Here is a 72,089-nt window from a genome sequence, read left to right on the forward strand (position 1 = left end):
TGTAGTAATAGAATGCATTAATTAAGATACCATCATAAAAAACGATAGGTAAGAGAATATCAAACAGATACATATATAATCCATACTAAATAATTTGATGGAAGTATAATAAATATCAATGTTTTTTTTTTCTGTGATAAATTCAATAATAAAATTAAAACTGATAACGCAGGCTATCAGTTTGTAAATAATGAAAGGATATTCCAAGAAAATTATCCAAACTGTGATTGTAAATAGAAAAAAGATAATGAATTGGTGTGAATAAATAGTGTAAGTATAATATTTTTATTTAATCTGTCTTCTTTATTAGGTTTTGATAAGTTCCAGAATAATATTGTTTTTATAACACTTTAACTTGATTTGTTTCCCGCGTAGATTTTAAAAATCGCATAAAAATGGCGGCAGATGTAAGCAACGTGGGACCGCGTAAATATCATTACCTAACATGGATTTGCACGGTTAGCGTCCTTTCTAATGTACTCTTTACGGTTAATATTTAATTTAACGATGTCGATTGATTTGTTAGTTGTAATAATCTTATTTGAATGCTTACTGTTTCTGCGAATAATTCTTGCTCGGAGGTTTTCTACTAAAAGTATGTAATGAACGACATATAGTTAATTTTCTTAATTGTACACAATATGAATGTGAGTTTTGAAACCCGTTTTACATTAATTATTTTCAGTTGTACTAAATACTAATTGTGTTATCTAAATAATATAAAACTGTAAGTAACTTTTAAGACGTCATGTTTATAGTCAATTTAGATGTATATTTTATTTGAAACTTGCCTGTTTCTACTTTCCGTGTTAATAATTATTTTTAATATTAAGGCATACTGGTTATTGTTGCTGAAATTATTTACCCATCCCAGCTATCTATTTTAATGGTTTGTTTAAAGGGTTTAATATTTGTACTTGAAGAAAATCATTTGGAGAACTTTCCTGATACATCTTAAAGGATGGCTGGGAATAAAGCATGGTCATTGGAAATTATTTAGTTGATAAAACACCCAACTGTTTGTTTGAAGACATCTCAACTTTATAACAATTTGGCCATTATTATAGTAGGAAACAGTATATTTTAGGATTTTGTTGAGTTTGGTGAATGGGAAAAGGTTATGAATTTGTCTGGTTTTACCTTGTTTATTACTTTATTTAAAACATCACATCATTTTATATTAAAAGCCGCTGTTATCTTGTCCATTTTATTGAAATGTGTCAGCCTACATTAAAAAGTTGATGGTGTAGACAATATCGTAAGTTAACCTTTTTCTTTCAATCTGGAGTATGCACAGTAAAGTTGTATTATTACTGTTCAGTTTTGATTTTTGTTTTATTTTATAAATGAAAGTTGAATTTTTTTGAATTTATACATTTTCAGTGTTGGTTTTTTGTTTTTATCTTTATTTATTCTTAATAATTACATTTTACCTACTGATGATTCATAAACAAATCAACTTCATAATATGCATGTTGTTATAGATTTTATCTTTTGTAAAAGATTTTAAAAATTTATTTTTATCTGTTTATAATCATTTAAATTACTCATTCTTTGTGCTATAATCATTTTACACTTATTAATGTTTTTTCTTATCATTTTGAAGAGAAAAATGTAAAAAATATCATGAATAATAAAAACAAATGATATTAAATTATTTATATGTAGGTTGTTTTATTTTATATTTGGAATAATTTGTGCATACTGAATGAGGCCAAGTTTGTATGAGTATTAATAAACATTCAATGTTTTGTTTAAGATGGTACATTGCCAAAGTCTTAGCATTGCCTTGAGCTTCACCCCACCTGATGGTCACTGACTGACAGATTGACTGTAGGAGAGAGTTTTATTTATTTATTTTTTTACGTATATGTAGAATTGAAGAATGGTTTGGTTCAGCTTTGAACAGCTGTTGCAAATTATTAAATAATAGTAATAAATATGATAATGAAGTAATGTTTCAAACAAACTAAATCTGGTATTTCAACATATCCTATAATACTTTGTAAAGTTATATGACCATAAGGTTTATTATTCATCTGATAGAGTGCCTTTATATTGTCTGTATTATATACTGTTTGAATTAAAAATTATTGTATTTACATGTGTAGAAAATTACAATACTTGTATTATGTTTAATGTATTATATTACATTATATTATGAAAACTATGAAGTGAATTATTAAAAATTAGATCAGTTAAAAACATATACTTACGTCAGTATGCTATTGAATCATTAATAAATAAGCATTATCGAGGGGCATCGCTAGCACCCACTCTTGCAGGCATGAGAACTTGACAGAGAGGGATGACACTACCTCTATAATCTTTAAACTAGGGTTTTTTGATCCTACCTTCAAATTAATTTGATCCGTACCTTCAAATTAATTTTATTAAATAAATAAAAATTATTTTGGATATATGAATTGTGTTTTAAGAATCCTGAATAAAACTGTAATCTTTTGTGCAAAACAGTTTTTTGATTTCCATTCATGTTTTTTTATTGGAACACATCAAAGTCCCACAGTAACTATTCTAAAAATATTCAGACTTCAGAAGTGGCCCAACCAAGATCAGTTGATCCTGATTGGTCAAGAACAACTCAACCAACTTTCATCAAATTTTAACATGCATATCTAAATTTCAATGAAACTGTTCAGAGAATTTTGAACATCAAAAATTTATACATAGGCATTTTTAGATCCTGCCCGTAAGGACCATGAAACGTGTGGTAGATTTTTAGAGTGAGGTTGGACTGTATTTTCATAGGTGATGAATGAAGACAATGCCTTGTTGCTTATTGAATAATGGTTTAATTAATTGTCATCTTGACAGTTAATGAAATGTATAATTGAACTTGATACATATCTTTACATATGTAATTAAATTAAATAACATTTAACTAATAAACTAAACGTTCATCTGAACATGTCCATCCGGACTGAAAGTGCATACGACCGCTCTGGATCGGATTCTAACATAGAATGCTAGTAACTATGAGTAACAGTGATTGTCCATCTGTGCAAGATGAAAAATGCTACGCACCGTGCGGGATTCTAACGTAGAATGCTAGTACAGTTAAACTTTATGGTTAGCGCTAGCACCTATTAGATCACAGCACCAGACGGCTTGACGTGGAACAGAACAGGCATATAATATATAAAACACAACCTATCAAGTATTTTTCATGATTTATTTAATATTATATTCAACACTGCTTACACATTCAACCACGCTTTTTCAAAACGGAAATTTGTCTCTAATTTATTTTCAAAATAAGTGATCATTCTTTTTTACAAAAAAGATTATTTATGAGCAAGTATGAGTTTATGGTTCGTACTACTTTGTGGAGTAAACTTTCATTCAATAATTTGTCTCCTACATAAAGTTTCTTTTTCGTTTCACTATAAGATATTTTTATTAATTCTACATGAAACTATGGACTATTCCATCTTCAACTCTCTGCAAAAAATGAAATCAAAACAAATTCTGTCTAGCTTAAACTTCAACAAAAGAGATTTTATGAAGAAAATGTATCACAACTTATTTTTAAATAGTATTCTCAATAGTATTTTGTATCTTTTTTTTTTTTTTTCATTGTAGTAGGAAAAATCTGCAACCAGGCACCAGCACTCTGTACTGCTGGGTGTATGGGAATTCCTGTTGAGATAGGTACTCACTAAAAACTCTATCCCCCACACAATGTGGTGATAGAACTATCCAAAGGGTATTGCATCATCACTGTATGTGCTATGGACTCACCATTGCTGACATCAAGCAACGGCTTCCAGTGAGTCCAAAATAGCATTTCAACCAGTAGTATTGAAAGCATTTTCAATTCTACCGTAATCAACACCAGTATCTCCCAGGTGTGTCTAGTTTCAGATGCAGCCACCTTGGCAATCTCCAAAACTCTACCTATTGCATCCATATGGACCTGAAACCGTATTGTTTCTTGGACAGTCCACCACGCTGCTCCAATTCCAGGCCAAGTTTCCTAGCCAGGAGAGCCTCAAAGACCTTTCCAACAGAATTAATCAGGGATGTAGGTCGATAAACACCTCTCACCTTAGGCACAATGATCAGCCTGACCATTTTCATGCTACCCGGTATGACCTCACATGATAAGGCCTGATTGAATGCCTCAAGAAATGACAAAGGGGACGCATCAGCCATAATTTTTAACACTTCCGTCGTAACTTCGTCCAGTCCCGGAGTCTTGTGGGGTCTAAGCTTGTTGACATCATATTCCAACTCCTCCACCATGAATCTCAGGATCTCTCCAGCCACTGTTTCTTGTCTGTTCCATTTCTCATCCCAAGGAAAACGCTTTCGAAGAGATCACATCAGCTGATCCGCTGGCAGTCTGGGCAACACCCTCCGAAAAGTATTTTTATCCAATTCCGCACATAACTCACGCCATCTTTCCTTCTTAGCGTCAGCGATGGCCTTTTTAAGTGCCCTCCTGGACTGTTGTAACCTTAAGGCCGCCTCCTCATTCGCAGTATCATCACCCCTTCTCCTTCCTCGAGTAAATATTCTTCTTAACTCGTTACATTTCCTTCTCAGCTCTTCTGTTATAGAGTTCCATCAATATACTCGATGATCTGTCCAAACCCTACAGTTAATCGGGGTCTCTGTATAGGCTTCGTGCAGAGCCTCAAGCAGCCTCTCGGGTTCTTTATATCCAGACTCGACACTTTCTCTAAGAAGCTCTTCCTATGTGCCGGTATCTGGGACTCTGTCATCAGTCAAGGTCGAAAACTCTCAGATGCCTGCTTAGTTGTCCCTCCACATCAGTTTGACCACTCAGAGAGTGCCCAACAACCAACTCTATACAACTGTGATCGCTGAGCGTCTCCCTGTCTAATAACCGCCACTGCACACTGCCAACATAATTCTCCCCAACAAATATCAGGTTCAGCGTGGTCCCTCTCCCCCATTATGAAACGTGAGTGCGCAAAACTCATTCACACACCATTCTAAGGAAGACCATCGTCTCAGCCAACAATCTATCCCCTTTATCAGCTGCCCAGCTCGTAACTCTTAGCACTGAAATTGCCACCAGTGAGAGTCGGACCCCACGTACTCCTAATCTCCAAGACTAATCCCTCTATCACCTCAGGAAATTCGCTCAGGGGTATTTTAGGGAAGACGTAGCAACTATAACATGTAATCCCTGCCACAATCACCCATACAAATAAATCCCCTACCTCTTTCCTAGTTGATGACAGCCAGTCGACTGGTTACCATAGTGATCGCACAGTGCCATCTAGATCCTTGAACCATCTAACGTCTGCAATAGCCCTTTTGGACCGATAGCACCTTTGAAGACTCCTTCTTAACCTCAGTCTTAAGGTCCTTCAGCACATCAGTATATTTGTGACCCGCTTTAGTCACCTTTATAATGACCGTTTTCGAAGAGATCTTATATTCTGATCTTCCCGCTTCCTTCTGCAGAGCCCTATGCATATGTATACATGTCGTCCAGTGCAACCTCCTAGCTGAGTACTCCACCAGCTTCCTACATGGGAGTGCAAACACATCCTCCTCTACTCCAAGTGCCACATAACTCCTCACATCAATGAAAATTCTTCTAACACCATTCTTCAACTGCGTGAGTCTCTCCCTTTCATCCATCAAGGAATTCAAAATTAGGACAAAAATCATCCTGTCCAAACTCTCCTCCCAGAATCACCTTCATGAAGGCTGTGAAGACCAGCAATTGGCCAGCAGTCGACTGTCCCCCAGTCATTCGGACACTAACCTCAGGAACCGTTTTATAAAGAGTGGCTGCAAAGGCACCCTTCAACTTCATGAGGTCAAGGATGACTGCCACGTCACCATCATGTTCATCAAAACAGGTTTCCTTCTTCTCGAAAGTATGGGTCATCCCTTTGACCATGGTGTCGTAATTAATTCATCTAGATCATCATTGCGCACTCCATCCTCCAGTAATTGCAATACCTTATTCTGACTAACTTCCCTATCAATCTGAGTGGCACAATCTGCCCGTGACAGCTTCTCCTTCTGGTATGCTACGAAGTCCCTGACCAAATTAGCCAACTCTTCTCTTGTACTTGCTCGAGTGTCTTACTGGTGTTTTTCTACCCCATCCACAAATTCCTTAGTCACCATCTAAAGTTGTGCAACGAAATCAAGAATGTCCATTCTCTCCACTTTAAAAGCCTTCTACTCGCAAGCTGTATAATAGCTTATATATCTAAGCTAAATAATAGTCTCCGTTATTGAGAAGATGCCAAAGGCATCAACTTGAACCTGCCTTCTTGTTTACCACAAAAATTAAAATTAATTTACCTCTAAAAATGTTTCAATGTTATCAACGTTGATAATGACTTATTGCCAAAAAGTTTTATTTTCTACTGACAATGAAACTTTTTGTTATCCAAAATTGTTGTCCATTATCCAAAATCTTCAAATATATAAAAAACACATCCAATTAATTAACTACCACACTTGCCAATCTACAATCCAGTAAAATACTCGCAAAAACTAATCGAAGACACAAAGACCACAACTTCACACAACAAAAATCCCCACTCTACTTGTATTTTGTATCTTATTGAATTCATCCTTTAGAATTCATTGTTTGATAAAGACAGTATGTCTTGTATTAAAATGGGATTGCTATAGAAAAATTGGTATTGACCAAGTAACCCACATCGTTACTCAATTTATTTTCAATCGAAAACACACAGGACTTGTCAGTTGCTGATGGATTTCACATTCCGTTACTCATAGACTGCTTGGTTGTTTCGGTGTCATGTGTGTTTAAATACATGTACACATGCTTGCATATACAATTTTTTTTTTTAATAGAAAATACAAAAAAAATTAAGTTTTTTTAAAAATCTCTAAAATTAACCATTCCTGATTGAAGCAGTTACTCAAAAAATGGCTCATAACTGAAAAACTGCTGGTCCAAAAACAGCTAAAAAGAAAAAAATTAGTTGTTAGACATCCATAATGAATATTTTTAGATTCTTTTTGATCATTTCATGTGATCAAGTGAAAAAGACTTTTCTACAGTTTACCATCACTTTTTTAAAGAATTTTATTAATTAAATAAAATTAATGGGGTAGCAAACGGGAAACAGAATAACACCACTTTTTATATTTTACTGTTATATTTATATGAGGTAATTTAATTAAACTTCATATTCAATGGCAATGATATGCAGTTGTGTATATTTTTAATACAGTTTTCTTTATCAGAGAATTGACTCATTTAGTTAGACTCATTAGTTAAATAATAAAATTAATTCGAAATTTGCAGTTACATTCTCCGTAATATTTTTTTTTGTTACCAGGCAGCCTGTAGTATTAAAATTTTTATTGCATGATTCATCGAGTGATTTATAAGAAATAATTAATTTTCAAAGTATTAAATTTGTATTATTTATTGTGAAGTGCTATTATTAACACACTGAAAAATTGTAAATAGAAATTAAAAAATTAATTAATCTTTATAAAGAATGATGAGAAACAACCAAAATTATTTTTTAATTTTTAAAACTGCTTTTTAAAAAAAAACATTATATTATCCTTGATTATAACGTTATTAAATACTCTGCAGTGTTCATATTAATTATATAAATATGTATGTAAATATGTTAATATATATAAATATATGTCTGTCTGTAAATGGGCAATTAATTAATTTTATCATTAAATAGAAAGTATTGATTCAATGCTAATTTAAATTATCAAGCAAACTACATTTATATATTGTTATTATTTATATTGTGTATAACACATGTGACACATAAAGAAAATTCTAGATCAAGATTATGTAATAAACATTTGATGACATCACCTATTCATAAGCAGGCAACTCGTGTACAAAGAAGTATGTTAATCAGATGTATACTTATAGGATGTGATTAATTATGCTTGTAAAAAGTGTATTTGTTTTTAAATCTGTTAAAATTGACTTTAAATAATTTACTGAAATCTTTGCAACTTGTGTTAAATTATTGTATAATCTGATTTGATCTTTTCTATAAAATTACCTTTTAATTGGGTTTTCAGAGTAGTCCCTTATTTATTTTTATTTTTATCCAAATTAAACTTCCAACATGTTCTTAGACAAATTAAAATTTGGTAAATTATTTTTCTTATTACTTAAACACTGCTGTTCACCAAAACCTAGTGATCCAAGTATATGTGGATGAGCATTTCAAATGTAAATAAAATTAATAACACTTTTACCTGGACTTGTATTATCTGTTCATTCTTAAGAGATATGAAATAAACAAACTGCGAGTGTGGTAGTGCGTGGTAGTTACAACAGCCCAGCGCGTACAATAGTGTGCTGTATGATGTACGTCACAGATGTTTATAAACAAAGCATCATTGTTTATCACTGACTTCAGAATAACAGTATACATTCTCTTATTCTGTACTGGATATTTTTAATTTTCTTTTAATTGTAGTTCTGTGTTTCAGTACTGTTTTTTTGTACACATGACTGTGTGTATATTTTGTTCTTGTATGATTGTTGTGATTTATTGTAAAATTTATTTACTGTGCGATTATTACTGATTATTGTGCTATTTGATAGTGTGATTTGCCTGTATGTGTGTATTTGAATTGTTTATCGATATGGCTGATAATTCAGGAACATCTTGTAATAAGCACAGAAAAGGGAAACATTTGTGAAGTGGTGAAAAAAAATAGTTTTAAACGTATTCAATCAACTGCTGGAGAAAAATCGTACATTGGTTAGAAAGGAAGTAGTGAAACTTACTTCTGAATTAACTGATGTATCGGTTAGTAGTATTAATAAATTACGAACTGAAATAAATAGGAAAGGAAAGGTAGAAACTCCTGTTAAAAATAGAAAACATGGAAAACCTGTGCTAGGAAAATGGGATGAATTTGGCAAAAATGTAACAAGATTGACTGTACATAATTTCTTTTTTCGAAATGAAATACCAACCTTAAAAAACTTTCTGGCTATGATAAACTGTGACACGAGTTTACAAAAGATTGGATGCAAAACATGTGAAGATTACTCCAATGACATGAACGGAGATATTTTTAGGAAGTGGTTTGATAAAATATTTTCGTTATTACCCGAAAATAGTATTGTTGAAATGAACAATGCTCCATACCATAGTGTAAAACTGGAAAATAGTCCTAACAGTTCATGGAGGAAACAAGAAATTGCTTTATGGCTGCAATAAAAAAATATCCACCTTGGAGAAAACAGTTTAAAAGCAGAACTCCTTCAACATGTAAAACACTATCATGACAAATTTAATAAATTTTCAATCAATAATTTGGCTGAAACGAAAGGACATATGGTGTTAAGGCTTCCCCCTTAATCTAATTGAATTAGTGTGGAGCCAAGTAAAAGGCTATGTTGCCCAAAATCATAATGCATCAACGCCACCTTCTGGGAGTGATGAAGAATCAGATGTAATGGAGGGAGTTCCAGTGTTTGTCGGACACTGACAGAGAATAAGGTAAGCAGTTTTCTTAACATTTTTGTTCAATTTATATATTTTATCTATTAAATTACTTTTAATAATATGGTTAGTTATTGTTTGGGATATTGCTTTTGTAGGTTTTATTATATTAAACATTTTGTGAGGAATTAAAAAGTTATAAGTTTAGTATAAAATTAAATACATAATTAAATAAATTATATAGTAATTAGAGTTATAATTAAATAAATAAATTAAATTTAGTGTAAAGTGAATATAAAATATTGTGAGGAATTACAAAAAATTGTAAGTTTAGTATGTAATAATATTTTTTAGGCATACTGTTTCACAGCGCTTTGTCATCTGCAGTTTATTTATGTGATATCTTAGAATGAACCTAGGTGTACCCAGGTTGTGCAAAATGAAAGAATATTAATCGCTGACTAGTTTTATTACTTTTTTTTCTGCTTATAGTTATACATTTTCAGGCACATACTCTAGTACATTTGAAACATACTTATGAACTGGAATTCAAGCAATTTTTCATAATATTCAAATCAGTTATATAAAATTACATGATAAAGCAAACTATTCAGACTCAGTGGCAGCTGTAGTTTGTTTATGCTATGCTCTAGAGAGTGATGGTTTTAATAGAGTTGACAGTCACTTTTTTATATACATATGGTAAATGTTAACAGGTCTTATGTTTTAATTGTTATTCTACAGCACTGACTAGGAAATTATCAATATATAAATTATTTATTTGCCTGGAAAATGTTATTATATACATGCTCTATTGACATATTACTTTTATTTTGTTGAATTAATGAATACTAATTTTTTATAACTTATAAAGAATCATTAAAATGTAGGTAAAACATTTATACTATAATATAAAAGTGCATGTTACATGCAGAAGGCCAATATTAAAACAAATATACTTGTGTCGTCTCTACATCCAAATATTGAATAAATTAATACACACATCATGAAAAGAATTTTTGTATATTTTATTAAAAATTTATAATATTTTCTATGTTATCTGTTTACTGACATAATTGTAATGGTTATGGAACTTGATTTATATATTTTTTGAAACATAAAAGAAGTCAGCTTTTTGAATAAAAAAAAAAAGGCTGATATTATAAATAGACAAATATATTACTTGTAAGATTATAAAATAGCACCTATAATCAGAAAGTAACTGTTCATCATGAAAAAGCAATAGCATGTAATTTCTTTCAGTTATTTTTTTTTATTTATGTTTTAGGTAAAAAGTTGTAATACTGTGCTCAGGCCTCTTGAAATCGTGCCAGGCTCTCCCAGGGAAAATAAAATTATTTCTTGCTCTCTTTTAGTGTATAATGTTTGCTACATGATGCAGAAAATAGTGTAAAATGTATAATTCTTTATACTCCAGTAATTCTTACATGCTCATAAAATGACTATAAGAAAAAACAAGTGGACTGTCCAAGGACATATTAAACTGAAATACTTTTTAGCATTCTTCTATATTAATTCCCCGAATAACTGAACAGTTATTTAAAGAGCTAGCAAATGAAGAAATAAATATGAAACCAAGCTTCCACTGAATATGATAAGGAATGTTTGTTTTATTATGACTTTTTTTTTGATTAAACTGTTATAGATTCCCATTATGGTGTAACTTAAGCTACTGTTTAAACATACTCATTCCACTTTTAAATTATTTCCTAAATTTATTTGAATGTTAATGACAATAAGATTGTCAGCAGTGTCATTAAAGGTATTAATTTTGTGGGAAGTGACAATTATTTATTGGTAGAAGTAGATTTCAGCGACCTCTTTAAGGTGTAATTAGTTGGAAGTTAAATTTTAAACTATTTAATAAGTTTTTTCTCAAGTGAATTTGTTCTTTGTTAATTTTTTACATCATCTTTATTTCAGCTGTTGATTTTATCGTAAATTAATATGCAATGTATGAATGGAATATTTGTGGTGATTTGGAGGTAATTGCACTTGTTCTTGGTCTGCAGCTTGGTTACACAACGTGCTGTGGTTTTTTTTATATTAATGGGATAGTAGGGAGAAAAAAAAAATTTCATTAGAAAAGAATGGCCTAAACACAAATCACTCATTCCTGAACAGAAAAATGTGAAACATAACCCATTGTATAATCCTAAAATATCTACCTCTGTTACATATCAAACTAAGATAATGAAGAACATCAAGGCCATGGACAATACTCCTAGTTTCATGTACTTAAAACCTTTTTCCTGTTTAGCCTCCGGTAATTACCATTCAGATAATACTTCAGAGGATGAATGAAGGATGATATGTATAAGTGTAAGTGAAGTGTAGTTTAGTATAGTCTCAGTTTGACTATTCCTGAGATGTGTGGTTAATTGAAACCCAAACACCAAAGAACACCGATATCCACGATCTAATATTCAAATTCGTGTGAAAATAACTAACTTGACTTTACTAGGACTTGAATGCTGGAATTCTCGACTTCCAAATCAGCTGATTTGGGAAGACGCGTTCACCACTAGACCAACCCGGTGGGTTGTGTACTTAAAACAGAAGTTTCCTAAAATTAGTGATGCAGAAATTCAAGGAATATTTGTGGGTTCACAAATATGATCACGAATGCATGATGAAAAGTTTGAGGAACTACTGAATCTACTGGAGAAAGCAGCTTGGAAAGCATTCAAAAATGTTACCCAGAGTTTTTTTGAGAAATTAAAAGGCGGATTACCGTGGATTACTGTGAAATTGTCAGTGATCTTATAAAAATTTGGGTTGTAATATGTCCTTAAAAATACATTTCCTGCACTCGCACTTATATTTCTTGCTGGAAAATTGGTGCAGTTAGCGATGAGCACGGGGAATACTTTCATCAGAAGATTTCAGCTATGGAAAAGAGGTATCAAGGCAAATGGAATCCTAATATGCTAGCCAATTATTGTTGGGCCATCAAGAGTGCTCCACTGGCAAAATCATCTTTTCTTACTTTCTAGGTGAGTCAGATGTTTGAATATTTTGTATTTAAGAATGTAAAAAGTATTAAAATGTTTGAAATTATAAATGCTTGTCACTTGGAAACCTTGCGTGATGGGGAAAAAACCAATATCATATTTGAATTCAGAAGGAAAGGTACTATCAGAACCATATATTTTTCTTTCGGACACAAAAATAATTCTTTTTTTCCCACTGTAATTTATACATAAACTAATGGCCTAATTGTTATTTTCCTTTAAAAAAAATCATAAAACCAATTTTTTGTAAATTATATGTAATCATGTTTGTTCACCAGAATGTAGTTGTACCTGATCACAAAAATTGGGAAGAATTTTTATTATCTAATAAAAATTAAAAATGCAGACTATAAAATTCAGGGTTTGTAGAGTTTATAGTGAGAAAAGTTTTTGGAGAGCTTTGTTTAGAAGTTTCATTGAATTTAAATATTAAAACTTTTGTTGATTTAACAACTAGGTTGCCAGTTGTCTGAATAGAGTGTGGTGTAATGGTTAGCATACCGGTTTCTATGTCAACTAATCCTGGGTTTGATTCTCAAGCAAAGATTTGGGATTTTTTCGCCTATTACTTTAAATGTTTGATTCTTTTCAATCTTCTCAGGAGAAACATGTAAAGCATATCTTAAGTATTAACAATATAAATAAAAAGAATGGAATCCATCTCAGTTTCAGTGTATCATTATTCCATGGAACTTGCTGACCATAGATACATCAAATTTACAACCTATTATATAATATACTGCACAGTTGGAACAATTTTGTGGAAGTCTCTTATAAGTATAATTAACTGTCACTTTTTATTCCTGTAGGATGATTGAATTTTTAAATATTAGGGAGTTGCAGCCAGATGGGTACAGGAAACCTAATGTGAGTCACTGACATGTATGAAAATCAAATTTCAGAAAAAGAAGATCCTACAAGCTTACTAGAGAGAATAAAGAAGAAAATGATTTTCTGTTGTTTTTCCCACAGACTCAATTATATTACTATATATTGCATGCCAAGCCCACCAGGTATTCAGCCGTGTAAGTAACACTCTGAGTACCACAGTGATAGACTGTATACTGGACATCATTAAACTTTGAGAAAGGAAATATGATTAGTGTCATTTGTACCTACACATATGTCACAACCATAAGAAAGATTTGGCAAATAGTGTGAAAGAACAATTTCTCTGAGTTACAATCCATTATAATAACCACCTTTACTTAAAAGGTTATTGAATTACTGCAGCGATATACTACAAATTTAGTAGGTGGTATATAGGTTTTGTAAAAGTGCGACAGATACATATCAAATGCAATTGTTTTAAAATGGACTTTAAGATACGGGGCCAGCATTTTAAAATTTTTCTGCAAGGTATACGTGATTTTGAAGGTTTTAATCAGTACATGAGTGATATATATTTAGGTAATTTATCATTATTAGGATTTTACTCTTAAGCATAACTATCAATAGAGATTAGTCTGGAACATAAATATTTATAACAACAAACATTTGTGCAAGTAGACAGAGCCACAGGCAAAAGGTAGTTATTTAGAGTGGGCAGAATAATGTATTATGTTTGTAGTAATGTAATGTTATTTACACATTAGATTAAAAATTGTAATGTCTCATTATTATTGCATAAAAGTCTTTTAATTGAAGAAATGATTACTATATGATGATGACTATATATAATTACTGTGTTAAAAATGTATAGCATTACACTTTTATTAATATGTACTATATGTTGATAAAATCTTTTCATTCATATTCATGCTTCTATGTTATTTAATGGTTTTTTTTTAAAGAAATATTTTTTTTGTGTATACATGCTGGCTAAATTTAAATTTTATTGTTGTTTTATATATAAAATAATAATAATAAATAAGCATTAGTTATGTTTCATTGCAATTTCGCCAAATTGTTTTTACCGCTGATATTGACCCAAAAACAACTTGGCAGATGAAATTTTATCTTGATTGGCTCTTTTCAGCGTTATATGCATAATAATACTATGTTTTCTTTCTGTGTTTTTATTAAATTTAATAATTTATCCACTTATTTTTTTCTGTATGTTAAATTAATTTGTTTATGTGTGAGTGTTTTTAGTGAGATATAAATATAAATGTAACCTTCAACCAACGATTAATGTTTATAAGGTCTCTAACAATTTTTTTCCTTTTTTTATAAAATTTGTCATTGTCACTAGCTTTATGCATACATTGCAACTCAATTGCAATATCTTTAAAAGCACATCTCTATTTCCTCCATCATGCTTATTCTGATAAATTCTTCTTCCTGTAGATTAAAATAGAAAATTATTTTTCTCTTTTTATATAAAATTTGATTGTATAAATACATAAATCCCATTTCATTTTTACTATCAAATTTGTATTCTATTATTATGATATTTATATGTATTAAGACAAAATAAAAAAATATAATTCTTTATAATTATAGTACAGTCAACTCAACAAATGCAATAGTAAGATGTGTTATTCCTGATTAATCTAGTGAATTACACTACCCGTTGAAACCGTACCAATTTGACAAATTGAACTCTGCAGCAGAATTGGATTATCATAGTGAAAATTAAAAAAAAGTACAAGACGTAATTGATTGTAAAATGTTTAGCCGATGCAAAAAGTAATCTCTTGTATCATTGTATTCACTACATTTCCAAATAATTGAATATTTATCACCATACTGAATGTAATTACAGCAAAGCATCCTAGCAGTAGAATATATTAAAATTATTATTTTTATAAAAACTCCACCGTACTGCTTTTACATATGCTCATGAGCTACTTCATTAGATGAATATATTAAAACATTGAAAAAAGCATTAAAAAATTAAAATGAAGGAATGATAAAACATCTGTCTTCCTTCAGTCATTTAATGAAACCGATTAAGTAATATTAATAATGCATCTATTTGTGAAGATTAGAACTGATGATTTGGATAATAATACTTTGTTCAAGATAATTTAAATCAATTATTTAATTATATTTATCATTTCTCTGGTCCGTTTATCACTGTGAAAATTTAATTGTCCATTTATTATATTTTCATTGTTATTATTTATTACATTAATTTCTGTAGAATGTGACACTGAAATTTATAATTTTTCATATTGTATATATTTCATATAAAAAAAAGTGAGTCTGTAATATGATCCATATTATAGACACACATTTTTTTAGCCTAATTAAATTTTTGAGTTTTGCATACATGTTTGTAAATGCTACTTACAATAGTTTTTAAAATTGTTATTGGTCATACCTTCATTAAATTTGGTAGCAGTTTTTCCACCCACATTTTATCATATAGACACAATTTTGTTATACATGCTTACATCTTTTTTATTAATTAATTTTTTTTTATTAATATTTTATTTTATTTTACATGCTATAAAATAAATAATTGGTTAAATGTAAATATTAAAAAAAAAATTGTAGTATTCAAATCTTTTTGGTAAATTTATCTACTTCACTATTAATTTATTTTAGAGTAATCATTGACTCTTACATATATTTTTTTTAAATTTGTTAATTAATTTTTATCATCAGGAACCAAAATACTTTACTATCTGATGGATAAATCAGATGAGAGATCTGATAAATAAAAGCCTTTCACAGGCAGTTAGAAATGAACTGAAAAATAGCAAGCTTGTACTAGTAATGTTAAGGTAAGTAGAAGGTTTATGAAAATTATAATTTTACTCAGTTACAGGTAAAGTTTTATACCTTTTATTTTAAAATAAAGTGAACTGAAGTTTTTTTTTTAATTTTCAATCGTTTTATTATTATTATATAATGCAGTAATATCTCACTGCTCACCTTTTAATAAAAAATTAATTTTTGTTTTATAATTTTTAGGCACAGATTGACAATTATTACCATATTTAGAAGAGGCAGATGTCTATCAGTATCCTGTTGATTATAGGTAAAAAAATAAATCCAGTTTAATCATGCAACCATTACATTACATTACTTATAGATTAGGAATCTATTCATTTATGTGAGGTAAGTTTAATTTTAGATACAAAGTGGTATTGTGCATTTAAAAATGTCATTTATTTATTAATTTATTATACATTTAAGTATTATTTATATTAGCATTACAATATTAATGGTTTTACTTTTCATGATGCTTATTAAATTACTTTTTTACCTAATTATTTGTATAATATTATGAAAAATTACTTTTGTTAATTGTTGTTGAATTTATATTTTAATACATAACTATATATAAATAAAAAATACATTTTATATTATAAATATCTTTTATTTTATATAAAAATGTTATATACTATGTAACATATAAACTATGTTAAAACTATGTAACGGAAACTAAATCAAAAAAGTGTAATATTTTAAACTTTTCTACCACAGAAATGATGACAATACAAACAAAAATATGATATATACGCCACAATAGTTTTAAAATTGGCTTTTGTTTTAACCCATAACTTTTATTTGATTCATAAATATAAATCTTTTTTTAGTATATATATCTGGCAAGGAGTTTTTCATTAAACATTTTGTTAGAGATATTTATTTAAACTTTTAAAAAATAATTTGAATAATACTGAGAGTAATTAAATCTTTATTGTTATTTTTCTTTAAATTAAGTAATGCTTTGTTTATATAATAATTTTTTTATGACAGATCTTTATTTTCATTATTTTTTTATGCTATTAACATAAATGATGCTATCATACTTTTATTTTGCCTTATTTATTTAAGTATAGATTTCTTTCTAAGCATTTATGTATTTAGATGTGGTTATTTTTATGAAATTTTTATTTACAGGAATTAGTCATCGTATATTGTAGTAATTTAGTAAAAATTTTCCATTATGTTTATTTATTCCAACTGTTTTGCATATTAATGTTTCACATAATATGTATAATCATGATTTGTGTTGTATATTAACATATTCTAGTTAAGAGTTCTTAACAACAAAATTTTACATTCTATTTAATTTTTTTGTAAGTTAATATATTTTGATATATTGTGATAAAAAAATGTTTTTTTCTTTTTTTTAACTGATTTTATATTATAAGTTTACTTTTAATGTAAATTTTTTACTTCAATATCTCTTGTACGACCTTGCTTCTTGGTTAAACTGATATGTTGTCAGACTAATAATCGCAGTTTCATCTCAGAATATTATCTTCATTGGATGTCATTCTAGATTGCAGTTAATTAAACCTGTATTAACAAATCACTGTCCTATCTGTGGGGTTTTATCCAGATTTGTGCAATATTGTGAGCATGCAGCATCATCTAATATTATATGTGCAGCATATCATATCTGCTTTTTGTTTAATTATTATTAATATACATAATTCTTTTTCTAAATTATACATTACAAATCTATAAATACAATTTTTCTATCACTCATAATTTTAAATAAATTACGCTTCAAAAAATATTAAGGGAAAATATAGTTAAAATCGGTAAAATTTATAATTTTGCAAAGCCATACCTGTATTAGAATGATTTTGCTGATGCTTTTCTTTTATATATACTCAGGCACATCCCGAATTAATCTCCAACAGTAATCTGCTAGCATGTTAGTATTCCATTTCCCTTTATAGCGGCTTTCCATTACCGAAATGTCTTGGTGGAAACGTTCACCGTGTTCGTCACTTTCGTCTCTGAGGTTGTCGGGAAAAAATCTAGATGTGAGTGGAGGAAATGTATTTTCAAAGATATATTACATTCCATATCTCTCTGTATGTTGATAACAATAGCTCTGTATGTTGATAGCTCTGTTGATTAACAATATCATGGTAATTGTTGGATTTTTGTTTGCTGAGAAATTTGTTGCAAACGTCATTAAATGAACCCAAAGCTACACTTTCTACATTATTTAACATTGAGTTAAATACATCATCTTTGACAAACACAAATTCCTTCTTTAATTTTTCATTCAGAAATTTCTGCCTGATGTACAAAAATCCCAGACTATCCTTCATTGCTTTTACAACATTTTTCATTAGCCCTAGCTTGATATGGTGAGGGGGTAAAAATATTTTTTTGAGTTTAACTAAAGACTATGAATAATATTTTTCCCATCTGGAGTTAAGTTGTCTCGTTTCTTCCACTCTTTGGTAACATAATGTTTATCCCTAGCTCTGCTGTCCCATTCACAAAGAAAGAACATGTACTTAGTATAGCCTAACTGTATGCCTAACAAAATAGCTATAACTTTCAAATCATTACATATGTTCCAGTTATGTTTTTTATAATTTATTTTTTCAAGAACGTCTTTCATCACATTGTTTGTCTCTTTCAAATTAATATCATAAGCGATTGGTATCAAAGGATATTTGTTACTGTTGTGTAGTAGAACCACTTTTAAACGATACTTAATAAATCTATGAAAAGGTGCCAGTCCTCAGGTTTATGAACTTGTCTTAAGTACAACATAAGCTCATCAATATTTGTGGAATATACCAGATTATTTTCATCAATAAAGTACTCAGAAAGTTATTTTTGTCGGCTTTGGAAACCCAAAATTTTTGTATTTATTTTTAAGAAAATTCCAACCTTGCAGTTTTGAAGCTAACAGTTCAACTTGATTCTTTGATAAATTTAAATCCCTAACCACATCATTTAATTCACCTTGTGATGCAAGATGTGGCTTATTGAAAGATAATTAAAAATCAAAATCGTTGTTGTCTTCTTCATTGCTGCTTTCAAAACATACATGCACAGGTGGCTCAAGAACTGGAATAATTTCATTGTGAGGTACAGGCCTGATTGCAGATTGCAATGAAGGATATTTTACAGTATGTTTAGATTTTTTTAGAAGTTCCAGACACACTTGTTAAACAAAAGTAACAATCGATTACATGATCCTTTGGTTCACGCCAAACCATAGGTACATCAAATGGCAAAGCAATCCGTGTACCTTTCAGCCATCCTCTTAAATATACAGAAAAATTAGTGCATACTATATGAGAATCCCATGTCTTATCCTCATCACCAGTTTTACACTGAAAGTACAAATGATATCTTTTTTAATTAAAGGTGTAATGTTTTTCTATTTGATTTTACAGTAAACTCACCACATACATAACAAAAGACATCCACATCATTTACACAATTTCGAGGCATTATGACACTCCATTGTTAACAAACTTAAGACAGCAATAAGATTGAACAAAATTAATTCATTCCTAAATCCAGTGCTTAATACAAACAACACAGCTGACTTTTCAACTACATGTTTTGACCCGTACAGACATGATTAATCTCGTCCATGAAGGCTCACTCTTCAGTATTAGATATGATGTCATAATATGTGACTATGATATGATTTAAATCTTTGTTTAGTATTGTTTATTTATAGCTTACAAATTATGTTAACAAAGTTAAACAATAAAAAATGAGTTAACAGAATACAATATAGGAGCTTAAAACTCCAACTATACGTTGAAAAATGAAAAGAATCCTTTAATTAAAATTTAAAAATTTAAAAAAAATGGTGTGTTTGTGATAGAAAGATTCAGAGTTCATATTCACTTTCAGCATCAAAAAACAGATTAAAATCAAGATTGCATGTTAGGAAAAAAAATTATATTTATATCAGTGTAATTGAAGCTGAAGCAAGTGGACTGATTTTGATGTTTTTATTTGTATTTTGTAGAGGAAGTTATTTTTATGGTCCTGTTGAATGATTTTCTGTATAACAAATTTAACGTCTTTTTTTTACACAAAAAAACAATACATTGGCTGCACAAACAATTTGAAGGATTTTCATTTGTTTCTGTTGTCTTCATCGCTTAAGGATGACAACTAAAATAAACCATAGTTTGATGTCATTCTGATGTTCATTTATTTCATACAGAAATTTAAGAAAAGTAGTGGGAAGGAAAACTTTACATAAATAAATGATTCATATTCTTGTATCCTAAATAGGATACTTTTTATAAAAAGCCTCACACTTAGCAGCATTCTGTTTACATTATTTTCTGCATTCATGTTATTTTTGCACACTCATGTTTCCATTTCTTACAAGCAACTTCTTTTCATATGGACAACAAGATTAGTAAGATTAACCACATTTTAAATAGGGATACAGCTTTATAATTTGAAAGTGACTTTAAAAGTAAACATTTAATGAAGGATTGAAAAAGTTATTTTTTGAAAATTATTTTTAAGTTGATTTTTATTGTAAAAACGTTTTTTTAAAATCAGTTGTACCTTGATAAAATATTTTAACTTTCTACACCAGTATGCAATTTCTATAATTTTTTTTTAACCAAGTTATAAATGCTTACTGGTAGAATATATCCATAATCAAAGGTTAATTAAGTGCTTTACATTTTAGTTTTGTTAATTTCTAATGATTTGTCATTATGTATTTCATGATGTTTATCATAAAACTGGCTGACATACCATGTAACATTATAGATGATCTGATTAAGATAAAAACCACTGTAAAAAATGACATTACCATTATAAGCACTTCATGTATGCCTTATTAAGTAATATTAAATATTAAAGCAGTTTGGTGTTTTCCTCTTCACTGAACTGAAAATATTGCTGTAAAACAGTCCTCCAAAATGCAGGTGACATTCCACCCTGTAATATTTTAGAATGTTTTTTAAAAGATAATTAGAATCAACTCTGTGATCGTCTGTCATGAATACATGAACAGCATTTAGGAAAACTGCATCTGACACTGCTTAACTCTGTTGATTCTGAGAAAACTGGTCTATTAAATTTAGATTTGCCTGTTCCTATTCACTGACCGGTACCGTACCGAGTGATAACAGAGCCAGGTGTTGAAGTTCTACAGGATGCAGTTTTTACTGGTTCCTTATGTAATAATATTATATTTCTATTTGCTACAAATTTATCTTTGATTCATACATATATTTCAGTCAGATTTTTATATTTAAGCTGACTTTACTATTTTTATATATTATTACCAAATTATTTATGCAACAAGACTAAACTGTTGTATTTTGTTTCATTTTGAAGCATCTTAATCAGTCTCTAAATTAGGCATCATTGTTGAATATTTAATATGAATATGTATTCTTCAATCTAAAGTAAATTATTCCATTTTGGGGCTAGTTAAAAAGGTCACAAAAAGTTTACTGGCTACAAAAATTTATCATCAGTTCTTTATACAATGGTCGTAAATATGATTCATGTAAAATAATTTGTAAATAAATTAAAAAATTTCTCATTTAATGGTTTTATTTTTATGAATTTTTGAAACGTTTTTCACAAAAAAAGATAAATAATTTATTTCTAAAAACAAAATTAGTTATTTGTATCAAATCAGATAATCCAACTATTTTTGTGATACCCAAAACAATACTTTACTATTCAGTTTCTATTTTTTAATAAATTACTTAAAGGATCTCTTGTTATATTTGCTTAAAATCAAATTAAATGATTTTATTTTGTAGAATAAACATTTTGTTATTGATGTGTTTTTTAATACATCTTAATTATGAAAAGTTGTATTTTTGTGTGCTCATTTAATGTTTATGTAATCAGATATTTAGCAAAAAATACCTAAAAAAAATATATTTTATCGTGCACTGTTATTTAACTCCTCTAGTCGCATAATTAATAAAAAAAATATTTTTTTACATTCATAAAATAATTATTTTTATGTATTATTGTGGATTAAGCTATCGTCTTGTTTTTATTTATAATTTTGTATTTTGTAATGCTGAGCCGATCAAATTTTTCTATAGTTTCTGTGATCCTTCAGGCAACTACTGGAATACTTTCAATTTGTTATTCTTGGAATAATAGACTTCATTTAATTTCCTGACCCATTAAAGTTCCTGACTTCATTAAATTGTGTTTTATGTCTTGATAAGTAAAATTGTATAATTATCTTACCCTCTGAGTAACACATTTGTTTAGTTGTTTATGTTTGAAGTATAGATGAAACGGTATTTACTGATACACATACATATCTACATAATAACATACATGCATGTGTTAGTATGTATAAATATTATCATCTTATGAATGTTTACCTGAATGAAGTATTTATTTATTTAGGATTTAATTAAAAGCACTTGTATGTACTTTAATTGTCATGGTCATAAAAATTTATTATTATTAGAGTTAATATTTTTGCGAGCTAATTTCATAAAATATGATGGTTTATCATCTTATAATATATCTCAGCGTATGTTATTAAATATAATGATTTTTTAAAATTATAATTAAATTTTATTTATCTGTAATTCTTTCCTTGTCTATTAGAACTGAGTATCCGTGGGTCATTTGAGATTTAAGTTTTAAATTCAGTGTTTCATCTTTGTTATTTAAATTGAATGGATTTATATCCTAAGATATGCATATGAAATTATTATTCGAAATCCAGTATGACATTTTTTTTAACTTCATTCATTTTAATAGCTCACTCTACAGATGTACATTATATTGAAATAATGTTGTTAAGGAATTCTTACTGTTCTAATAAGATTATCAAACCTTATAAGATAGAAAATTTTTTAAATTATTAACAGATGCAAAAGTAACATTTCAATACAAGGGGTTTTTCAACAAAACCTGGTTTTTTTAACCTCCGGGATCACAACGGTGATCCCGGATCCTCTTAAATAATACCTAACGAGGTATTATTTAAGAGGATGAGATGAACGATAATTTTTGTAGCGTGTAAAAATGCCATGCCTGACCGGGATTCGAACCTGGGACCTTCGGATGAAAGGTCAAGACGCTACCACTCGCGCCACGGAGGCCGAAAATTTTAAAATAACCAAGATTTAAAAATAGCCAAGATCACCTTATCAAAAGTTATACGCGGTTGCACGCGCACATGCAACACACACGTTCACAAAAAATTCCTAGTGATTTTATTTTATGCTTATTCAATATCCAAGATCCAAGAAAACAATCTATGCCAATGATAGAACGGAAGTTTGTGTCTGAAATCGTTTATAATTATTTAAAGACTGTCTGGGATCGACATTGACGTTCAAAAGATTGTTGTCACATTTATAAACGTCTTGAATATAAAAATATCCTACAATTACGTTTTTCTTTAAGGGGCTATGTGAACTTACGGGATGATTGGGATATAAAAAAAAAATTAATTGAAATATTTTGAAAAGGTAACCTTTTTTTGCCGACCTCTGTAGCTGAATAGGTAGCGTCTCGGCATTTCGTGCGGTGGTCCCGGGTTCGAATCCCGGTCAGGTATGCTATTTTTTCATATGTACCAATTTCCACCGGGCTACTGACCATTGCTATTTGATGCCTGCCATTTCATAATTTTTTTTTTAAGCTAATTTATAAGTTAAAAAAAAGATGTAATTATAAAGTCTATTTTTCTAATAAAAAATCTGATATAGGCAACCACATGACTTCCTTGTACGCCTATTAAATTACATATACTCACTTTTTGCTGCACTTCGTATACTTATTTCATCTGAAAGTGAGGTACGATTCTCAATTGTTTAATAAAGAAAAAGTGGACAGTTATACAATTGTATTGTGATGGACACCACATTACATCACATTATTTTGTCGTGTCCGTATCAGCATCATATATTACCTCTTCGCAAGTAATTATGTGGTATAAGTGAGAACGTGTCCGATCCGTAACTATGGACACATCGGTTCGAATCCGACTTTAAATACTTTTTTTTTTTAACTTTTTTTTATTTAAATTATATTGATTTATTAATTAACCTCTGTAAACATTTTTGAAGTAAAATGAAAAGTACGTAAAATTTTATTTCGCTAATAACTTATTATTATTATTGAATTATTATTTATTGTAATAGATTTTTTGTAGTCACAGGTTAAATAATTATTAATAAGTCAATAAATTTAAATTAAAAAAATTAAATGTTAAAGAAAAATATATTTATATGAAATCGGATTCGAACCGATGTGCCTTCCTCATGTAAGATCCAAATATTTTATTAATTAAAATTTCATTTGGCTATAACTCTGTAACCAATGAAAATAAGTACCACTTATAATATATCGTTGAAAAGCTCTCAATGACGGCTTATTACCACGGTTAAGAATAAATCCAATATCCAAATGTTTTGATTTTGAGTATTTCTGGAGACTTTTGCCCAGTCGATTGCAATAAGAAGGGGAGGTGCACAACTATATGTTACAAGAGTCCTAAATACAAAATTTCAACATTCTACGGCTAATCATTTTTTAGTATGCGAGATACATACGTACGTAGATGACACGCTAAAACTAGTCAAAATGGATTCAGGGATGGTCAAGATTTCGTTTACGTGGTTTCAAAACCGTAGCAGTTATGTTTTTGGATTAATTCCGCCCTTAAGGCATATTGCTGAACAGCTCTATAGTATTTTTTTTTCAGTTTATTCAATTTTTAAAAATTAAACTGCATTTATATTTTCAACACTTAAAAATAAATAATTGGAGGTTTTAAAATAATTAAAAATGAAAGTTTAAAACGACTAAACTACAATAATAAATATGGTAGGCTTAATTTCTTCCTTGTACGAAATAAAGGAAGTAATTGTGATCGCGAAATAGTTTGGTTTGCAGATTTCAACGGAAATATCCATTTTGATCATGCCTGAATCCATTTTGACTAGTTTCGGCGTGACGTCTATACGTACGTATGTATCTCGCATAACTCGTTGAAATTTTGGATTTAGGACTGTTGTAACATAGAGTTGTGCGCACCTCCTCTTTTGATTACAGTCGACTGGACAAAAGTGTCCAGAAAAGCCCAATATCAAAAAAATTTGGATTTTGGACTTTTTCTTAACTACAGTAATAAGCCCTCATTGAGAGCTTTTCAACAAGATATCATAAGTGGTACTTATTTTCATTGATTTGAGAGTTAATAGCCAAATAAAATTTTAATTAATAAAATATTTGGATCTTAGGGAAGGCACACCGGTTCGAATCAGACTTCTCCTTTTTTTTTACCTTTTTTTTAATTTAAATATATTGGTTTATTATTATTAACTATTAACCTCTCATTGTAAAAACATTTACGATGAATAATAATTCACTAATAACAAAAAAAATATTAGAAGTTATTAATGAAATAAAATTTTATGTACTTTTCTTTTTAAAAATAATGTGAAAATGTAATTTAATAGGCGTACAAGGAAGTCATGTGTTGTCCACAACCGATTTTTTTTTTCTTTTAAGGAACATCCTTTTAAAACGAGGAAATTTGTATTCTTTTACCTAAAGTTTTCGTTTTTTATATAAAATACCTGTAGATAATTTCCATTATTAATAATAATATAAGAAAAAAGATAGAGTCGCCTCAAAACTTTAGAGTTAAAAACAATATTTTTCTGTCAGGGCTGTAAAGACAAAGTGTGACAAATTGTTGCTAATTAGAATTGTAGTAATTAGCAAATGTTTTCCCGTAAATAAGTGTTAATTTATTGTTGTAAAGGTAATAATGGGTATAATTTATAATAATCACATAATTTTGTAAAAGTTTTCCCGTAGGTGAATATTTAATTAGCATATCATTTAATATGAAAGTCGTTATTATTTTTTCATTTTAATTACTGGAATTGATACACGTGTCTTGCCGTTACGAAATACATCTTACATGCTGACATTTGCCGATCTGTTGCACAGCACAGTACGGTTTTATTTGGTACTTAGAACTTTTCAGTATGGTACACCATTATCCCCCATGAGTTGTTAAGAAGAAAAAACGTTTTTCTTTTTTCTGTTTAGCTTCCGGGAATTACCGTTCAGGTATTACTTCAGAGGATGAATGAGGATGATATGTATGAGTGTAAGTGAAGTGTAGACTTGTACAGTCTCAGGTCGACCATTCACCAAAGAACACCGGTATCCTCGATCTAGTATTCAAATACGCATAGAAGCAAGAACAAACTGCCTATAATTTTTAAAAACACAAAACTGTATCGTATAAGAAAAAATACATTCTGTTTCAGGAATTTAAAAATGGCAGTTAAATTAAAAAAAGAATTATGTTAAAGAGTTAAAGAATCGATTCGAATTTTAAACATTCCGTCAGTTGAAGTGTATTTGAGAGAGGTTAAGTCTCTAATATATATTTTACATTTCTACCGAACAGAGGATGAATGTGTAGGAGTGAATTTATTTTTTCAATCGATTCCCTGACCCAGAAAACTAGAGATTTTTTTGTCAAAATGTAAAATTCATAAAGTTATTGTACAGATTTTTAAAAATATTTCTTGAATTCGTATTGACTGACGCTTCTTGTTACTACTAATAAAATTACACACCTTTTGTAAAGTTAATGCATCTGCTCCTTCCCATATTGAACAAACACCGTTTTGTGTGTGTGTGATTAATTTTGATTGCCTCCAGGCGATTTTCTCGTAAACTACGCACAATATAACAAAATTACTTAAAAGTTAAAAACAAGTTAAATAAAAACAATTAATATTTAATTGTATTGTAAAGTGGAGGACATGAAAACAGTCACAAAAATTACATAAATTTTCTGCCATAAACCGGCTATTTGGTAAATCGATTTAAAAAAATAGAATGTCATTTTGTTCCTAACAAAAGGCTTAATATTTTAGCAAATAACATACGTTTTTATAAAACTAATATTTATGAATTGAAAAATAAACACGGCCACTATTTTGTAATTTGCGGAGTTATTTAAGTCCTGATTTATTGCTAATTTTAAAAAATCATTACCAAGACGCTTACCAAATATTAATGTGACTCCTCTATTCGAACTTGAGATATAGATTTTTGTATTAAAATAACAAAATGGCGGACAGTGGGAGATCGAAGGAGAAATTGCCATTTTTCCTAAGGATATTTTTTGTTTAGTTTTACAAGTAGAATCAGAAAAAGTATAGCCAGCCCACCATTTTAGAAACAGCTTGTATATATAAATGTACATATATATATATATATATATATATATATATATATATATATATATATATATATACACACATAATATTTCAATATCTGTGACTGGACTAAGAATAAAAACAAAAAAAAAAACAAAATAATAAGAGATCAAAAATGAAACTATTAAAGAAAACAAAAAGTTAGATCATTCCAAAAATGATTCACGTGTTTTTCACTAGAGATATTATCATCCTGCAACATTTACGCGTTTTTCATTTTACTGGACGAATTTGGCGAAAACAATTTTCCGTTGCATTATTTCGTGCATCGGGCTTTATTCCTAAATAACTTAATCTGTTTGCAAAATTTCATTTATTTTGGTTCTGGTGTATTAGATTTTTCATGAAATTTAACAGAAATCTTGACGTATAGATATAATATGCAGTATTGTATTGACGATCGAATAAGACTGCATTATAAAACTACATAGACGATCGAATACGTGTGAATACATAAATACGTGTATGTGTATTATGGATAGCCTAATATAGCATTTCTTAAAACGTGAATTGCAAACTTCAAAAGTGATGAGTAACTGATAGGAGAGCGAGTTACTCTAATAATGTTTAATACTTGGATATGTGGTGGTCAAAAAATTACTTTTAGTACTGTTTCATTACGAGTGGAAATCCCATACTATGGACTACTTGTTCAGTAAAATTCATCGCTGTTAAAATAATAATAATTATAATTAATCATATTTATAATTTTGATTAACATTATCGCATCGACTGTAGAAGCAAGAGGATGACCGTAACGTTAACAGTGGAAGTTTGGTTATTTATTATTTTAAAGAACTATCTGGTACTAGAAAAGCTCTGAGCTAATAGAATATACCGATTAACAGAAGTGGGAGTTACTAACACGTTAATATCGGAAGGGATTACATTATCAGTAGGGATTCTTTCAAAGAAAAATGTATACATTTTAGTTAAGCACACCGATTAGAAATTAAAAAACTGTCTATAGTACAGTGACGGCTCGTAGCTAAAATTAATGGAGATGCTGCTCCAGAAATTTTCTTTCTCTGGGCCTTTTCAAGCCCATGGTTAAATTTTATGTAAAATAAAAGAACCTATCAATAAAATAAAGTAGCATCAAATAAAATAGCTGGAAGCAGGATAATAATAATTATTCTAATTCTATCACATTCAAGAATGTGGTACACGGTTTTTAATCACATTTGCTTAAAAACCGTATTCGGTTTAACCAAATAAATAATAAAACGTCAAAACAGATAATATTTTTTAGTATTATTAGAAAATAACCGAATAAAATGTCCGCTTATAAACACTATAGTCCAATGGTGGTTAATGTAAATTTCTATGTACACAGAAACAAATATATAATTACTTTTTACTAATTTACCTTCTCTTTACCCTTCCAGCGTGTTTTTGGCAGATTTGGCAGTCAAAGAGCCCTTGCTTTCCGCCGTCTAATGATCACTAATGAAAAAATAACTAAACCGCTTACATATTCCTTCCACGGACTATAATAGAAAAGGGAACGAACAAGGAACGTTCCGTACACACGTGGAGTAAAAAAAACTATTTTCCACCAGCACGCCAGGGTCGGTACTGCGGGAGCGACAGTACTTTCTCCCTCGCAGCCTCGCGTGCAGCTTCCTATGTGCGCATGCGCATATCAGCCAAACACCACGCCGTTGGAACTGTAAAGTGCACAGTTCTGTACAAAGATTTTTGTATCTTTTTCATAAACTGGGGGATGGGTACTGACATTAAGCTTAAGACTTAATTATGTATTGTACACGTATAAAGAACGAATTAAAGAAAAAATAACTTATTATATTAAATGTAATCGATAATATCAAGTGGAAATAGGGGGTGCTGCAGTTCCACAGTGCGTATACGCGAGCCAGCACTGTTGTAGTAATGTAAATGTATTTATAAAAGCATCAATTAACGGGATATTCAATTTGAACCTTGAAAAGAGAAGTTTACCTTCACAAATTTCTCACAGTGTTCTAATATTTGTAGGACTAACTTTGTAATTAGTCCAGTAAAGGACTGTTCCCTGCAGAAAATTTATTATTATTATGTCGCCTTATTTATCGATAGGTTCGCGGAGTAATTTTCTGAATAAAAGTTTTAAAAACGTTCGCCTGGACATCGATATCATCTTTAACTCGCCGATCTCTTTTTTTCAAGGAAAATTACGAGGAAAATGATGCGAAGCTATATTTTTATCTGCAATAGTACTATATAGTCCAAATAAATTGCACTTAAAAAAAAAATTGTTATTTGGACTTTTATAAGTAGAAATGGTAAAGGGGCTTATAATAAACGTAAAAAAAAAAATAAATGTGTAAGCGGAGGTGGTGGAGGGATGATTTGGGAAGTTGGGAGGGTTAAAAAAAAATTTTCTAATGCAAAAATCTACAACTTTTTTAGAGGTCTTTTTTTAACATATCTCAAAATTTCCAAGAAAAATGCGAAGAATCCTTTTCGTTTTTTCATCTTTCATGTCCGCAAAAATAATTTAATTTTGACGAAACTTGGTGAAAGTATACTTTTCTGTCTTAAATAACCACACTTTTTGACGTCGGTCAACTTTCGCTGGAAATCGCAATAATACCATTTTTCAACCCCCCAAATCAACCCTCCACCACCCCCGCTCACGCATTTATTTTTTTTTTACGTTTATTATGAGCCCCTTTACCAATAAAAGTCCAGGTAATAATTTTTTTCCCTCCAAATGAGTTATTTCGATCGGTCTGTATAATAATCATGACATCGGAGTGCACGCTTCCACCGCGTTTGTAATGTTGGGTAATTTAAATAACTAAAATTTGCTCTATTTTATGTTTTTTAGACATATTTTTTGGTTTGTTTTAAAGTTGTAGGACAATCTTATTGTCTAGTTCAAAATATTCAAAAATGTGTGAATAACTTATATTTTATTTTTTATACAAATTTTAATAAAATCGTTTAAATTTTAAACGAAACGAGAATCGTAGTTCGTGATTTAAATACCACAGTAACCAGGAGGAAATTAATATTCTCTTTCTCCCATCGACTTGGATATGTAGTCGTCCCTTTTCTTTGTACGGTATATTTTCTCCTGTACAATCAATTTAGTTGATGTCTCTCTGTCTGTTACAGCCGTTATTATTCGGTTTATAAAAAGGAATTTCAGAAATTTGTAAATACTTGTGAATTTCAATAACGGCTTGTGTCAAAACGTGTTTAGGTTAGAAAAAAATTAAAACAATAGATGGATCTATTATCTTGAGAAAAAAAACACTCATAAGTTTTGGAATTATACCGCATGAATTGAACCAGTATTGTGATTGCCAAATTAGTCCATGTATACCCGTAAGTACCTCCAGTAATATAGCCCGTAAATATTAGGAGGTGTCGTACATAAAGACAAATATCTTAAAATTAATTATCAGATTTTCTTCACTTGTAGTTTACATATAGATTTAAATTGTTCGGTTTTATATCCTTTAATTATTTTAAAAATTGTCAGATTTATTATTTAAGAGGCTATATTAACAGGCAAATTTAAAAAATGTGCTTATATTTAGAATTCTGATTCCGAAGGCCTAGTTTGATCTATTAAAATTCACGTAGATTCCAGATCGTTCAAATTTTAAAGTAAATTATTATTATTACTATGGTTTTTTTTTTATAAGTGGATGATAATTCCGTGACTGCAACTTGTAATGATATGAACAAACTATTGCCTTCGTTACGAATTCACTGTCATAAATTGAAGATTAAAACGAAGAAATGATCAGAAAATTCTTTATTATAACCATAAATTTTTTTTTTTTCAATTTTATTTATGATTACATGGCGAGCTAAAGAAAACCCGCATTTTAGTCAAATTCTTGTCAAAAATCAGTTATATTCAAAAAATATATTTACTTTTATACTCTTATCTAATTAAGTGCTATGTTGTTTTGATATTCATTCTGCTAAAGTTTTATTAAAATGAAAGAGATGTGTTCCATTAACAAAATAAATAAAGTCTGAATAAATATCCTTCACCGAATATAGAAAGTTTGAATTGTACATTAAAACAAGATTTATGTTTAACTTTTTATTTTTTTATTTAGGGATAGTTATATGGCTTCTTTTTATTTTACTATATTGTGTACAAACCTTAATAGATAACATTACGTTTAAAGACAATATTTATGAATGCTGTTGCCAAAGTTAACTTATCTACTTTTCACTCCTACAGTATCTTCTCTCTATTTCCTGATCACCTCGATGTCTCAGGTTAAAGAAGTTAACACATCATATTTACAAAATTTGACGGCCGCTGCCCTCGGATATAATAATGCTTGCACGTGTGCAAGCAGGAAAAGCAACCGGTATGACTGATCCCTTCCACCGTATTTTATTCGCTATGTTCACACGTGAACAGTAGAACATTACGACAACACATCGTGCAACATTGTCTTCCTTAACACCGATGTATTTTTCTACGCTTCACAAACATCCTGATCCCGTAGGGAAAAAACACCCTCCATGTGGCAGTTTCGGTCGCCACACCACCCCTTCCGTATCTAGTCCCTTACGTGGACTTTTCGGAGGTCATCTTCAAAACCTCTGCAAAAGTGATCTCTCAGTCTTGTTCTTGCCTCAGTCAGGATGCCACGTGTGACATTTCGATCGGTATGCTACTATTACTAAGAACTTTCAAGAAAATAAAATAAAACACTTTTAAGCTGTCTTAAACAAGACTGACAACAAAAATAATGAGTGAAATCCACTACCTACTGGAAAGGTATAGTGTTTGCTTTACAAACATCTTGACCTCATAGGGAGACACCCTCCGCCACCCCCTCCGTTCCGAGCCCTTATGGCCTTTACCAGAGGTCATCTTCGAAACCTCGGCTTTTGATATATTTCAGTCCGCCTCGGCCAGGATGCCACCGATGCGAATGCCACGAGTGACATTCCCGTCGGTGTACTACTAGTTAATGAACTTAAAAGAAATACTCATCTCACCGAGTCTTAAGCAAGACTGAAAGTACCTAACTAACAAAGCAATTGAACTATCTACCCGTAGAAGGTAAAAGTAATTTCAACACACAACACGAAACATAAAAATATTACACGGAACAGTAACATTGAAACAAAACAAGGACAAAAACATAATTTATAAAAAAAAATCAACAAAAATAGAATAAAAGAAATCCAAGAGGGTTCTAGATTCCCTCAGCAATCCTTTCCTTTGCTAAGTACACTGCAAAAATCTCCATTATTGCCCATTCGGCTTGGCTCCTCCAGTTTACCCGGAAATCCAACGCCGACCCGATAAGATCAAGCAGAGAGATGGTCTCCGTTCGCATTAACTCGTATTTCGAGCATTCATAAAGAACATCGTAGGTGTTGTCCAACTGTCCACACTGAGGATACATCTCAGAATCTACCAGGCCGAATTTCTGCAGTCTGTCCCTAAAAGCACCATGGCCGGAAAGAAATTGCGTCACATATTTATTCGGGTGCACCCAAGAAGCGTTCCGCAAACCAACATTTGGAGAGAGATCATGTGTATAACGCCCACCATCTGTCTCATCCCATCTGGTCTGCCACAAGGCATTGCCATGTTGTTCAATTTCTCGAACTTTATCCGAAGTCAACTCACCCGACATCTTAGCAACATACCGCTGCTGCTTCTCAGACGCAATCAAATCTAATCGGTTTCAACCTGCAATCACCAAGGCTCCCTCCCGTGAAATAACCACCGGTTACCGTTAACAATATTAGGCGTTGAGCCCTTAATAATATGTCACGATAACTTTTATATTTTAGCCTATTCGCCCAAACAGGCGCCGCGTATAGCATAATAGCCTCACACACGCCTTTATACAGAATGCTCAGGATTGACCACACGTCGAATACCGAAGAAGGCATTGCATGCCCTCTCCGCGACGTATTGAAGGTGCTTCTTAAATTGCAGTTTCTCATCAAGAAACACTCTGAGGGACTTTTGAACTTGAACATATTTTATACGCCGGCCTGCCATCGAAACACGGACACGCCGACTCGCCCAAAACGGCCTTTGAGGAGCATCATCGAGGTCTTTCCCGGGTTAAACGTCACCTTGATGACATCACAGCTCAAGCATCCTGCAAGCCCGAGTGGCTTGGAGTTCAACCTCCCTTCGCGAGCTTTCTTCGACCAGCAGGAGCTCATCGTCAGCACAAGCCACAATGCAACACCCGCTAGGTAACCTCAGTCGCAGGAGAGAATCAAACTCCACCACCCACAATAACGGACCCAACATGCTGCCCTGAGGACATCCTTAGACAGCATCTTGCCAACCTCATCGCTGCCCTCGCGGAGCAGCAAATCCTGATGGCTGAAGTAACTTTGCATAACTTGCAATTCACTAATAGTACATTATAGAAATACATGTCTGCTATAAATGAGTGTGTTCAACTTTTCAAAGTTTATAGTTATGGTAGCAGTCATAATTAACAGACCCAAGAAGATTTTACTGCAGCGTTTCTCAACCTTTCAGTATTTGCGACCCAATTTATAGTAAATTTCTTTATAGTTTTATTTTCTAGAAACGATGAAGTGCAAAAAAATTAAAAGACATAAACAGATTAATGAATCTGTTATAAATGCAATATGTTGATTATCAGGCTAAAATAAATGGTTTAAAAATAATGAACTTATTTGTCATTTATTAAAGGATATTGAGCGAAAACAAAAAAATGTTATACACGACTTTTATGTAAGGCCTAGATAGAAGAATTGCCTCGACTTTGCCTTAGATTTTACATCTTTTGGATGTTTTAAGGGCAGTCATGTATACAGAACTTTGGATATTTCCTTGAGTGCTCTACGAAACTCCATAAGTATGTTTGTGTCAGAGTTTATTTATACACTAGTGCAGAAATATTCTTTTAGACTGATTTATTTTTTTTTTAATTGAAAAATTGTTACAGCTAAAACTCAACATTGATCCAGTCCTTCAGGCATCTTTTTTAATGACATCTGATAATGTGAAACGCACTAAAATAAAAAAGGGTTTTTATTTTCAATAATTTAAAAAATTACTTATTGTTATTTAAAAATATGTTTATTTACTCAGTACTCTACCCAGAATAAACATATTAATCTTATCAAAATTCTTTGAATCATTATTTTTAGTTTAAAATTTTGAGATTTGGAATTTTAAAAAAATGTAAAATATTCTGTAAAACTGCTTTTCACTTAATTGACAGATATTTCATGCAAGTGGTAAAAATTTATGAAGAATTATTTATGTTATAATAAATTAAATGTGAACTAAATCGTACAAATCATTTTTATAAAGATTCACCTCAGTAGTAGGTTTGAAAATTATTTTTTTTATTTATTGTTACACATGATAACTAATGGATTATTATTTATTTAAAAGAATAAAAAATAATCATAAAAATTAAACGAGATGATTTAAGATTTTTTTTGTTAAAAATCTGTTATATCAATGTAATGTTATTGTTACATTGTAACAATGTAACTTAATGTTTTGGCAGTGGAGTCCTTTAATCTATTTAACACAGTACTCTGGAGCCACAACGTCTACTATTGATTATGTCCGGGATTTTTTCTTTGTGAATCATGTCCAAGAAGAGAACTTTCAAATTAAACAAAAAAGTTGAAACTAAGATGCAAAAGAACGATAACTTTTTAATAAAAAATTTTCTTTTATATATTATGCAGGTATTATTTCATCCGGGAATGAGCCTTTTATGTTAATATACTATTACTTATTTAAGAAAGATTTTATTTTGAACTGAGAAAGATTTTATCTTTGAACATCTGGTAATAAATTACTGTAACTCTTAAAAGAGATGGAAGATGGTGTTATTCAGTAAATTAATAAATACATGATTCAAATGGAAAACACAATCATGAATTTAAATATCGTATCAGGAACAAATAATTAAACAGATAACAAAAAGGAATTGTTACATAGTATAAAACTGCCTAATAGTAAAAAGGTGGTTGTAGTCTTTTTTTAAATATAATAAAAGCAGTAGCCTAAATAGGAGAGACCGGGACCGGGATAGGATGTTAAAATAGTTGACCATTTTTAATCGAATCAATTTTTGAGGTAAATTTTTTTTCTTTGCCTGTATTATTAGAATGGCCTTTTACTGTATTGCACCTATTTTTATTTTAATATAATCAAAACTATATTGCCATTTTTAAAAAGCAATGCAAAAGGTGTCATCTTCCCCCGGTTCTGAGACAATATGATAATTCAGATAAAATACATTTTTATTTTTTTATACATTTTAATTCATTTTTATTCTTAGAAAGTATAAGACAGTACACTAATTAATTAAACGTTATGTTTTTGTCTTGAATAGTATGTAATAAAAGGGTTATTGTGTAGAAAACTTTAGTTCATAGTAAATTAATACAACTCAAAATCATCTGTAATACTCTGTCCAGTCTTCTGATGTAGGATCAAGTTAGATGTCATCACACGCAGGAGTCTGCTCTATGATTTCTTTGTAAGTTTGAGATAGGAATTGAAATTTAATGCTTCTTAATTTTTTTACTGGAATCAAACTTCGTTTTCATCAACTACTTTTTTTGCATCCCAATCCTCTTGTCTTCGTTTGTAAACATTCTTGTTCACCTTCTGAGCTTCTTTCTGAGCAAATATTTCTTTAATAGGTGAGATTGTTAAGACACTTACTTGCACATTGCTTATGACCCCCTTTGCATTTTTTCACACATGATCATTCTTTAGGCAATGATTTAAAATCAGAAATACTTTGGCACGGTTTCAGCTTAATGCGAGCATCATTTCTTGAAGATCCCAGTTTTTCATTTTTTTCTGCCTCATGTTCATCGGAAGATACATTAGGAGTTTCTGTGCATTGGCTATTAGGTGTTGCAGTCTGAGCAGTAGCATTTTCACTTTCGGCATTGTCCGTAACAAGAAAATGATTTGTGGTTTTCGCTGCTATAAAATCATGCTCATTATACACAAGGCTGGCTCCATACCACATTCTTTGAACCCATTAACTGCATTACCAACCGTAGCAGCTTTGAAATAAGCAGTGCCGCAAAAAAAAATAATAAACAACACACAAGAATATATTTCAATTACCTGAATCTAGAAAATATTATTTACTATTTATTAATACAATAGTATTATTATTGTACTAGTTTTGTTTATTGTTTTAAAAGTATATTTAAATTATCTTTGAAAATAGTAGGTACTAGTTTTAGTTTGCAAGTTTTACATTTACGTTTAGTTTTAGTTTGCATGTTTTACATTTTTCAATAAAACAATTTTCCGTAAATATTTATTAATATTATTGTTTTAATTAAGTTATATGAAATTTTTTTGATTAGTTCTTTTATAATTATTTTTTTTTAATTTGAAATTTTTTTGAAGCTTGGTGGGGCGGTATTTTTTGGATTTGCCTACGGTGGGAAAAACGTTAGGGCTGGCCCTGATAGTTACTCCATGTAAATCCATCCTGAAGAATAACCATTCTGTGCCAAATATACTATGTAACGTACTCGGTAAATGACGTCCCATCCCCTAATCCTTTAAACCGAATACTATAGTACATAAGTACGCTAAGCCTGTTCAGGTTCAATGATATTGGTTCCTGTTACGATTGATTGTGTGGTGAAGATCAATATCACGTGAAGTATTGATATTTTTTTTCTTTCTCCTAAGAAAGCAAATTTAATCCATCATAAGTTAGGTATTTTACATGTGTAACAACAATCTGAACGTTGTAATCGGTACTTTACCTGTATTCAGCATGAGAATCGTTAAATATTCAGTTAACCCGTAATAAATAGATTTGAAATGAGATAAGTTGAAACCGGTGCGGTTCAGTGTCGGAGGATATAATCGATCATTGTCGTAGCAATTATTTAGCGGAATAACATTCCTAATTAATGTCCTCAATTTAATTTATTTACTAATAAATTAATTTGTTATTCACATCTGGTCGAATGGCGAGAATATCTAATAAGTTATTAAATTTCAGCCTTGTATAATAACGAAGCTGATTTCGTTTGCAACAAAGTAAAACTATACTGTTTCGCCTTGATTTCCTAAGTTTGGTTTCATCGTTAAATGTACCTTCCGTGTAAATTGTGTTACGAGTTTTCAAAATACAAAAATGTATTCTTTGATACCTAGTAAATAATATTCTTGTGGGCCGATTATTAGTAAATTAAAAATTTCGTATTTTTTAAATGTACTAATATGTCATTGGTTACTGGAAAATAACAATATATATTTGTAATAAGCTCGCATTGAGAGCCTTTCAACGATATATGGTACTTATTTTCATTGGTTCCAGGGTTATAGCCCAATAAAATTTTAATTAATGTAATATTTGGATCTTACAAGGGGAAGGCACATCGGCGAGAATACTTCATTTCCTTTTTTTTTTTAATTTAAATATATTTATTTTTTAATAATGTTTAACTTGTGACTGTTTAAAGGTTTTTATAATAAATAATAATTCAATAATAATAAAAAAATATGAAAAAATGTAATAAGAAAAATATTTTATTTAATAGACGTACAAGGAAGTCATGTGGTGTCCTCATTAGATTTTTTTTTAATAAATTATTTATTCTAAAAATTTTCGGATTCATTTATTTAAAACTTAATTAAAGATCTTAATTAAAAAAATACTTTTTTGATGAATTTTAAATAACAGCTAATAATAAGATAAACCTGAATTTTTGCACACTAGTCTAATAGTAATAGGTTATAGGTAGTAGTACTACCTATAGACTAGTAATACTAGTCTAATAGGTAATGAAATGTTTTGGAATTATCTTCGTTAGGTGTTATTTCATAGTGAACCTTTTTACTTTATAATTTTTGCTGTGACAAGATTTCTTCATTCGTATTCTGAAGAATTCCTTTTCTCGTCTCTGGAATAGCAAACTTATCATTCTAACGCATTTTGATCTGATAAAATATTTAAAATACAGAGTTTAATACTGAAGATAATCAATACTGTCTATATATTTTTTACCTGTCCTAAACTCATTTTTTTGTGCTTTTGGAAGGGTTACGTTTAAAAAATAAACTGGTCAAAAAAGGTTAACTAAAAATCCATTTCTTTTTACTTTCCCAACTATAATTTTTTACTGCAGCAGCATAGCTATAAATGGAAACTATAGAGATCAACTAAAATTTATGGTATTGGGATTTGTGCAGTTATCTCCGTTAGAATAAAAACAAAACAAAAAGTAGAAATTTCGGGAAGGCCATGTTTTATGTATACCTATCTTTATAAAAAGATGTAGTATATCAATGTACGCAAAAATTGTTGACTTGTATGTCGATTAATTTTTCCCATTTGGATCAACATAAATTGAAAATGGCTCAACAATTCTGTATACTCGTATATGGGATATCGATGGCATTAAGTACTGGAAAAAAATTAATTTGAGAAGGGATTTTAGTTGGTGACAGCTCGACACTACATCCGTACGGGCGAACGTGGCAGGCAGTTTTCTCCATCACAAACTTAAAGAAAAAAAAGAAAAGTTTTTACTTAATATCTCGAAAACCAGTTGACCAAAAAAGTTGAAATTTGGTACAAATATTCATCTACGTATTATATTATATCCTAGCTTTGTGTTAACTTTCCGTATCGGACAAGAGGACAGCACGATTGATAATCGTATTTTTTTTTTAAAGTAAACTAAACTCTATTTTACCCTAGTTGAATAATATTATACCAAATCGGCTCAACTTATTGAAGTAAATTACTCCAATAAATAAACATTTAATTTAATTAATACAAACGTGGGGAATAAGCCCACCTAGTGGTTAACTCGTCATTGCAAATCAGCTGATTTTGAAGTCGAAAGTTCTAAGGTTCAAATCCCAGTAAAGGCTGTTACTTTTATGCGGATTTGAATACTAGATCGTGGATACCGGTGTTCTTTGGTGATTAACCACACCTATCAGGAACGGTCGATCTGAGACTGTACAAGAGTACACTTCATTTACATTCATAATATTATCCTCTTTCATCTTCTAAAGTAATACCTTACGGTGGTTCCGGAGGCTAAATAGAAAAAGAAAGACATGAGGAATTTTTTATAAAAAGGGGATCTTATGGAACCTGAATTAGGAATTTAAACTTTATTTTAGATTTTTTAATAATTTCTAACACTTTTATCGTCTGTTTTTAAAGTTTTAGTTGCTGTTAAAACGTTATATGAGGTAGTTCGTCGACCCAAATTCTTTAAGTCAATTTTTTTTTCTTGTAATTTTACTGTATATGGAGTACAGTTTTGGTAATTAACAATACTTTGGTGAAGATCAAGTGGACCCAACATTTTTTACTCTGAAATTCGATTTCATTTTTCTCCATTATACTTTTAATACTGCATAATTTTTGAAATAATAGCGTCATTTGATCAAAAGTGTGCCACATCGAACCCGATATCTTTTACAGAATATTTTGACCTTTTTCGCAATTGCACACTAAATATTACACAATTAAGTCATTAATATTTATGAACCCTATTGCGTATTTGAAATAATTTCTCGAAGGCCAAACCGGGAAAGTTGTTGGTTAATAAAAATAACCTTTGTAGATTTTTTTTAATTATAATTTTATTTACTTATTTCTATGACTTTTTAGGCCTATATTTAATTAATGTGGAACCATAAATACGAACATCATGTGAAACGTAAAAAATCACACACGTGTTTTCTACTATAGTAGAAAACAAGTTGTTGTTGAGCACTTTAATCATTTTTTTGTTTTATTAACCTTAATGTTCTACATAAATTAAGTTAAAGTTTCCCAGAAATAACCGTTAATAAAAAAAATCATTTTTTGTAGTTATCAAATGTTTGTTTTATTAATTAATTTCCTGTGTAAGACTAGTTTCCTCATTATTTCATTGTAGAAAACTTACAAGTGACAGTTTGTTTAATAATTTTAAAAGAAATTGTTTGAAACAGATCGAATACGATTAAAACGAGGTCTTTTAATTATATGATAGCGACGATATGTATTGCTTAATATTAAAATGAAGAAACTACTCTTGTTTTTATTACGATCTAGGAAGAGATTATATTTATTATACTGTAACTAAACATTATGAGTTGGGCCAAATAAAGATCAATTAGTAATTGAGGCAATTTAAAAAGTTTTTTTTTTAATCGAGTAAACAACTTTTATTGTAAATTACACAGATGGAGACGTTATACGATGGTGAATGTGCGTTTTCTACATAATACATCCATCCTAACGTATGCTTGTAGATGTAGCGGGCGTGTCCTTGAGTAGCAGCTGTTGGAGGATCGATGTGTTCGGTCAAGGCAGTGAGCGGGTCAAGAATCCTTTCGCAGTGTTACCACAACGCGTGTAACGGCTGTTATTTCTCAACAGGGAATTTTCTCTACGCCTTTGCTCGTATCTCATACATTCATTTCGTACAGTATGTAACTTTTCTATGCTACTTAGATTTATTCCTTCCGATATTACGATGTTAATATTTCTTTTTTCACAGTATTAAAATTTATATCGTTGTAATAAATTTTAATTTAATTTATTTTTAATCGAAAAAATTGCATTTTTATTCGCCCGACAACACTGGCGTTTTTAAATGTAAAAGAATAAAAAATTAAAAAAATCTCCTTAGTAGAAAAAATTATTTTATTCCAGGTGCGTTTCGCAAATATTAAAAAACTGAAATTTTTTTCACCGTCGAATATTTGCTACAACTTAAAAAAAATTCGTGTTTATTTTTTTTATTTTTAAAGTAAAAATTCTTTCGAGACTTTAATGCGAACATCACTGACTATATCACAATAACGAAGCTAAACCTCGGTTACCGACTGTCTAGTAAACAGGTATAGTCTTTTGTTAATACAACTAGAGTAGCTCGTTTCATAAATAGAAGAGTTTAACCATATTTTATAAAATATTTATTTAGCCTTTAAATATCGGAGATCCTATTATATATTGCATATATTTTAGTATTTACATCGAAATTAATGTTAATATTTCGGGTAAACATAATTATAAATAATTTATTATATAAATATAATAAATAAATACATAACCTAACCCAGATAAATATTGTACAAACACATGTCAAAATATTCTCTAACAATTCTTCTACAGTACGTTGTGACTATGATGGGAGTTATCAGTTTATTTTATCTTTTCCACTGTAGTTTCAACAATCAACTGTATACATTTTTACACTGTAACGTGTACTACATGTTTACATCATATCGGTAATTAATATATATGATACATCATTACGTAATTTCATGTAAACATTCTTTAATACTATTAATAATTACCTAGTAGCTCTGTAGATCATGCTATCCTTCAACAAGGGATTGTTGCGGCCGGGGCTTGGCCACGTACTAATTTTATGCATTTGAATTTGAATAAAACGGCCGGTTATTATATCTTTCACCTGGAAAACTAACTCAACCATATTTATATACACAATTTTCTGTGTGTAGATTTTGCAGGAGAGAGCTTTTATCTGATCTTGGGGGAGCTTAGTATATACTTCCTCGAACATTGAAGAGGCTGCTTGTTATTTTAGTCGGATTTTAGAAACTAAACTACTCAGTTTGTGCCTTTTAAGGTGATAAGGCCAAAGGGTTTCTCTAATCGGGTTTCGCGTGAACTCGTAAGATGTCTCAAACTGAAAATTGCTGCTCATAGGAAGTTTAAGAAGACTGGGGCGTGTTGAAGATTATTATGATTTTGTCAAGCTTAGAAGAGAAGCCAAATCCCAGTTTAGACGGGATACTTCGGTTAAGGCGTTGAATGTTGAGAATGAATTGATGATAAAACCAGCAGATTTTATCTTCAATGTATTTAAATAAGCTAGCAAAATTATTTGAATACATGAAGTCATTTATGAAGGAATCTGGCGAGGTTCATCGTCTCCATAATGAAACCAAGTCAGAGGTATGAACTGAAGTTGAATTCACTTAGGGAACTAGGAATAAATTTCGTTGTTGCGAAAAAAATTTATGGTTGTATGTTATTATTCAATTGCCTCGAATTTATGACACACTTGCATACAAATTGGCTCTATAAAATGTAGAACTAGGCGGCGTTCTTGCTTCCGCGAACTCGATTAGCTAGTTCAGAGGGCAACGATGTAGGACCTTCAAGACGTCCGGATGAGGCCTGCAGCGAAGGCAAAAGCTGAATTTATAAATCATTGATGTAAATGTCTACCGAGGCATTTACATCAGTAGCATCCCAACGTGTCCTGGCTTATTACTACGAGATGTAAAAAGTTAGAGGGCGAAAGACGACTCCCGAACCCATCAGGGCTATGAACGGGAGGTGGTGGTGTGGCAACCGGAAGCGTCACAATGCTTCCCCTACGGGTTGGGATGGGATTCATCGTCTTAAGATTGGAAATAATATAACGTATGCTAAAATAATAAGCAAGAATTTGGTAAAAACATTTTCAATCAATTTATAAACTTGTAGTGAACTGAAGATCTCTAAATGAAGACTGTAGTGAGATAAGGGACAGGCCTATAAATATACCTACAATCACTGAAGATGAAGTATTAATGCATTAAATGCAAGATCAGTGGATGGTCCTGATTGCACCCCTGCATTTACTATACGAAGCATCGCTGAACTAATAGCGCCAGTCTTGACTTTGCTATTTAATTTTAGTTTGAAATCTGCAACTTTTCTTGCGTGTTGGAAGAAAGTTTTTGTATCGCTTATTCCAGAAAAGGGAAACTTGCATGAAATGTGCAGTTATACGCCTGTTTCTTTATTAAATTCAATTTCTAATCTTTTGAAGAGATTGGACTACACGTATCTATATGCCAATGTAGTGAAATTCATCGATTTTTGGCAGCATGGCTTTTTGGTGAGAAGATCCACAATTTAAATGCTATCATTTGTAGCACCAGAAGTAGAGAATCAAATGTATTTTGATTTTTTTAAGGCCTTTGACTGTTCCCATCGACTTAGTTTTCAAGGAGAAATGTTACAATGGATAAAGTCTAACCGAAGAAATAGAATTTTTCAAGTCAAAGTATCAGGTAAGTTTCAAGTGATTACAGTAAAACATTTGGCGTTCCACAGGTATTCTCTATCCTCTATTACTTGTATTGTATATTAATGGCATAGGAAAAGGCATCGAGTCAAATATTTTAATGTTTGCTGACGATGTCAAATTATATTCTAAAATTAATGATTATAGGAACTTTTTAGTTCTTCAAAAGGATATTGATAAAATTTCTGTACGGTCCAGACATAATGAAATGACCCTTAATTTGGACAAGACAGTCGTGATCTACTCCAGGAAGACTTTAATGGTGAAGTACCGCTATTTAATTAACGATCCGGTAATTCAACGTGTGGAGAAAGTTCGTGACCTGGGAGTTATTTTGGATATCAAACTACTCCTGAATAGCCATGTAGAGAAGATAAAATCTAAAGCGAGACGGAATCTTGTACTGCTTTTTTGTGTGAGCCGGCCCTTTCAGCGAACTGATTCCATCTTAGTCTACCAGACCTTGGTGAGACCGGTTTTAAAATATTGCTCAGTGGTCTGGAATTATAATGAAGGAAATACCATCGAACAGATAGAAAGTGTTCAAAGAGCAATTCCTGTTCAACTTGCGCCTGCGCGGTTTATGTAAGAGAGGTCAAGCATATGAACAATGCGAATCGACGCAGTACAGTGTGTAAACACTCTTAAAGAGTGGAGTATCCAGCATGATGTATTGTTTCTTTACAAGGCACTGCGTGGACTTATGGATGTCGATTTTTCTGTAACGAGATTAAGAATGCCTTATGTAAATAGTCGGAGGTACGAGATACGTTGTCTATTCCAAGATGTATAGAGTAGCGAGACGACCGATTAGTTTAAACAAGGCCAACCGAAACCGGATGTAGATATTTTTGACAAAAGGCTAGGCATTTTTTAAAATAGGCTTATCCATGAAGTAATGTGGCACTGTTAAGAAATCTATTTTAGGTATATCGATCGGTTTTTATTTTTTTGATGAATTTCTTCGAAAGGATATTTTTAAAATTATATTTGACAATCGATTAAAGCGTTTAATAACAAGTAAAGAAAGAAATAATACAAAAAATAGATTAAGTTATTACATGAAGCACTTGATGTCGGATTAGTTAGGGTATAATTCAATAAGGGTTTAATGTAGTTAGTTTTAGATTTTACTTCTTTCTGTTTCCGGCTAGATAGGATGCATTACAGTAAAGATCTTCTGTTCTGTTGCATTCTACCTTCTTCCAAACATTGTCTCGCATCCCTCAGTTCATAGGATTATTTTCTTGAAGGAATTCGGGATGCCTATGAGGGGAGATGTGGAGGGCAATCTTAAAACAAATTATTATTTTTGCTTAGGAATTTGCTTAAACGAATAATAGTGTTGTAATATCAAAAAAAAAGTATATAAGTTTTTATTATTATTAAAAAATCTGGTGGGATCACATGACTTCCTTGTACGCCCATTAAATTACTGGCACATACACAGTACACACATTAAAAAAAAAAATACATAAAATTTTATCTCAATAATAACTTCTGTTATGTATTTTTTTTTTTTATTGTTATTATTGAATTATCATTTACTGTAAGAGTTCTTTTCGATTAAGAGGTTAATAATATTATTATTAAATCAATATATTTAAACTAAAAAAAAGGGAGATGAAGTCGGATTCGAACCTATGTTCCTCCCCTTGTAAAATGAAAACATTTCATGAATTATAATTTTATTAGGCTATAACTCTGAAACCAATGAAAATAAGTACCACTTATGATATATTGTTGAAAATTTCTCAATGATGGCTTATTACTGCAGTTATGAAAAAGTTCAAAATCCAAATGTTTTAGATTTTGTGCTTTTTTGGACACTTTTGGTCCAGTCGATTGTAATAAAAAGGGGAGGTGGACAACTAGATATTACAAGAGTTCTAAATCTAAAATTTCAACATCCTACGGCTAGGCGTTTTTGAGTTATGCGAGATACATACTATATACGTATAGACCTCACGTCGAAACTAGTCAAAATGGATATTCCCGTTGAAATCTTTAAACCTAAATTTTTCGCGATCACAATACTTCCTTTACTTCGTACAAGGAAGTAATAAGAAAAAAAGCAGCACTGTACGTAGTTATTATTTCTACATTACTTAACTTTATTAGAAATAACTGAGTTTGAACAACGGCATTTTATTTTCCACTTCTGTTTTTTCCACCTTCAGAAGATGATTTGCAAATTGTGAATACTTTCAGTAAAACATTGAATATAAATTCATAATATTTGAATCAGGAAAAGGTATATACGCATTTTCATTAATGTTTTTGAATTTATGCAAGAGTTGACGACTTCAAAATGTAGTTACTGTTTTAATTTCTTTCCTAACATTAAATATTTAAAATTATGTTGAAACGATGTTAAAAAAGTATGTTGTTTTTTATACAAATCTTAGGAGATAACCAACCTATCCCAGTCTTTTATTAATCTCTTAAAATCGGCAACATGTGGTCGTTTATTTTATAATCGGATGTTATTTACACAGCTGCGATTATAAGGAGAGAATGCTTTCAGTATTACGTGAAATTTTATAAAATTATATTACGGATATATTTTTTATTTATTTATTTTTCGTTGTTCTTTTGATAAGGAAAAATGTCAAGAAATTTATTACTGCATTTGTTCTATTTAACAGTTCATTTTCTTCTATTTAACTCTGGCAGAAATACGTTAGTATATATTTCTACAGTTATTTATGAATGTGTCCTCTCGAGTTCAGAAATAGTTCTCTAGACGATTTACAGTTGTTTTTAAAACTGTTTAATTTAATTTCTTCAATTAACAGAACTTAAAAAATAATTTCCTAATATGCTATAGGTTTATTAACACTTCCTTATTATAGGTTTATTAACTTTTAATTAATTATAGGTTTATAATTTTTTGTTTTAGGAAGAAAAATATGTCATTCTGATAGTATTTTTCTGCGGAGTTCAAATATGATTATTTTAATAATTTCTACATTCTTAATTACACAGTATTCAAACATTAGACTCGCTTAGAAAGTAAGAAATGACGATTTTCTGCTATATTTCGCCTGTGGAGCATCCCTGTTGATGGTCCAACAATAATCGGCCAGCATATTAGGATTCCATTTGCCTTGATATCTTTTTTCCATAGCCGAAATCTCCTAATGAAAGTGTTCCTCTTGCTCATCGCTCACTGCGCCAAGATTTTCCGGAAAGAAATCTAGGTGCGAGTGCAGGGAAGTGTACTTTTAAGGACATATTACAACCCAGATTTTTATAAGATGGTTGACAATATCACGGTAATTTTCTGCCTTTCGATTTCCCAAAAAGTATTTTTCTGTTCAGGAATGAGTGATTCGCGTTTAGGCCATTCTTTTCTAATGAAATGGTTTTTTTCTCCCCTACTATCCCATTCACACAAAAAACAACAGTACTTTGTGTAACCAAGCTGCAGATCAAGAATAAGTGCAGTTACCTTCAGATCACCACAAATATTCCATTCATATACTGCATATTGAAGCTTTTCCGATATAAGTTAGAAGTTTTCATATGTTTCTTTCACACTAGCAGAATGAACCACAAGTACTGATGGAAATTTATTGACATTATGCACAAGAACAGCTTTTAAATTAATTTTAGAGGAATCGATGAACAAGCGCCATTCTGTTAGGTTATGTTCATTTCAAAGTGTCTCCGTAAGAGAAGAAATGTCATAACAAAACACTAGGCCATTTTCTTCAGAAAAATATTCTTTAAATTCAGAATGACGATTACTATAAGTACATATCTTTGCATTCTCTTGAGGAAGATTCCATCCTTTTAGTCGGGAAGCAAGCATTTCAGGCTGTTTTTCGGATTACTTTAAATCACGTATGAGATCGTTAAGATTTTCTTGATTCAATAAATGAGGATCAGATGAACTGCTTTGTTCAAAAGTTGTCTCGTCAGAATCTGTTTCTTTTTCTTCTTTACTTCCATCAGACTCTGAGCTCTCTCTCAGTGTGAAACCGGTCGCAGTGTGAAACCGGTCTCATTGCAGATTCCAAGTTAGGGTACACCACTGTATGTTCTGATTTTGACGTAATCTCTTTGTTTGTTAAACAGAAAGAACAATTAGAAAAATTATCTTTGGGTTCCGTCCAAATCATAGGGATAGCAAATGGCAGTGAGAAACCTAGAACACGATAAACAACAGATATGTGGGGCCCAGGCCCTTGTTTCGTCCCGGACTTAACACCCAAAATAAAGTTCATAACACTTTTTTACTAATGGAGTAAGGTTTTCGCCTTTGGGACTTGAGCGTCACTTCACCACATACATGACAAAAATTGTTAGGATGATTTAAACAAACTCAAGGCATTTTGTAACTAACGACTAGTTAAAAGGAATAAAGTTGTAAATATGCAATACACAATAATTCAAACACGCAACCACTCACAATGACGTGTTTACTGGTTCACTACTATCTCACAACTGGGATCGTTCTGATGAATGTGTGCTTTACGATTGTACATGTCTATACACGTCTGAACCTGCACAACAGTAGCAACGCTACCCTTTGAGTTAGCTCATTTGGTTCCATCATATTTACAACGCTCTAGAAGCTTTTACTTGATAATGGACAAATGAACGAAAAAACGTTAAAAATATTTAAAAAAATCAAAATAACAAAAAAAAACTGTGGCTGATGGAGAAATTCCGAATACATATTTGAAACACGATAGAAAACTGCATTAAGTTCACCTATTGCTACTCGGGAGACAAAAATCGTGTTGACCAGTGTTATTAAATAGTGGAATACACATGCACAACCTTAAAATACAAGATATCAATTCTCATATTGCCCTCAAAAATATCTTGGATGTTAGCTCCTAATATAAATTTACGACGCAACCCTGCATATCACATACAATCCAGAAGGATGTGGTATCGTAGCGAAGTTAGCAATCGTAGCGAACACAAACTGGTGCATCGATCTGATTCGGTTGGAGTCCATGAGTAAGATATGTGTGCCCTATTCGCAAACAACCTCCTCTTGATGTTATTCTTGCAAGAAGAGTTCTATGAAAGCAAAGTATCCTTGATGTGTCGGAGTTTATTATTTTCATGTTGACCAGTGATATTAATAGTTATAACTATTATCTAGCGGTAGTAGTAATTTTCTAAATATAATACCAGTTACTATTTTTTCTGCATATTTATTTTTCAGGTTACGAATGATGGATGAAGAAGCGAGAATGAATGCAAAAAGCGAGTGAATATGTGGGTTTACATTATGGCGTTGACAGTTTTTCTCCCCATCATAAGACCGATTGATGGGGAAAATGGACGGAGCGATGCAATTGGGGTTGGCGTTGCTTCTGCAATATCACACTTTTTTTGTGATACTTTGTTTATCAACGGGATAAGTCAAATTTTTGAGTCGATTAAAATCTTATATCTTATTTATTAATTGTTAGGATGATTTATACCTCACCGCTACCATATTCTTGCATCTCTTTTGTTTAAACCCCGCTTAAACCGAATTGAAATTCGTTTGATTTGCATCTTCCGACTGAAAGCTAATCGCATTTGTAACAACTTTTTTTTAATTGATGAGTTGGCTGGGAAATTTTAATTAAAACATAAACTTAATTCTAACTTTACCTTTCCGTTTTGATGTAATATTATTTAAAACTTATGACAGTAAAGTTTTCAAGTGTTCTTTTCGGGCAAACCTTTGTACTTATTTACTTTTTGGCCCCATGAGTAGATGAAGGCTCGATCGTCAAATTACTACTGTTATGTCATTTATCTTTTCGTAATCCGGTATTCTTTCTGCATTTATATTTCTATCAGTCCCGTCTCGCCGACAAGTTATTGTGACTGTCTGGATATTAGCATGCGTGATGCAATGTTCATTTATCACGTAACTAATCAATCGCCTTTTCACCGGTACTTATTTCGCGAACAAGAAGGAACAGCAACGTTACAGAAACTGGATAATTTCATTATCGCATTTATAACAATAATAATCTTTCTTTTTTTGTTTAGCCTCCGGAATCACCGTAAGGTATTACTTCAGAGGATGAATGAGAATGATTCATATGTATGAATGTAAATGAAGTGTAGTCTTAGGTCTACCATTCCTGAGATGTGTGGTAATAATAATAATAACAATAATAATTTGATACATATATTAATTAGTATTAACATTAATATATTAACATAATATTATCAATAAGACAAGTACAATGTTAAATAAATTAAAATAGGCCTGTGCAGCTTACATACATTTATTCATGATTTTCAAATGAAAGCTAACCTTTACTTCTATTGAAGATAATCATTGCAAAACGCTTTAAGTTAGTAGGAAGCAGTCCGGTATCGGAGTGGTTGTAAAGAAGAAGAATACCTGCTTACGTTTTGAAATTGCTAAATCCTTCGTTTTCAACTATCTATTTTATAAATTCCTATCTTTGTTTTCCTACTTTCTACGTATCTTCTATCACCAATTTAACTAAACATGGAATTCTTACTATGTGACTAATCAAATTAGTTTTCCTTTTACAAGAATCTGGAAAAAATATTTTGTTTTTCTATTCATCTTAAGGCGTCTTCATTTTGTATTCTATCTTCCATCTAATTTTCAATACCATCCCGTAATATCAAGGCCCCTCTACCGTAAAGCGCTAAACTCCACATAAATAAATAACAGAAATCTTTTTAATCCTTAGATCTATATTCGATTTTATTAGACTTCTTTTTCGCAAGAAAGCTCTTCTTAGTTTTCCCATTCTGCTTTTGATCTTTGCATATCCTTTGTAATTTTACCCCATAAACAGAAAAGAATTTCTTTTGGTTCATCGTGTTCTATCCTTAATATTCAATTCTTCATTATCCTCCATTCTATCGCATTTCATTTTCACTATTTTAATAATATTTTATTATTTATTTTCAGAATGAAGTTCCATCTTAGTAATAAATCCATGCCGTTTTAGTATTTCTTAAACAAAATCATTAACGAATCGTACCGTTTTTATCTCCTATATTTAAATAGTTGCTCCACTGTCAACGTTTTCCTTCACTTCATATGTTACATCTTTTGCGAACGAGTTGGAAAGCTGTAGGTCAAACTACATCCTTATTTCACTCCTTTCTAGAATCATTGCTATTCGATTTTTATATACACCAATAAAAATTGTACGTACAAGTCCTTTTTCAAGAAATATTTCGGTCCGTTTTCCTTTAAACTAAACTTATTTTTCTGTTCTCTTTGATGCCGTTCGGGTGGCTTTATTCTTCATAAACCTGTCTATCCGGGCTTCATTTAATACACCTTTCATAATCCATATTCTGTTATCTTGTAAATTACCTCTGGTAGTTTTTCGACGTCTAAGATGTTAAACAGTGTGATATAGTTCTCGCACTTATCTGCTCTTTGATACGTGAAGTTTTTCGTAAATCTGTACTTGTTTAGCCAAACAAAAATTGCGTTCTAAGCTGTCTGTTCAGTCCTGATTCTGATAGTATATCTTCCGTCCGTACTGTCTACGTTATTTTTCCTTAGAGCTCTTTCAAACTCTGATCTCAAAATAGAGTTTCCTGTAATATCGTCATCGATTTCTTCCGTTCTTATCGATGACTACATCGGCAATTTTCGTATTAATATGTTTCAAATTTTATTTCTCTAAATTTAACAATAAAGTTTTTCTTCGTATTTTTGATAACCTGCATCTTACCCTTCCAAAAATAATACTCGCCTCTTTATGTCATCTCTGCATAAACCAATTTTATTTTTCTGCTACTTTGCTATACTACTACTTTGTTTCTGCTACATTAACTTTATTTATAAAAAATCTGATATGTACACCACACGATTTCTTGTACACCTATTAAATTACATATACACATTTAAAAAAAATTAAAAGTAGATAAAATTTTACTTCATTAATAACTTCTGACTTTTCTTTGCAAAACTTTTTTTACAATCAGAGTTAATAATTATTAATAAATCAATACATTTAAATAAATAAAAAAACAAAGTTAAAAAAAAGAAGATAAGTCGGATCGGAACCGATGTGACTTTCCCTTGTAAGATCAGAATATTTCATTTAGGGCTATAACTCTGGAACCAGTAAGAGTACCACTTATGATAAATCGTTGAAAAGTTCTCATAAGGACTTATTACTATAGTTAAGAAAAAATCCATAATCCAAAGTTTTTGGATTTTGGACACTTTTGGTTCAGTCAAAAGAGGAGGTGCACAACTAGATGTTACAACAGTTCTAAATTCTAAATTTCAACATCTTGCAGCTAATCGTCTTTGAGTAATGCGAGATATATACGTATGTACGCGCAGACGTCACGCCTAAACTAGTCAATATCGATTCTGGGATGGTCAAAATGGATATTTCCGTTGAAATCTGAAAATGGAAATTTTTCGCGATCATAATATTTCCTTTATTTTGAACAAGGAAGTAAAATAACATCATTTAAAAAATATACCATAATATTATTATTATTATTATAACCAGAATATTATTAATATATACAAATATAATACAATTAAGTTGATGTAAGACCGACTGAATTTACTAATAACCGTCTTACTGTGCAATAAATAGCCTGTACAAGTAATCTACTGCAAAGGTACTGTACAAAATCCTTGACTAGGTGATACAGAATATCGTATAAGTCAGATTATAGAATAATCTACTACGTAATGATACATTTTTTAATGTCATAAAACGTTTGATTTTGTCTAAAATAAAGGAACTTTTGTGTTCACTTTTACGGAATACAACTTCGTTATCATTTCGTGCAAGATTTGTATACAATTTAACACTTAAAAATTATTTATATTTTTAATCCGATTTAATCTCTGAACACAATAGATTAATGAACTTTTTTATATATTTTGATGGGAAGAAATTTTTGTCAGATATTCGTTTTAAGAAAAGAATTTCGAAGATATTTAGATAACACACAACTTAGGATAAAAACTAAACTTAGGAAAATTTTCACCTATCGCGGACTTCTGTTCGCGATAGTTCGAAAAGAGCAAAGTCCAATATTAATAAAAGTCAAGCATCTACTTGATCGACTTAAAGGCTAATCTAATAGAAAAAACATTTTCACCATTTTCAGATGATACGTAATGCGCTGTAGCCTACGGTACAACTATTTACCTAGGTAATAGTTTAAGTTCGGTAAACTTCTATTTCATATTCTCCGATTTGCCTTATATGACACTAGGTTGGCCGGGTTAAGTATTTATTTAAAATTTAACGATGTACCTATTGCACCATTTTATTATCTCGTTTATTTAGAATATTAAGCGTCAAATCTGTATCTTCTTTCCGTGTGTAAATCAGATTACGAAAGTTTTATTTGAAATAAATAACTACATAATTCTATTGAAAATCAACATCGATTACTTGTTACTTGCTTGTACGAAGTAAAGTATTGTGATCGCGAAAAATTTCGGTTTTCAGATTTTAACGGAAATATCCATTTTGACCATCTCTGAATCCATTTTGCTTAGTTACGGCGTGATGTCTACGTACATACATATGTAGCACGTACGTATGTATCTCGCATAACTCAAAAACTGGGTTAGGTTATGTATTTATTTATTATATTTATATAATAAATTATTTATAATTATGTTTACCCGAAATATTAACATTAATTTCGATGTAAATACTAAAATATATGCAATATATAATAGGATCTCCGATATTTAAAGGCTAAATAAATATTTTATAAAATATGGTTAAACTCTTCTATTTATGAAACGAGCTACTCTAGTTGTATTAACAAAAGACTATACCTGTTTACTAGACAGTCGGTAACCGAGGTTTAGCTTCGTTATTGTGATATAGTCAGTGATGTTCGCATTAAAGTCTCGAAAGAATTTTTACTTTAAAAATAAAAAAAATAAACACGAATTTTTTTTAAGTTGTAGCAAATATTCGACGGTGAAAAAAATTTCAGTTTTTTAATATTTGCGAAACGCACCTGGAATAAAATAATTTTTTCTACTAAGGAGATTTTTTTAATTTTTTATTCTTTTACATTTAAAAACGCCAGTGTTGTCGGGCGAATAAAAATGCAATTTTTTCGATTAAAAATAAATTAAATTAAAATTTATTACAACGATATAAATTTTAATACTGTGAAAAAAGAAATATTAACATCGTAATATCGGAAGGAATAAATCTAAGTAGCATAGAAAAGTTACATACTGTACGAAATGAATGTATGAGATACGAGCAAAGGCGTAGAGAAAATTCCCTGTTGAGAAATAACAGCCGTTACACGCGTTGTGGTAACACTGCGAAAGGATTCTTGACCCGCTCACTGCCTTGACCGAACACATCGATCCTCCAACAGCTGCTACTCAAGGACACGCCCGCTACATCTACAAGCATACGTTAGGATGGATGTATTATGTAGAAAACGCACATTCACCATCGTATAACGTCTCCATCTGTGTAATTTACAATAAAAGTTGTTTACTCGATTAAAAAAAAAACTTTTTAAATTGCCTCAATTACTAATTGATCTTTATTTGGCCCAACTCATAATGTTTAGTTACAGTATAATAAATATAATCTCTTCCTAGATCGTAATAAAAACAAGAGTAGTTTCTTCATTTTAATATTAAGCAATACATATCGTCGCTATCATATAATTAAAAGACCTCGTTTTAATCGTATTCGATCTGTTTCAAACAATTTCTTTTAAAATTATTAAACAAACTGTCACTTGTAAGTTTTCTACAATGAAATAATGAGGAAACTAGTCTTACACAGGAAATTAATTAATAAAACAAACATTTGATAACTACAAAAAATGATTTTTTTTATTAACGGTTATTTCTGGGAAACTTTAACTTAATTTATGTAGAACATTAAGGTTAATAAAACAAAAAAATGATTAAAGTGCTCAACAACAACTTGTTTTCTACTATAGTAGAAAACACGTGTGTGATTTTTTACGTTTCACATGATGTTCGTATCACTACATCTACAATCACTGAAGATGAAGTATTAATGCATTAAATGCAAGATCAGTGGATGGTCCTGATTGCACCCCTGCATTTACTATACGAAGCATCGCTGAACTAATAGCGCCAGTCTTGACTTTGCTATTTAATTTTAGTTTGAAATCTGCAACTTTTCTTGCGTGTTGGAAGAAAGTTTTTGTATCGCTTATTCCAGAAAAGGGAAACTTGCATGAAATGTGCAGTTATACGCCTGTTTCTTTATTAAATTCAATTTCTAATCTTTTGAAGAGATTGGACTACACGTATCTATATGCCAATGTAGTGAAATTCATCGATTTTTGGCAGCATGGCTTTTTGGTGAGAAGATCCACAATTTAAATGCTATCATTTGTAGCACCAGAAGTAGAGAATCAAATGTATTTTGATTTTTTTAAGGCCTTTGACTGTTCCCATCGACTTAGTTTTCAAGGAGAAATGTTACAATGGATAAAGTCTAACCGAAGAAATAGAATTTTTCAAGTCAAAGTATCAGGTAAGTTTCAAGTGATTACAGTAAAACATTTGGCGTTCCACAGGTATTCTCTATCCTCTATTACTTGTATTGTATATTAATGGCATAGGAAAAGGCATCGAGTCAAATATTTTAATGTTTGCTGACGATGTCAAATTATATTCTAAAATTAATGATTATAGGAACTTTTTAGTTCTTCAAAAGGATATTGATAAAATTTCTGTACGGTCCAGACATAATGAAATGACCCTTAATTTGGACAAGACAGTCGTGATCTACTCCAGGAAGACTTTAATGGTGAAGTACCGCTATTTAATTAACGATCCGGTAATTCAACGTGTGGAGAAAGTTCGTGACCTGGGAGTTATTTTGGATATCAAACTACTCCTGAATAGCCATGTAGAGAAGATAAAATCTAAAGCGAGACGGAATCTTGTACTGCTTTTTTGTGTGAGCCGGCCCTTTCAGCGAACTGATTCCATCTTAGTCTACCAGACCTTGGTGAGACCGGTTTTAAAATATTGCTCAGTGGTCTGGAATTATAATGAAGGAAATACCATCGAACAGATAGAAAGTGTTCAAAGAGCAATTCCTGTTCAACTTGCGCCTGCGCGGTTTATGTAAGAGAGGTCAAGCATATGAACAATGCGAATCGACGCAGTACAGTGTGTAAACACTCTTAAAGAGTGGAGTATCCAGCATGATGTATTGTTTCTTTACAAGGCACTGCGTGGACTTATGGATGTCGATTTTTCTGTAACGAGATTAAGAATGCCTTATGTAAATAGTCGGAGGTACGAGATACGTTGTCTATTCCAAGATGTATAGAGTAGCGAGACGACCGATTAGTTTAAACAAGGCCAACCGAAACCGGATGTAGATATTTTTGACAAAAGGCTAGGCATTTTTTAAAATAGGCTTATCCATGAAGTAATGTGGCACTGTTAAGAAATCTATTTTAGGTATATCGATCGGTTTTTATTTTTTTGATGAATTTCTTCGAAAGGATATTTTTAAAATTATATTTGACAATCGATTAAAGCGTTTAATAACAAGTAAAGAAAGAAATAATACAAAAAATAGATTAAGTTATTACATGAAGCACTTGATGTCGGATTAGTTAGGGTATAATTCAATAAGGGTTTAATGTAGTTAGTTTTAGATTTTACTTCTTTCTGTTTCCGGCTAGATAGGATGCATTACAGTAAAGATCTTCTGTTCTGTTGCATTCTACCTTCTTCCAAACATTGTCTCGCATCCCTCAGTTCATAGGATTATTTTCTTGAAGGAATTCGGGATGCCTATGAGGGGAGATGTGGAGGGCAATCTTAAAACAAATTATTATTTTTGCTTAGGAATTTGCTTAAACGAATAATAGTGTTGTAATATCAAAAAAAAAGTATATAAGTTTTTATTATTATTAAAAAATCTGGTGGGATCACATGACTTCCTTGTACGCCCATTAAATTACTGGCACATACACAGTACACACATTAAAAAAAAAAATACATAAAATTTTATCTCAATAATAACTTCTGTTATGTATTTTTTTTTTTTATTGTTATTATTGAATTATCATTTACTGTAAGAGTTCTTTTCGATTAAGAGGTTAATAATATTATTATTAAATCAATATATTTAAACTAAAAAAAAGGGAGATGAAGTCGGATTCGAACCTATGTTCCTCCCCTTGTAAAATGAAAACATTTCATGAATTATAATTTTATTAGGCTATAACTCTGAAACCAATGAAAATAAGTACCACTTATGATATATTGTTGAAAATTTCTCAATGATGGCTTATTACTGCAGTTATGAAAAAGTTCAAAATCCAAATGTTTTAGATTTTGTGCTTTTTTGGACACTTTTGGTCCAGTCGATTGTAATAAAAAGGGGAGGTGGACAACTAGATATTACAAGAGTTCTAAATCTAAAATTTCAACATCCTACGGCTAGGCGTTTTTGAGTTATGCGAGATACATACTATATACGTATAGACCTCACGTCGAAACTAGTCAAAATGGATATTCCCGTTGAAATCTTTAAACCTAAATTTTTCGCGATCACAATACTTCCTTTACTTCGTACAAGGAAGTAATAAGAAAAAAAGCAGCACTGTACGTAGTTATTATTTCTACATTACTTAACTTTATTAGAAATAACTGAGTTTGAACAACGGCATTTTATTTTCCACTTCTGTTTTTTCCACCTTCAGAAGATGATTTGCAAATTGTGAATACTTTCAGTAAAACATTGAATATAAATTCATAATATTTGAATCAGGAAAAGGTATATACGCATTTTCATTAATGTTTTTGAATTTATGCAAGAGTTGACGACTTCAAAATGTAGTTACTGTTTTAATTTCTTTCCTAACATTAAATATTTAAAATTATGTTGAAACGATGTTAAAAAAGTATGTTGTTTTTTATACAAATCTTAGGAGATAACCAACCTATCCCAGTCTTTTATTAATCTCTTAAAATCGGCAACATGTGGTCGTTTATTTTATAATCGGATGTTATTTACACAGCTGCGATTATAAGGAGAGAATGCTTTCAGTATTACGTGAAATTTTATAAAATTATATTACGGATATATTTTTTATTTATTTATTTTTCGTTGTTCTTTTGATAAGGAAAAATGTCAAGAAATTTATTACTGCATTTGTTCTATTTAACAGTTCATTTTCTTCTATTTAACTCTGGCAGAAATACGTTAGTATATATTTCTACAGTTATTTATGAATGTGTCCTCTCGAGTTCAGAAATAGTTCTCTAGACGATTTACAGTTGTTTTTAAAACTGTTTAATTTAATTTCTTCAATTAACAGAACTTAAAAAATAATTTCCTAATATGCTATAGGTTTATTAACACTTCCTTATTATAGGTTTATTAACTTTTAATTAATTATAGGTTTATAATTTTTTGTTTTAGGAAGAAAAATATGTCATTCTGATAGTATTTTTCTGCGGAGTTCAAATATGATTATTTTAATAATTTCTACATTCTTAATTACACAGTATTCAAACATTAGACTCGCTTAGAAAGTAAGAAATGACGATTTTCTGCTATATTTCGCCTGTGGAGCATCCCTGTTGATGGTCCAACAATAATCGGCCAGCATATTAGGATTCCATTTGCCTTGATATCTTTTTTCCATAGCCGAAATCTCCTAATGAAAGTGTTCCTCTTGCTCATCGCTCACTGCGCCAAGATTTTCCGGAAAGAAATCTAGGTGCGAGTGCAGGGAAGTGTACTTTTAAGGACATATTACAACCCAGATTTTTATAAGATGGTTGACAATATCACGGTAATTTTCTGCCTTTCGATTTCCCAAAAAGTATTTTTCTGTTCAGGAATGAGTGATTCGCGTTTAGGCCATTCTTTTCTAATGAAATGGTTTTTTTCTCCCCTACTATCCCATTCACACAAAAAACAACAGTACTTTGTGTAACCAAGCTGCAGATCAAGAATAAGTGCAGTTACCTTCAGATCACCACAAATATTCCATTCATATACTGCATATTGAAGCTTTTCCGATATAAGTTAGAAGTTTTCATATGTTTCTTTCACACTAGCAGAATGAACCACAAGTACTGATGGAAATTTATTGACATTATGCACAAGAACAGCTTTTAAATTAATTTTAGAGGAATCGATGAACAAGCGCCATTCTGTTAGGTTATGTTCATTTCAAAGTGTCTCCGTAAGAGAAGAAATGTCATAACAAAACACTAGGCCATTTTCTTCAGAAAAATATTCTTTAAATTCAGAATGACGATTACTATAAGTACATATCTTTGCATTCTCTTGAGGAAGATTCCATCCTTTTAGTCGGGAAGCAAGCATTTCAGGCTGTTTTTCGGATTACTTTAAATCACGTATGAGATCGTTAAGATTTTCTTGATTCAATAAATGAGGATCAGATGAACTGCTTTGTTCAAAAGTTGTCTCGTCAGAATCTGTTTCTTTTTCTTCTTTACTTCCATCAGACTCTGAGCTCTCTCTCAGTGTGAAACCGGTCGCAGTGTGAAACCGGTCTCATTGCAGATTCCAAGTTAGGGTACACCACTGTATGTTCTGATTTTGACGTAATCTCTTTGTTTGTTAAACAGAAAGAACAATTAGAAAAATTATCTTTGGGTTCCGTCCAAATCATAGGGATAGCAAATGGCAGTGAGAAACCTAGAACACGATAAACAACAGATATGTGGGGCCCAGGCCCTTGTTTCGTCCCGGACTTAACACCCAAAATAAAGTTCATAACACTTTTTTACTAATGGAGTAAGGTTTTCGCCTTTGGGACTTGAGCGTCACTTCACCACATACATGACAAAAATTGTTAGGATGATTTAAACAAACTCAAGGCATTTTGTAACTAACGACTAGTTAAAAGGAATAAAGTTGTAAATATGCAATACACAATAATTCAAACACGCAACCACTCACAATGACGTGTTTACTGGTTCACTACTATCTCACAACTGGGATCGTTCTGATGAATGTGTGCTTTACGATTGTACATGTCTATACACGTCTGAACCTGCACAACAGTAGCAACGCTACCCTTTGAGTTAGCTCATTTGGTTCCATCATATTTACAACGCTCTAGAAGCTTTTACTTGATAATGGACAAATGAACGAAAAAACGTTAAAAATATTTAAAAAAATCAAAATAACAAAAAAAAACTGTGGCTGATGGAGAAATTCCGAATACATATTTGAAACACGATAGAAAACTGCATTAAGTTCACCTATTGCTACTCGGGAGACAAAAATCGTGTTGACCAGTGTTATTAAATAGTGGAATACACATGCACAACCTTAAAATACAAGATATCAATTCTCATATTGCCCTCAAAAATATCTTGGATGTTAGCTCCTAATATAAATTTACGACGCAACCCTGCATATCACATACAATCCAGAAGGATGTGGTATCGTAGCGAAGTTAGCAATCGTAGCGAACACAAACTGGTGCATCGATCTGATTCGGTTGGAGTCCATGAGTAAGATATGTGTGCCCTATTCGCAAACAACCTCCTCTTGATGTTATTCTTGCAAGAAGAGTTCTATGAAAGCAAAGTATCCTTGATGTGTCGGAGTTTATTATTTTCATGTTGACCAGTGATATTAATAGTTATAACTATTATCTAGCGGTAGTAGTAATTTTCTAAATATAATACCAGTTACTATTTTTTCTGCATATTTATTTTTCAGGTTACGAATGATGGATGAAGAAGCGAGAATGAATGCAAAAAGCGAGTGAATATGTGGGTTTACATTATGGCGTTGACAGTTTTTCTCCCCATCATAAGACCGATTGATGGGGAAAATGGACGGAGCGATGCAATTGGGGTTGGCGTTGCTTCTGCAATATCACACTTTTTTTGTGATACTTTGTTTATCAACGGGATAAGTCAAATTTTTGAGTCGATTAAAATCTTATATCTTATTTATTAATTGTTAGGATGATTTATACCTCACCGCTACCATATTCTTGCATCTCTTTTGTTTAAACCCCGCTTAAACCGAATTGAAATTCGTTTGATTTGCATCTTCCGACTGAAAGCTAATCGCATTTGTAACAACTTTTTTTTAATTGATGAGTTGGCTGGGAAATTTTAATTAAAACATAAACTTAATTCTAACTTTACCTTTCCGTTTTGATGTAATATTATTTAAAACTTATGACAGTAAAGTTTTCAAGTGTTCTTTTCGGGCAAACCTTTGTACTTATTTACTTTTTGGCCCCATGAGTAGATGAAGGCTCGATCGTCAAATTACTACTGTTATGTCATTTATCTTTTCGTAATCCGGTATTCTTTCTGCATTTATATTTCTATCAGTCCCGTCTCGCCGACAAGTTATTGTGACTGTCTGGATATTAGCATGCGTGATGCAATGTTCATTTATCACGTAACTAATCAATCGCCTTTTCACCGGTACTTATTTCGCGAACAAGAAGGAACAGCAACGTTACAGAAACTGGATAATTTCATTATCGCATTTATAACAATAATAATCTTTCTTTTTTTGTTTAGCCTCCGGAATCACCGTAAGGTATTACTTCAGAGGATGAATGAGAATGATTCATATGTATGAATGTAAATGAAGTGTAGTCTTAGGTCTACCATTCCTGAGATGTGTGGTAATAATAATAATAACAATAATAATTTGATACATATATTAATTAGTATTAACATTAATATATTAACATAATATTATCAATAAGACAAGTACAATGTTAAATAAATTAAAATAGGCCTGTGCAGCTTACATACATTTATTCATGATTTTCAAATGAAAGCTAACCTTTACTTCTATTGAAGATAATCATTGCAAAACGCTTTAAGTTAGTAGGAAGCAGTCCGGTATCGGAGTGGTTGTAAAGAAGAAGAATACCTGCTTACGTTTTGAAATTGCTAAATCCTTCGTTTTCAACTATCTATTTTATAAATTCCTATCTTTGTTTTCCTACTTTCTACGTATCTTCTATCACCAATTTAACTAAACATGGAATTCTTACTATGTGACTAATCAAATTAGTTTTCCTTTTACAAGAATCTGGAAAAAATATTTTGTTTTTCTATTCATCTTAAGGCGTCTTCATTTTGTATTCTATCTTCCATCTAATTTTCAATACCATCCCGTAATATCAAGGCCCCTCTACCGTAAAGCGCTAAACTCCACATAAATAAATAACAGAAATCTTTTTAATCCTTAGATCTATATTCGATTTTATTAGACTTCTTTTTCGCAAGAAAGCTCTTCTTAGTTTTCCCATTCTGCTTTTGATCTTTGCATATCCTTTGTAATTTTACCCCATAAACAGAAAAGAATTTCTTTTGGTTCATCGTGTTCTATCCTTAATATTCAATTCTTCATTATCCTCCATTCTATCGCATTTCATTTTCACTATTTTAATAATATTTTATTATTTATTTTCAGAATGAAGTTCCATCTTAGTAATAAATCCATGCCGTTTTAGTATTTCTTAAACAAAATCATTAACGAATCGTACCGTTTTTATCTCCTATATTTAAATAGTTGCTCCACTGTCAACGTTTTCCTTCACTTCATATGTTACATCTTTTGCGAACGAGTTGGAAAGCTGTAGGTCAAACTACATCCTTATTTCACTCCTTTCTAGAATCATTGCTATTCGATTTTTATATACACCAATAAAAATTGTACGTACAAGTCCTTTTTCAAGAAATATTTCGGTCCGTTTTCCTTTAAACTAAACTTATTTTTCTGTTCTCTTTGATGCCGTTCGGGTGGCTTTATTCTTCATAAACCTGTCTATCCGGGCTTCATTTAATACACCTTTCATAATCCATATTCTGTTATCTTGTAAATTACCTCTGGTAGTTTTTCGACGTCTAAGATGTTAAACAGTGTGATATAGTTCTCGCACTTATCTGCTCTTTGATACGTGAAGTTTTTCGTAAATCTGTACTTGTTTAGCCAAACAAAAATTGCGTTCTAAGCTGTCTGTTCAGTCCTGATTCTGATAGTATATCTTCCGTCCGTACTGTCTACGTTATTTTTCCTTAGAGCTCTTTCAAACTCTGATCTCAAAATAGAGTTTCCTGTAATATCGTCATCGATTTCTTCCGTTCTTATCGATGACTACATCGGCAATTTTCGTATTAATATGTTTCAAATTTTATTTCTCTAAATTTAACAATAAAGTTTTTCTTCGTATTTTTGATAACCTGCATCTTACCCTTCCAAAAATAATACTCGCCTCTTTATGTCATCTCTGCATAAACCAATTTTATTTTTCTGCTACTTTGCTATACTACTACTTTGTTTCTGCTACATTAACTTTATTTATAAAAAATCTGATATGTACACCACACGATTTCTTGTACACCTATTAAATTACATATACACATTTAAAAAAAATTAAAAGTAGATAAAATTTTACTTCATTAATAACTTCTGACTTTTCTTTGCAAAACTTTTTTTACAATCAGAGTTAATAATTATTAATAAATCAATACATTTAAATAAATAAAAAAACAAAGTTAAAAAAAAGAAGATAAGTCGGATCGGAACCGATGTGACTTTCCCTTGTAAGATCAGAATATTTCATTTAGGGCTATAACTCTGGAACCAGTAAGAGTACCACTTATGATAAATCGTTGAAAAGTTCTCATAAGGACTTATTACTATAGTTAAGAAAAAATCCATAATCCAAAGTTTTTGGATTTTGGACACTTTTGGTTCAGTCAAAAGAGGAGGTGCACAACTAGATGTTACAACAGTTCTAAATTCTAAATTTCAACATCTTGCAGCTAATCGTCTTTGAGTAATGCGAGATATATACGTATGTACGCGCAGACGTCACGCCTAAACTAGTCAATATCGATTCTGGGATGGTCAAAATGGATATTTCCGTTGAAATCTGAAAATGGAAATTTTTCGCGATCATAATATTTCCTTTATTTTGAACAAGGAAGTAAAATAACATCATTTAAAAAATATACCATAATATTATTATTATTATTATAACCAGAATATTATTAATATATACAAATATAATACAATTAAGTTGATGTAAGACCGACTGAATTTACTAATAACCGTCTTACTGTGCAATAAATAGCCTGTACAAGTAATCTACTGCAAAGGTACTGTACAAAATCCTTGACTAGGTGATACAGAATATCGTATAAGTCAGATTATAGAATAATCTACTACGTAATGATACATTTTTTAATGTCATAAAACGTTTGATTTTGTCTAAAATAAAGGAACTTTTGTGTTCACTTTTACGGAATACAACTTCGTTATCATTTCGTGCAAGATTTGTATACAATTTAACACTTAAAAATTATTTATATTTTTAATCCGATTTAATCTCTGAACACAATAGATTAATGAACTTTTTTATATATTTTGATGGGAAGAAATTTTTGTCAGATATTCGTTTTAAGAAAAGAATTTCGAAGATATTTAGATAACACACAACTTAGGATAAAAACTAAACTTAGGAAAATTTTCACCTATCGCGGACTTCTGTTCGCGATAGTTCGAAAAGAGCAAAGTCCAATATTAATAAAAGTCAAGCATCTACTTGATCGACTTAAAGGCTAATCTAATAGAAAAAACATTTTCACCATTTTCAGATGATACGTAATGCGCTGTAGCCTACGGTACAACTATTTACCTAGGTAATAGTTTAAGTTCGGTAAACTTCTATTTCATATTCTCCGATTTGCCTTATATGACACTAGGTTGGCCGGGTTAAGTATTTATTTAAAATTTAACGATGTACCTATTGCACCATTTTATTATCTCGTTTATTTAGAATATTAAGCGTCAAATCTGTATCTTCTTTCCGTGTGTAAATCAGATTACGAAAGTTTTATTTGAAATAAATAACTACATAATTCTATTGAAAATCAACATCGATTACTTGTTACTTGCTTGTACGAAGTAAAGTATTGTGATCGCGAAAAATTTCGGTTTTCAGATTTTAACGGAAATATCCATTTTGACCATCTCTGAATCCATTTTGCTTAGTTACGGCGTGATGTCTACGTACATACATATGTAGCACGTACGTATGTATCTCGCATAACTCAAAAACGATTACCTGTAGGATGTTGAAATTTTGGATTTAGAACTCATGTAACATCTAGTTGTGCCCCTTTCCTTTTGATTGCAATCAACTGGACCAAAAGTGTCCAAAAAAGCCCAAAATCCAAATTTTTTTGATTTTGGACTTTTTCTTAACTGCAGTAATAAGCTCTCATTTAGAGCTTTTCAACGATGTATCAAAAGCGGTACGTATTTTCATTTGTTTCAGAGTTATAGCCAAATAAATTTTAATTAATGAAATATTTGGATCTTATAAGGGGAAGGCACAACGGTTCGAACCAGACTTTATCTCCCTTTTTTTTAAGGTAGATTTCGTAAGAAAGCTACCTATTGTAATGGATACTATGATTCGACTTTCGGAAAATTTCGACATATCTTCACGTTTCACATCCTCCAGACTCCAAAACCACCCCTAGCTCAAAAGTTTATATATACATTATTTATATATATATATATATACACATATATAACTTTCTTGTGGACAGATAACTGCCGTAATGTTGCGCCAATCACTTTCAAATTATCCCTTAAAAATAACTCGTTTCAAAATCTCGGTCGAGTTCGTTAACGGCCAAAATCGGACCGGGATGGAAACGCGGGGGCTTTTTCGAAAAGAAAAATATCGGTATAACTTTCTTATTAAGTAAAATATCGAATTCGTTTAAAGTTTCTACTATTCTCTGGATAAGGGCCTAAAAGTATTTCAGTAAACCTTTTTGATATCACCAACCATTGGCCCAGGGGGTGGAAAAAATGAGTTTTCGAAGACAAAAAAGAATCATGCTTCCAGTAATAGGCACAGTATCGAATAGATTTAAAGTGGTCGTTAGTCCTCTAAACATTACCTAACACTTTTAACTGAAATAAGTTTTGATATGATCAACCCTTACGGCAAGGGATGACCAAAATGTTGCTGGAATTGTAATAAGATGGGGCTTGTCGTATGCTAAACATGGAAAACATTTTTCTACCTCCGCCTTCCGGCTTGCCGAAAGGGATTTTTTTAACTTATCGTAAAAGTTTTTTACGATAAATAATAATTCAATAATAACAATAAAAAAAAGATCGGAAGTTATTAATGAAAGAAATTTGATGTACTTTTTATTTTAAAAAAAAAAATGTGTTTATGTAGGCGTACAAGAAAGTCATGTGGTGTCCACATCGGATTTTTTTTTAGCATTTCTTCATTTTCTAAAGATTGATGCAATAATGAAATGAAATTGCAACAGATAATCGAATAGAGAAATAAGATAAAAGGCCAACCTCAATATTTAACTGTTATTATGAACAGGTTGTTAAGATTCACATTTATCGGAAAAACAATTAAAAAGACTAGTATAGTATAAATATTTTTGTTTATAATAATAATGAACAAAAAAAAGGTATAATAATAATAAATTATTTTAATTAAAAACGATTTATTTGTTTTTTGTTCTACGTTCTTTAAGTACTTACTTTATAATTGCAATTTTCATTGTTGTTTTGAACGTAACGCTTAAATTCTTTTTTTTTTATAAAATGTATTCTTACTGCGGTTAATGTCCAGTTTGTTAATAATATTGCAATAAAAATCACATAAATATCATATTATTGGTAATGATAATATTTATACTATTTTACAGCAAAATCATAATTTATATTTAATATTTAGTTATTATTTTATTGATTAATAAAACTTGATCAAATGTTGGCATAATGTTATAATTAATTTTTTAATTGCTGCTTTATTATTGTTTTTCTTTTCATCTGTAATAATTACAAATAAATTTATTTTATGACCTTTTGTCATTGCACCTCAATTTTTTTTTTTTGTTCAGTAAAATTTAAGCGAAGTATTGGAAGATATATTTTAACTTAAAAAAAAAAATTAAAGTGGAAAAGTTTTATCATGTATGCACAAGTATGTAAATGAATTGTGTTATCAAAGAATATTATTTAATTTCAAAAACGGTAATAAATTAATTTTTTTCTTCCGTGAATTATTTATCCCTACATTTTAATCTAAAACAGTAATATTTATATGTTGTTAATTAGCTTTAAGAAGCATACATTGCCGGATAATGATCGATGCTATCATTTATTGATTAATTAATTATAAATATAATCAAACGTGATTTGTAGAAAATTCATCTTTCACGTGATATGTAGAATTATTCGTTCATAGAAGTACTCTTCAGAAAAATTCTTTTATAGAATTTTACGGTGAAATACAACGATTAATTGCAATATTTTTATTTTTGTAATCATTCTTCTATTTTAGTTTTTGTTATTTTGTGATATAAAGGCAAAATTATTTACTGTAGACTACTAATTATTCACAAAGTAGTTTTTAAACCTTTAATACCTTCTTAATTTTAGAAAATTGAAGTTTAAACCAGATTCACTACATTTAATTGAGATGCGATTCTTTTAACAGAGTGTAGCGGAAAGTTTATTCATTCATATCTAGTGAAATCGTTACACCTTGAATCAAAGTTAAAGACAATCGCATTGATTTTTGTATCTAATTCCAAACAAGCTAATTAATTAAGTAAAGATTCTTAAAATGACTACGATCGAATCTATTCACAAGTAATATTTATAAAACATAAAATTTTTATCGGACGAGATGAAATAAGAACGACGATATGTTACGATATTATATAATTATCGGTTTCAAAATGGCTGCTTCTATTTTCTTAGTCAAGAGGGTTGAAGTAGAGTTGCTTTGGAGGGGAAGTTTCCATCGCCGTATCACCAAGCGGTCTCCTTCCACTCTTGTCGCGACCGAATCCTGTCGTCGCCTACCACTTCTTGTCAATTCTCAGAGGATCGTGTTGAATACTTAACTATACGTCTTACGCCATCTTTAAGCGTAACGCTTTCCTTTAAGTCATTTTTCCGACTACTATTGTACAGCTCCCTCAGTACAATATTGAATATTTTATTTTACGTTAATTAGATAAAATTTATTTTTTATATAATTTCTGTTCAGACGCTTTATTAAAAAGAAAATACATACATATTTACATATACATTTTTTACACGTACACACAGTGGAAAATTAATGAATATTATTTATTATTGATATGATAGATAATAAAACGAACAACCAAGAATATGATTATTACCAAGAAAAAACCGGTAACAGAACAGGTTTTTATAAAAATCTAACAATAAGTGGTTTTTAATGACAGTAATTTTTAAATGACTTGTTTTTTCAGTTGTTTTTTATTACTGTTTGTTTGAAATCCTTTTTTTGTCAAGGAAAGCACTTAATAAATTAAAAATTAAATGTATAATGCAAATTTTTATCCAGAGAATTTTTTCCTATACTCTTTTATATACTGCATATATAAAATAAAAATATATTTAGTTAATATTTTTTATAAATATAAAATATAGTATAATTAAATTTTTATATTTTATATATATATATATATATATATATATATATATATATATATACTATTTTCTATAATGATATATATATATATATATATATATATATATATATATATTATTATAAAATAAATCGTGTTAAGTAACATAATTACTTTTTTCGACATACACTATTCCATGATACTTTTATGGAAAGGTTAGATCGTCAATTCGAAGGAAAAATTAAAATCTGCTTAAGATTCTCGATATTTAAAACTGCAGAAACCATGCAAAACGTGGAATTGAGTTTTATTATCGATATGCGTGATCTGCATTATCATGGCAAGAACATTTTTTCAAGTAAAACAGCGTTGTTGTGTACAGAAACATTTTGCTACTGTCGCGTGTTCGCGGCTCGATCAGGATATTGAGAGATTGAAATTGCTCTGACAATTTATAAATGAATTTTAAGTACATTATCTCTTTCACTTACAGTCTTACATTAACTCACAGAACAATTTATTCTTTTAGTATACTGGAACTACTCGTGTATCACCTTACTCGCGTGGAATTTGTATTCATTAGAAATTCGCTTCTTCACTGACCTCCACGCAGAATACTCTCGCTGACTGACATCTTGCAGAACTCTCCTCGCAGACTGACTTCTTGCAGAACTCTCCTCGCAGACTCGCATCGTAATGTATCTGCTTAGACTGATTTTAACTGTCTTTCCCGGAATATTTATACTCCTACCTTCTTTACCTGCCGGACCGGACCCCAGTTGAGCGTGAGAACGATCGACCGAGCCCTTTCATTCCCATGCATTTCTAACCTGGGTCCGGTAACTCTTCTCACACATCTGTTTAGGTGTGTCAGTGGGCAGTATTACAAAAGGAGATTGCTAAATGGACCTGTTACGTTTACTAAAAGGGTTACTTTTACCCCCTTTCTGGATTCTCTCATTATTATATTTTCTATTACTTTCTTCTTAATTGGTAGGAATCCATTACTCAGGTCCGTTATACCGGTCTTGTTACACTGTGTTAGATTCTTTTCCAAATTGTCGTAGAGGCCGTAATTTTTATGATACCAGTTACTCCTGGAAAAGACAAACCGATTCAAAAGAGTAATCAGCATTCCGGACCAGACTCATTATATAAAGTGAAACGTAATTTGCCGTTAGTTTTTTCAGTGACGCAACTATACATGTTGTATTTCAACATGCTAAACAATTAAAATGTAAATGATATCCAGCCTTACAAGTGAAACCATCGATCTGCTAAGCTTAAAAATGGTTGTTGGCTATAATGGTCATCAATTATTTCTCTAAGAGAAATCATCGGATAATCTTTTGCTATTCAGTTGCTTTAAATGCTTAGCAATCGGGCTAAAGACTAGTACAGTTACCTAAAGATATTATATGAAATGTCAAACTTTGCTCTCTTGAACCTGCAAAAGCATGCTGTTGAAAAATGCGCTATCGACAGTAAAAAAGAACGATCATGACTTGAAACACTCTGAATGTGTGTTATACTTTAATGCTGGTAATCGCATCTTCTCAATTTTGCATTTCATACGTGGGAAAAGAATCTTAAATCGAATAAGTAAGAAATCTATCGATTTTGTTTATGAAGAATTGTTTTCTGAGATCCAAAGACAATAAATAGAAAAAAGAGAAAATTTTTATCTAAAATTTCGTTCACATAGACATTTTGTTTCAGTATCAGCAAGTTTATGCAGAGCTCAAATGTTTTATTCTCATACGTACAGACAATAATTTTAAGATTAAAATCAAAGAATTAAAGATATCTATTAGAATCAGCAGTGATATTTAAAAATAGATATTCAAATGAAAGGTGCGAAACCGGTCTCACTTAAACGATACGATTTTTGGTAAAAGTAGTGACTTATCTTCTAGTCTTTCATGATCATAAGATATAAAATTTAATCAAATCCTTCAAAAATATTTAAAAATTTATTAAACATAATGCTTCCTATTTCAGAACCAGATGTTCAGAGGTTATGTATTTTTCGATTTTGTGCTAGTTGTTCAACAATAAATTTATAATTTTTACTTTATTACGTTCTTTTCTTAGAAATGAGACAATGATGGCGTTACTTCTTCAGTACTTATTTTTATATTGTTCATGAGATAAATCCTGATGTATCGGTTGGTTTTTCATGTGAATGAACAAATTTCAACATCGGCCTCCTAATTCCATCGGAAAAAGGGAACTTCTACAAAAGAATGAAGGCATGTTATATTAAACGGTTCTAACCCGATAATAATATAAATAATTATAAAGAAATTAAAATACTTAACCAAAAATAGCACTATTTTGAAAAGCGATTATCAGATTGAGGAACGACAGTCTTAAAACTTTTGCTACAGAGCAAGAATCTAATACAACACTTCTAGATAATGGATCTGGATCTGAGAACCGGTTGACTGTAGAGTAAAGAATAAAGTAATATGTACTAGAAAAAATCGTTGAGTATCCTCTATGAAGAGCACGTTTTGATATCTCGTTTAAACTGGACGTAATAATATCCTTTTTATCAGGAAACAGAAACATGATAAATCACGTACACTGTTTTCATTCAGTAAGTTGTAGTAGTGTACTAGGAAAATAATTTCATTTAAGACTTTACTACTATTTATTATAATTCTTGTTAGTTAGATATTTTCGTGTTCTTTAGAGTTTTTATGATATACTTCGTCCATCACTTGTAATTTTAATATTAGAATAACAAACGTCTCCCCACTTCTGCTCTTGTTCCCCTATTTTATTAAAATAAAATGCTTAATTTTACAGAATTAAGCCTCCCGCGATCGACTGTGCGAGACCACATTGCCGAAGGACTTGAAGATTTCATGTTTTGGGCCATCCTCAGTGAATGAGTCGAGTGACCGTGACCTGGAACAACGTGTGCATGCATGTGAAATGCTGCTCGCACGCTTCCCACGTGCAAATGATCAAACAAAACTTTTATGTTCTCTGACAAGTCGGCAATTTAACGTAGCTCACGAAATCGTAACGTCTTTTTTTAGGCAAAAGACAATCCGCACTTTTATAAGGAAATCGAGTGCGGTCTACCGCGTGTTATGATTTGGGCAGGGATAACGGCAGACCATCTGCTTGGACCGTATTTCTTTGATGGTTCTGTGAACCAGCACAACTATCTTCACATGATTAACAAGTGGTTGCTTCCAATATTAGAGGAATAACTGACATCGTCACACTTCAAAAAGATGGCGCTCCACCACATTTTGCTGTGAGCGTCCGCACACGGTTAAATGAACTGTTTCCAAACCGCTGGATTGGACGTGGATCATGAGACCTTCCAGCACCGTTGCCATGGCCTCCACGAACCCCAGATGTCATCACACCGGACAATGCACTATGGGGGATAATAGAAGAAGACGATCGACTGAAAGACGGAGTTCGCATGGCATTTGTAAGGATCACACCTGATATGATGTACTGGATGCACACAAGAACATGCCGACGCATCTACCTTTGAATCGAATATGGAAGAGTACACACTGACGTTATTGATAAATGAATCTTGAACCTTTGTAACAGTGTTATTCACAATAAATGTTAATGTTAACCAGACATAAATGTTGAAATGTACAACAACTACATACCTAACTGTACTGTGCCATTAACATGTAAAGGGACTTTTCGCCCACGCTGTAGTTATTAAAAGTAATTTTCAACCGTACGCACTACTAAAAAAACGCTACTGTCAACATTTTTTAATTTAATGGACATTTAACAAAGCAGTGCAACCTATTATAATAATCTATAATAATGCGTAATAAATATATATTTTAAAATTTAGTGTAAATACTAGAGATAAAATAATTTGTTACCATAAATTACTTACCTTAAATACTTATCATAATAGAATTTAAATTGTTTGCTTCAAATATGAATTTAAATTTTCTTCATCTAGGATAATGAAAAAAAATTCCATAATTTCATAAAATTCTATTGTTCTTCATACAGTTCGTTCATTTTCCGATAAACTTATTTTTATTGTAAAAAATACTTTTTGTTTGTATACAGTCGAATTGTTAGTATTAAAATATATATTTACAACTATCTGCTGTGAAAATCCGTTTTAATGATAAAAAACAAAAAACCATTAATAATGATGATCTATTAAAAATTTGGTAAAAACTTTTTA

General features: G+C 30.8%; 1 long non-coding RNA gene across 3 annotated transcripts; it reads left to right on the forward strand.

Moving 5' to 3' along the window:
• Positions 1-457: 457 nt before the first annotated feature.
• On the forward strand, positions 458-48,810 carry LOC142324559 (uncharacterized). 3 transcript variants are annotated; one of them, XR_012756324.1, is made up of 3 exons: positions 458-595; positions 16,334-16,480; positions 48,620-48,810. It is a non-coding gene; the product is annotated as an uncharacterized LOC142324559 (long non-coding RNA). The 3 variants fall into 3 exon arrangements; XR_012756322.1 differs by having other exon boundaries at positions 507-647; XR_012756323.1 differs by lacking the exon at positions 458-595 and adding an exon at positions 12,253-12,451.
• The last annotated feature ends 23,279 nt before the right edge of the window (positions 48,811-72,089 follow it).

The sequence above is a fragment of the Lycorma delicatula genome, chromosome 5 (genome assembly GCF_047948215.1).
Source record: "Lycorma delicatula isolate Av1 chromosome 5, ASM4794821v1, whole genome shotgun sequence".
Lineage (NCBI taxonomy): Eukaryota > Metazoa > Arthropoda > Insecta > Hemiptera > Fulgoridae > Lycorma > Lycorma delicatula.